Raw genomic sequence first — 72,089 nt, 5'->3', positions numbered from 1 at the left:
TCTGAAAGCTGTTTGAAAGGTAAAATGTGAAAAGTATTGTCTTTCCTGCTAAAATCTTTTGTGCTATCTCAAATGAATCTTTTTGTACAAAACGCATCTCATGCACGAGCAGCTCTACTGCACACACAAACATATCGACTCACAGTGAGCTGTGTGTTTCAATGCCAAACTCATTTAAATATTGCCCACAGTTAATGACCCCTGCTTCTGAATGCACACGGAGATGGAACTGCAAAGAATTATTCTTCACAAAAATATGGATCTTTAAAAAAACATCTATAAAGCCAGTACAGTTATATATGAACAATATAATTCCCAATTTCATGCGAACAATAATGTCTTCCAAATTAATTGTTATATTAATTGTTCCAAAACATGTGAATGAATCAATGACTCCTTTCTGAAAGAATCAGTGGTTTTGAAAGAATTGGTCGAATGAATGGCTCGATGAATGACTCACTCTTAAAGACAGTCACTTGTCGCCACCTACTGGTGTAATGATGTAACCTGCAAAAACAGTAGCTAAAAAACCCACCGTAATCTGGTAAACTGCAAACTGGTATTTTGTTATCATATTATTTTAATTCATTATTTATTACAAACACGCTGGTTTATAATGCAAATAGTTTACTGCACTTTGTTGTTATTCAAGTACCTATAGCAGCTAATGAATCAGACCTGCACATTCAAAGAAAATAGATGATTTATTGCAAAATAAGGTGGATAATCCAATGTAGCTAATATAGTTAACTAAAACTAAAACTATAGAAAAAAAGGTTTTATTAATGAAAATAAAGCTGAAATAAACTGAAGCATTAATATTAGATAAAAAATTACTTAAAAACTTAAAAATTTGAAATGTCTTGGCAACTTACTAAAAGGTTTTTAGCTGAATTTTGAAGTACTAAAATTATAAAAACTAAAAAGGTTATTATAATAATTAATAATAATAATAATAAAAACATGACAAAGTTAATAACAAAATCACTAAAACTCAAACTTTAACCAACAATGAAAACTGAAAACTTAACTATAATAGTGTTATAATAATAGTTTTTTGTGTGTTCTTTTTTCTGGAATATTATATTTTTAATGCCAGAGAAAGAGAGCAGATGAGTGATACCATCAACTGGGTCAAATGTTCCCTAAGTAAAACCACCCAAGATCTTCTACGTAAAATCACTCAGAAAATGCCACAACTGCTTTACAACTGTTTTCATTTTCACTTCATTATTTTTTATTATACATTACATTTGGTTGTCAAGATGATTCTGCATTACTCATTATATGAGCTAATAAAAGAGCTAGAGGGATTTTCAAACACTTCTCACTAATATTAGCTCACATTTGAATGGATGGATGTCATCATTGGTTAGTTTTTTATGTAAAATCCGGTTGGCAGGCAACAAAGAGAAAAACCAACATTCCCCAAAGAGCATTCCACATAACACATAATTGAACTGAAACACCTGAATTAAAATGCGTTATTCTATTACTGCTGCAGAGTAAGTGAATCAATTAGCAGTTATTGTTTCTTTGCTGCCATTGACGCCAGACATCACAGCCTGGGAGAAGCAGAACAGAAACTATAACCAGAAGCAGCACATCCGTCCAACTCACAGCTTCTTATGAATTTTTAGATTTCCAAGATGGATATCCCCGGCCCCGAATGGAAATGCTGTAAACATTGATTCCTGCAATGTAAATTCATTGATTTCTTTCAGACTGATTCAGAGAGGAAGAAGAATCTTTTTATAGACATTTTCTGAACATAAAACAGCCACAGCTGAGCATTTTTTAGGGTGTTTATATTTTCAAAACCTAGTGAGCCAGTGAACATACATTCTTGTTTTCAAAAACAGCAGGATTGAATGCAAGGGTCTACAGAGGAATTTCTAATAGCTAAATTACTTTACTTCAATGCTAATAAAAATAAGTGAGATGCATGTATGCATGCATTTATAATACTGCATGTATTGCTTGTATCCCAGAATGCAGTGCAGCACAGTGAAACTGACGAGTTTAAAGAAATGCTGATTATTAACAAACTTAATTCATTTTATACAAAAGAGTACCATAAAAATAGTGTTAATCAGAGGTGTCCAATAATATCAATTTAATATCAAGGCCAAAAGTAAATTTTGTATGTATGTATACTGTATATATATTACATTGTCATGGCAAACTGGGTATTTTTCCCAATATTTCTGTGTGATATGTATTTTTAGATTTTTCCAATGTGAAAAAAAATATGCTTAATTGTGTTGAATGTGTACTTGTAGTGTACTTCACATCGGTACAATATAATATATACTGCATAATATACTGTACAGCAATATTCATGAAATAAAAGGCCACTTAAAATATTCTACTAAAACAGAGAACACTTTCACAACTATGTTTCTTTACTTTACTTAAGCACACTTTTAAATATTGTATATGTATATTCTTTTAAAGGGGTCCTATTATGCTCTTTCACTTTTTGAATTTTAGTCAGTGTGTATGTTTGGGCCGGATGTGTCTCACTCGTCCTTAAAAGTGAAGCTGCGGGCAGTACAGGTCATAAACCCCACCCTCTCCATGTAAACGAATGGGACTACAGTCAAAAAAAAAAAAAAAAATTACACTTCCAATAAAATTTTCCGAAATATGGTTTTGGTCATTTAAGGTAGTTGTTATCACGCTGATATATGTTCAATTGTTAGTTTTTGTGGTAAGTTTGATTTTAGCTAGTAATTTGATGCTATAAAAACGGGGCGTGTCGTTATGGTTGATTGGGTCTGCGGGACACTACTGCGCAGACTCGGGCACCAAACGAATCTCTACTGCGCAGACTCGGGCTCCAAATGAATCTCTACTGCGCAGACTCGGGCACCAAACGAATCTCTACTGCGCAAACTTGGGCTCCAAATGAATCTCTACTGCGCAGACTCGGGCTCCAAATGAATCTCTACTGCGCAGACTCTCCAAACGAATCTCTACTGCGCAGACTAGGGCTCCAAACGAATCTCTACTGCGCAGACTCGGGCTCCAAACGAATCTCTACTGCGCAGACTCGGACTCCAAGCGAATCTCTACTGCGCAGACTCTCCAAACGAATCTCTACTGCGCAGACTTGGGCTCCAAACGAATCTCTACTGCGCAGACTTGGGCTCCAAACGAATCTCTACTGCGCAGACTTGGGCTCCAAACGAATCTCTACTGCGCAGACTTGGGCTCCAAACGAATTTCTACTGCGCAGACTCGGGCTCCAAATGAATCTCTACTGCGCAGACTTGGACTCCAAACGAATCTCTACTGTGCAGACTTGGGCTCCAAACGAATCTCTGCTGCGCAGACTCGGACTCCAAACGAATCTCTACTGCGCAGACTCTCCAAACGAATCTCTACTGCGCAGACTCGGACTCCAAACGAATCTCTACTGCGCAGACTCTCCAAACGAATCTCTACTGCGCAGACTCGGACTCCAAACGAATCTCTACTGCGCAGACTCGGACTCCAAACGAATCTCTACTGCGCAGACTCGGGCTCCAAATTACGTTATTTACTCAAGATGGCAGCGGCCATACTGAGATGTATTCGTTTCACTTTTCTATAGTGGAAGGAAGCGGAGACGCGTCGTCCATCTTTTTTACAGTCTATGGTTTGGGCATAAAAAGATCTACAAAGTTACAAAGTTACAAGTCCACTCCAAAGGGAGGTATTTGGTTAAAAGGAAATCCCTTTTCAAGAACTTTTCAAGCGGCCCATTAGAATATCATTAAAATTAATCCTGCCTACAGAAATTCGAATGATTGGCGGGTGGGGAGAACAGCACTTTTCGTTTTTTAAAAGGCGGGCCTTCATCAAACCCAGAACTAATCGAGTCGCTTGTGTCAGGCTAGACAGAAAGGGATTATAATAATGTAAATTATTTGAAAAATAATGCGTTTTTCGAACCACCAAGCATGAGAGCATGTTCTAGTACACCCCCAAAACAAAATCAAGACTTTGTAAAAGAACATAATAGGACCCCTTTAAAATATATTATTTCTACAGACGTGTTGCTGTATGTAGAAAGTCAGAATGAAAGAATGCAGCCTGCTTCTCTATCAGAATACATTATTTGAGGACGTCTTGGTGAGCACTTTAAAAATGGATTCACTTTGTGGTGTGCTGCTCTGTGCTGTCAGTTCGGGGCATCAAGTCAATGGAGACGACACAGACCGGTTCTGAATGAACGCAAAGATCTTGTGGTCTACAGGGTGGCACTGATATGGACAGGCGGTCTTGTCAATTGTAATAAAATGACGGGTTATTCATAGAAATGAAAAGAAACATACAGATTTGATATGGCCGGAGCACCTTGTGTTACTGAAAATGTCCATACCAGGTGTGCGGATCACTGTTTTTACAGCCACATGTGTTTTCATGATCTTATTTTCATCATGTTGTTTCGGGAACATCATCATATGGTGGTTGAGATTTGTGGTTATTCTGCAAGATCAATCAGCCTGCCTTTCCATCTCTCTCTCTCTCTCACGCACTGCGGTTCTGTGGGTCAGCAGAAAGACATCTCAAGGGCAGCGACAAGAAAAAAAAAAAAAAAAAAAGAGAGAAGTGCATGAAATGATGAACTGCATCAGAAGGCGGTAGTCACGCAACCCAAAGCAGTCAGTGCAAAGTAACCTTGGCCGTCAGCAAAGAGACAGGCCCACTGTGCTGATGGCCAAGGCTGTACTTAACCGACTGAATGAGCAAATTCATAATAGCATGGTGAAGTCACATGGTACCCTTACCAAAATGTAGTATACATCAAGTTTATTTTATTAAGTATACTTAAGTAAAGTTCAAGTGTATTTTTAATTATACTTTATGTATTAAGTATACGAATATCAGTGTACTAGTAGTAACTGTACTATTTCAATACTCCTTGGGACTAAATTGGCCCACTTTCTAGAATATAAAAACATAACAGTAGTAAACTTTGAGTTCACAACTAGTTTACATCAATGTTTTTAGCTTGTACTACAATTATACTAAAAGTGAACTTAACGGTACTGATAGTGTACTAATTAAATACTTGTATTTTTAGTACAATTTGAAGTATAGTCTCAGTAAACTACTAGTTTAGTATACTCGTACAATTTTTTAAGTGAACTTATACTTTAAGTATACTACTATGTCCCTAAGCTATATTTTGTTATATGTACAAACCCGATTCCAAAAAATTTGGGACACTGTACAAATTGTGAATAAAAACAGAATGCAATGATGTGGAAGTTTCAAATTTCAATATTTTATTCAGAATACAACAGATGACATATCACATTTTTAAAATGAGAAAATGTATCATTTTAAGGGAAAAATAAAGTTTATTTTAAATTTCATGGCATCAACACATCTCAAAAAAGTTGGGACAAGGCCATGTTTACCACTGTGTGGCATTCCCTCTTCTTTTTATAACAGTCTGCAAACGTCTGGGGACTGAGGAGACAAGTTGCTCAAGTTTAGGAATAGGAATGTTGTCCCATTCTTGTCTAATACAGGCTTCTAGTTGCTCAACTGTCTTGGGTCTTCTTTGTCGCATCTTCCTCTTTATGATGCGCCAAATGTTTTCTATGGGTGAAAGATCTGGACTGCAGGCTGGCCATTTCAGTACCCGGATCCTCCTTCTACGCAGCCATGATGTTGTAATTGATGCAGTATGTGGTCTGGCATTGTCATGTTGGAAAATGCAAGGTCTTCCCTGAAAGAGACAACGTCTGGATGGGAGCATATGTTGTTCTAGAACTTGGATATACCTTTCAGCACTGATGGTGCCTTTCCAGATGTGTAAGCTGCCCATGCCACACGCACTCATGCAACCCCATACCATCAGAGATGCAGGCTTCTGAACTGAGCGCTGATAACAACTTGGGTTGTCCTTGTCCTCTTTAGTCCGGATGACATGGCGTCCCAATTTTCCAAAAAGAACTTCAAATTTTGATTCGTCTGACCACAGAACAGTTTTCCACTTTGCCACAGTCCATTTTAAATAAGCCTTGGCCCAGAGAAAACGCCTGCGCTTCTGGATCATGTTTAGATATGGCTTCTTTTTTGACCTATAGAGTTTTAGCCGGCAACGGCGAATGGCACGGTGGATTGTGTTCACCGACAATGTTTTCTGGAAGTATTCCTGAGCCCATGTTGTGATTTCCATTACAGTAGCATTCCTGTATGTGATGCAGTGCCGTCTAAGGGCCCGAAGATCACGGGCATCCAGTATGGTTTTCCGGCCTTGAACCTTACGCACAGAGATTGTTCCAGATTCTCTGAATCTTTGGATGATATTATGCACTGTAGATGATGATAACTTCAAACTCTTTGCAATTTTTCTCTGAGAAACTCCTTTCTGATATTGCTCCACTATTTTTCGCCGCAGCATTGGGGGAATTGGTGATCCTCTTGCCATCTTGACCTCTGAGAGACACTGCCACTCTGAGAGGCTCTTTTTATACCCAATCATGTTGCCAATTGACCTAATAAGTTGCAAATTGGTCCTCCAGCTGTTCCTTATATGTACATTTAACTTTTCCGGCCTCTTATTGCTACCTGTCCCAACTTTTTTGGAATGTGTAGCTCTCATGAAATCCATAATGAGCCAATATTTGGCATGACATTTCAAAATGTCTCACTTTCAACATTTGATATGTTATCTATATTCTATTGTGAATAAAATATAAGTTTATGAGATTTGTAAATTATTGCATTCCTTTTTTATTCGTAATTTGTACAGTGTCCCAACTTTTTTGGAATCGGGTTTGTATATCTGAACATACAAAACATCAAAAGAAAGAACAGAGTATCTGCTTGTAAATAGAAACATTTTATTCTAGCTTCATGCATTCCTTTTTTAAACACTTGAATTTGGGTAAGTTTCATTAATAAAAAATAAAGAAATAAACAACATTTTGAACAAAAAGCTGAAAAAAGACTATGAATTAGATTCAGAATGATAATCAAAACGTAGATGGAGTCGATCAACACCCCAAAGCTTGACAGTCATTATTACCTCTTCATCAGTTGACATTTATTCCATAACGTTACACAGTTTTGATGCTGTTTAATGTCTGATGATCGTGTTAGATTACATGTGGAAGCATCTGTTGTTTTGGTTTCTTCTTCTCTTGTGTTTTTTTGGAAAGTCTGTACAGAAGATGTATACTAGCGCACCTACCATATAACAATGAAAACATGGATTCTAGGAGCACAAGCTGAAATATATTTAGATTTTTTCTAAGTATGTGAAGCATACTTAAATGTCATTTTAAGCTATATTTCTGAGAAGTACATAAAAGCCCATTTCTGATTATATAAAAAGTAGACTATAAGTATACATTACTTTCCTATTTTTTTTAAAAGAAGTATACAAATAGCACACTTGAATAAACTTATTTTTCGTACATGTATCATTTTAAGCATTCAATGGCAAGACGTCTATCAGTTTATCTACACCAAACGTCAGTGTTTCAGCAATGAACGATCTCTTTAGTGGCGTTTGCTAAATGCAAGTGTCAATTTATATTAAAACTAAAATTATTACTGTCAGTTTTTAAAGTATTTGGCATGATTGCTATGCATACAATATTGTATAAACATCAGTAAACACAAGAAGTGAAAAGAGGTGACAAAAATAGTAAAATAATAAATAAAAACAATAATATAAAAGATAATATTGTAACTGGAATTAGTAATATAAAACAATATTAAGATCTTTTTAATATTGGGATTTCACCCTATTATTATTATTATTATACTAATAATATTTATTTATTGGGGATTAAAATATCACAGACGTGGAGGTAGGCTTCTTCATTTGGTCCAGTAAGTAACAGGTTTGTTATAGTTAACTAAAACTAATCTAAAACAAACTAAACTAAACTAAAAATAATAATAAAAATAAAAACATTGTTACTTGATAAATAAATAAAAACAACAACAACAACAAAAAAAAACATTTTAAATAAAATAAAACAAAAACTTTAAACGTAATTTTTCAGTTGGTTTACTTTGATTTACTATAATAATTTAAACTGAATTTAATAAAAACAATTATAGACAAAATAAAAACTAAACAAACAATTATAGACAAAATAAAAACAAAACAAAACAATAAAAACTAAAAACAAACAAATCCCCTCAAATTTGCACTAAAATTAAACTGACAACCGAAAATATAACAAATAAAAACTAACTGCAGCAACCTGGCAACTACCCATAACACATTCTTTTAGCAGTTTAGGGAGAACAGATCACATCATCTTGGTCAATATGCTTTAGTTTTGGCACTGAGATCAGCAAATTTGCTTAGTCAAACATAAAGTAATTTATCAGGAAAACGAGAATGCATCATTTCTTCCAAAACCCCCATAATTGATCAAGTAAATCTGATACAGTAAACCTGCTTCCTGCTTTGCAGATATACAATTCGACATTTATGACCCTTACGGCTGAATAAACTCTTCCAGAGGAGTCATAATACATTTAGAGAACAAACTTGGCAACATTTTCCAACCTACTTCAAGGCTAAAAGAAGGATGGGGGATATGAGGGGAGGAAAGTGGTGGAGGAAATGAAATTCATTCAGTTGTCCATCCCGAAGTCTTAAGTGTCTGAATCAATGCCCAGGAAAAAACAGCGTGTGGAAAATGATCACAAAAACACTGCCAAGACTCACCTTCTGCCAAGATAACACTTTGTGCTCTGACCAACAAAACAAAAACAGACAATGACAATGTTAATTCTATCGCCTCACATGCAGACAACTCCATATTAGCGGCCAGTCTTTATTATTTTGTTATGGCCACCTAGTGATGAAATATAAAGCAAAAAAAGATAAAGATAAAGACGTATGTCTTTATTTCTATAATTACAACAGCAGATTTAAAATCAAAATACCACACACTTTCAGCATTTGCCAAAAGTCAGGGCACATTACTCCAGTGTATCCGACATGTAATGACTTGCTTGATGTATTTTTAATAGGTGTAATCAGGTTGTCAGCACATTGTGTTGGGTTCGATTTTTGCTGGGGAGAATACATATTTAAAAGCAGATGAATGAAAAGTGGAAAAGCAGTAGGAATGATATTAAATTACTTACCCTCAGACCATCCAAGATGAAGATGAGTTTCTTTCTTCATAAGAACATATTTGGAGAAATGTAGCATTACATCACTTGCTCAACAATATCCTCTGCAGTGAATGGGTGCCGTCAGAATGAGAGTCCAAACAGCTGATAAAAACGTCACAATAATCCACAGGAAATCCACACAACTCCAGTCCACCAGTTAATATATTATCAAATGAAAAGCTTTGTGTTTGTAAGAAACAAATCCATCATCAAGGTGTTTCAACTTTAAACTGTTGCTTCTGGACCAAAATATGCATGGCTCTATAATAATAACGCTTCGTCCAGTGAAAAAGTCCATCCCCCAGTTTAGAACTATTTTGAACCATTTTTGCTTGTAAACTGAGCTTGATCTGTGGATATTTCTCTCCTGATTTGTTGCAAGCAATATTATGGATAGAGGACTCGTATTTTAGCTGGAAGCAAGTTTGAAGTTAAAAACATCTTAATTATGGTTTTGTTTCTTAGAAACATGCAGCTTTTCACTTCACAAGATGTTGCTGGAGTGGTGTGGATTATTTTTGGACTATTGTGATGTTTTTATCAGCTGTTTGAACTCTCATTCTGACGGCACCCATTCACTGCAGAGGATAAATTGATGAACAAGTGATGGAATGCTAAATTTATCCAAATCTGTGACCATAAAGAAACTCATCTACATCTTGGATGGCCTGAATAAAAGTTCAGCAAATTAAAATTTAGGATGAACTCTTCCTTTAAGGACAGCCCAATATAAAAATATTTTGTATAAAATAATGTAAAAAAGTCACAGTCTTCACAATGTTTCAGATCAAACAACAAATTGGCTTTTTCGGGGGCTGTTTTAATAAACATAAACAGATTGTTTGCATCATGACTTTTATGAAACAGCACAAGTCGTTGAACACTTTAATATAAGATCAAAATATTCTAAAAGCGTTAAAGTCAAATTTATGGGTTTTCAACCTCTGACCTGTGCGGATCTGTGAGACTTTCACTCATCACTGAATTGGCAAACACCTTATGCAATCTGTTATTTCATTCCACCTCATGCTCATCATGTATTTGGTGAAGCCAATATCATCTGTGAAATCATAAATACATTTAGGAAATCAAAACAAAAGGAAATAGCTGATTTTGTCCTGACATAATTCATTAAAGAGAATATAGCTAATAGGTACTACAATATCAAACTGTTGTTTTAAAAGCAGAGAAAAATCCATTAAGAACCTCTTTTCTGTTTAAATACAGTATGAACTAAAAGTATTTGCACTGTAAATATCACATTACCCCAGCCTGCTGAGATGCCTTCAAGAACACCTGACTTAAAAATTATTTTAATGAACTGAAAAAGCACTACAAAACATCAAATAAACCAACTGCTTGTTGAATTTCTGGGCCATCTTTTGATTTCTAGCGATAGTGAGTTAGGCACTGACCCCCTGTGAAGCCCCTCAGGGTGTCTCATCAATTATTCAACAGACTTTACATATGGGAGGAATATATATATTTAAACCCAACACCCAATCATAACCAGTCTTTTTTCAGTGCTTTCATATAGCACTGGGCTGGTATTGCACTCTATTGGAGAAATGCCACAACAGGCACAAAAAGGAAGTGTTCACTCAGGCATAACTAATCCACCCACATAAACTTATACAAGACTCATTCAGGTGAACAGAAGCCCAGAAAAGGCTTTCTTGATGTTATATCCACATCCTACACAACCTGTTGAGAACAGCATGAAATATGAAATCTAATTCCCAGGAATTCTAAAGGTCAGCCAAAGCAACAGCAATATTCTTCTTTGGCCGCTTTTTCAAATAATCCACAGATCAGGTGGAAAAACAGAAAACACAGAAAACCCATTATGATGTATTATGCTGCTACCAACATGGCACTGAATTAATTTAGGAAACACTAGAGGGATACAACGCAATGCCGTGGGATACATTCCATGAAGTGCTTCAACCTAAATTTGATTTGACTGATCTTGAATCATCAAAAGAATCCCTTCATGCATTATGCAACAATGTCAGTTTACTCTGAACTTGGCAGGTGCTTGATTTGATCACAAGCAAGTATTTTGAAAGAGCTCCCTCTAGTGTTATCATTTATTAGGTCCTGCTAAGATTTAGTTGTGCTTTGCATTTAAGGCAGGTTTTGTTATTTAGTAGTGCTTGCATCAAAGTGCATCAAGGTGGGAGCTTTTGCTTGGGCAAGTAAACATAAAACGCTTGCTTTAATAATAGTAGAGCTGGTGCAATTCTCCTTTGAATTATGTAAACAAGCGCATATAGGCATGTGCAGGCCAGCATTGCCCTGAGTCTACCTGTTGCACTGGTAACCCATGTGCAACAAAACAGCACAATACTGCACTTATAACATGCGCTGGTTAAAGACGTTGCACTTCTTTCATCCAGTATTCATTTTCCTCATGACTTTTTGCTTCAAGACTTTGATCACATGCACAACAGAAATGTTATATGAGGGTGTTTTTTCTACTATGCACACTTTTGGTCCTGTGCACATAGAACATCAACTTTTAAACACACTCTAAATGTGTATTTACACAGATGAGTTAAGGCCTGATCAAAATTTAGTGTAAACTCAAAATGCTGTCTGCTCTGATCCACCTCAGCCACTAGTAACAAAGTAGTATATAATAGTAATTGTTGTGTAAATGCATTTATACCATCTTTGAACAGCATTAAACAGTAAGCATAAAGACACCTCAATGCCTCTTCAGAAGCCTTCTGTGCCACCTTTGCAGTCTAAATTTAGCATAAGTTAATCATCAAGATAAAATCAATGGTTTATTTCTGATTTGTCTAATACAATAATCGATACGTATGCATTCCAGAGGATGTTTCATTCATGTCTGGAAGGTAAAAAACTATATATAAAGGGCAATTTGGAATTATTACAAAGAAATTATGATGTTGAGTGCATGACAAAAAGTTTCCAAGACAGTTTCAATGTTATCTTCATAGATTTTTTTTGTTTTGTTTAAATGTGTTGGTTTTAATACACAAAAACACGTTACAAAAAAAGTACGTAAAATTTAAAAAAACACCATAATAGTAATATTGACTAATCTAATAATGTGCTGTGATCCGTGTATAAACGTGCACTCTTTTTTTTATATATATATATTATTATTATTTTTTTCAATTATACAGACGTACTTAACTTCAATCATAACTCACACCCCAAAAAAAAAAAAACAACAACAACAAAAATAAATAAGAACATGGGGGATACATATAACAAATATATATGGTGTAAAGCATTACATTTTACAAATAACATTTTTTAATATGAGAGATGTTTTTATACATTTCTTGTTTCTGGTAATTGAAGTCAGTGAGTCATAAAATATATTAAGTTCTTTACAAAAAAACTTAAATGAGGGACTAATAGATGTAATTTTTGCTTTATGTATATGGAACTTCCCAAGAAGAATTATCACCTTCATAAACGTGCACTCGTTGAACCCGCATGAGGACGTGACAGCAAAAGTGATGACGTCGACAGATCCTGAACCGTGATTGGACCCGCTGTCTCCAGGTCCACGTGAGGTAACGCCTTTTTAAGCACGTCATCATCGGTCGTATAAAAGCGCTTCGCGGCAGCGCGGTGACGCAGCCCTAGTTTGAGAGGGAAAATGTATCGCTCGCGCTCCAAGTCTAACACCGGAATCGCTTTTAATACTTTCCTTTTCAGTGTGCCACTGGAATATCAATATACTCAACTGAAAAGACATTATAGTAAAAACTGGTCGTGTATTGGTTGATTTTAGGCGCGGAGCTACTAATTTAAGCAAAATGCCACGGGCCAAGAAAAGGAGCGGCAAAGGTAAGTAGCGTGGAAATGACCGGTTGTTTTTTTGCGGCCTGATGCGCGGTTTGGATTCTGGGATTTGTAGTTCTCTACACGCCGACCGCGTAATGAAATTGGAGGAAGGGAACTACAACTCCCGTTACTACGTGACCCGCATTGGTTGACAGCCAGGAGTGTCTTTCTTTTGACACAAACAAAAGAATAATACACAGTGCGAGTCCTGGAAAGCAGAAAATGTACGTTGGAGTTTCTAAATGTGGTGTTTGTTTTTAAGGGGATATTATTTGGTTTTAAATATTATGGTCTGTATCAACCGTTGGTAAGATTAAATTTATCAAATGACGAAACATTAACATATAGAACAAACTAATAAGATTATCATGTAGTATAGTATGATTAATAACAAAACCACAATCAACTTGGATCATTTAGGTCGAAATATGATGACTCAAGATTAATAAATGAATTACTGTATATTATATAAGATCGACTTTGTGAAATGTCAAATAGGATGAAGCTGCTATAATATTTTGTGTAATCATTCAGCTGTCATTGTGTGTTTGAGGTTATTTCAGGCCATGCTAGCCTGCTTATATAACAGGCCTGTTTGGGACCAAATCGAGCAGAGGAAGAACGAACCAGGAAAACAGTCCAAATTTTTCTGCTGTATTCGTGTATAGATCAGTCTGTAGCCTGTTATTAAATGTTCTCAGCCCATCTGCTCGCTGGATTTTCACAGGCCTTTGAGAAGAGACTGCATGTGCTGGCAGCCTGCTGTAGTCCTTCACACGTCCCACATGGTTTATCTGCATCTCTGTTGTACAATATATTTACTTTTTGTCTGAGAAGTCCCACACAGTGGCTGTTTTGTTTGCATGAGTTGTAAAGTAGAAGTTACTGCGTCCTCTGACCTTGCCAAACAGTATGAGACACTTTGTACCTTTTGCAGATGTCCGGCCTGATAACACGTGGCTGAATCTAATACATACACCCATAATGGTCCTATAAGGTCAAAGTTATGCACACCCATGTCTTATGATGATCGTCTGAAATTAGCTGGAAAATGCAGTTCTCTGGAAGTGTCGTTACAGGGTTGGTCAAAGTTTAAAGGGTTAATAAAATGAGATCAGTTCTTCGAAATTATACTACTATTCCAATTTTGGAGTCAGTAAGGTTTTTTTTTTTTTTTTTTTTTATGAAAGAAATTAATACTTCATCAAGGATGCACTGAATTGATGAGAAGTGACAGTAAAGACCTTTTATAATGAGACCTTTTATAATTTGAAAAGGATTTCCATTAAATATATTCCATTTAATCACGGTTTCCGCAAAAATTAAGCACAACTCTTTTCAACAGAAAAGCAGTGTTTCTAGAGCAGCAAATCGGCTTATTAGAATGATTTCTGAAGGATCATGTGACACTTATGACTGGATTAATAGCTGCTGAAAATTCAGCTTTGCATCACAGGAATAAATGATATATTAAAATAGAAAAGTGTCATTTAAAATTGTAGTTATTTTACAATGTTACTGTATTTGTGGTCAAACAAATGTGTCCAGGGTGAGCATAAGAGACCTTTCAGAAACACTAAAAAGATTGTACGACTCCAAAAATACTGTAACTCTCAGAACTTCTAACTTCCCCATTTAAACGCACATGAATGCATTAATACACGGTTTGCACATTCATCTGTTTGGTGAGGTTATGCTGCTCTGTAGAACAAATTTTTACTTTAAGAGTACTGAATTTTAGTCCGACTGCAACAGATTCAGATCCGTGCTGAAAATGTGCTGATTAAACAGTGAGGCAGCATTGCAAAGAGGTTTTTATTAAAGAATGACTTGGTGTATCTGTTTTTGCAGGGGGACAACAAGGGAATGTCCAGCCGTTCAGTGATGAAGATGCATCTATTGAGACCCTCAGTCACTGCAGCAGCCTCAGTGAAGGAACCAGTGCAGCAGAGGAAGGTGGGTATCTATGTCATTTGTTTATTACAATACAGTGCAATGCAAAAGTATGGATAAGCTCATGTGTAGAGCTTAAACTAAGAAGAAAGCAACATTTGACTTGCACTCATCCTGTTTGACAGCTGGTGAAACTGAAGAAATGGCTCAAGAGGACTTCCAGTACAAACTGAAGGTGTACATAGACAGCACAGTGGATAAGAGGTTTGTTCATTTGGATTTCTGACGTTAGCTTCTTGATTGTGTAGAATAATCAATTTCTGCCAAAACCTCAAGCCTGCAGCAGTCTGAACGGAGTAATTATATTCCCCTTCTAGTGCCAAGACCAGACAAGGTGCCCTTGATGGACTAAAGACTGCCATGGCAACCAAAATCCTCTACGAATTCATTTCCGAGAGAAGGATGACCATCACGGACAGCATTGAGCGCTGTTTGAAAAAAGGTTGGCTTCATTTGATTTCGAATAGTTGGAAATAAACTCTTTTCTCTAGATGTTGCCATGACTTCAGTGCAGAAAGTTAAGTTGGCTGTTTGCATTTGCAAACCAGGTAAAGGAGTGGAGCAGTGCGCCGCAGCCTCGCTGGCGTGTCTCCTGTGCATCCAGCTGGGGTCTGGGATTGAGAGCGAAGAGGTTTTTAAGACCCTTAAACCTGTATTTAAGACCATCCTCAACGATGGAGCAGCTAACATTCAAGCTAGACAAGCTGTAAGCAGTCGTGCTCCTCTACTGCGCCTTAAAGAATTGAAATGATTTCACAATCCAGCAAATCTGAGATTGTAACAATCTGTTCATCTCGACTTTTTCTAGTATGCAACAAGTCTAGGCCTTTGCACTCTTGTAGCAGAAGATGATATCATGGTAAGTTTGGCAATGAAAGCTTTAGTACGGTCTTTTACTTTCAAGTGGACATCAGTCTTAAAGGGATATTTTACTCAGAAACCAAAAAGAGAAACTAAATGGCACTTTTCATGTAATTTCAAACCCATATGCCGTAAATTGTTTACTGTGGACCATAAAGATTTTTTAGCAGACTTTTATATGCAGTTTTTTTTTTTTTTTATTATTATTTCCATACAATGACCATTCATCCAAGTTGTGCTGTTTTAAATTATCTTTAGTCAACCTTGAATCCATTTTATTTATTTTTTTTATCCAAAACAAGCTTCTTAACACCTTGTATAGCTTTTAATATTGCTGTTTTATTGCATTTGAGCTTGTTAGTTGCCATGAAAATGGTCAAGGAACCTGTCATGGCATTAAAACACCAACCAACCATCATGGAAATCATCAGAATGAAAACAGATAATTGAATCGGAAAACTAGGTCGTCTGAGAACCACATCACTCATGAACTGTTCAGTCTTTTGAGCCAGTACTTTCCAATGTACTGGTTCTCAAATCTGATTGACTGATTCATTCTGAAATCTGGCCTATCTGGTTCAAGAATTTTTAATGATCCAGTCAAAGTGTTTCCCAAGTTAACGTGTTGAGCAGTTTTTCCATGCACTTAGACATGTTGACGCCTCGAAGGCTTTCAGGATTTAAACCTGGTGTTTGTCACCTCCAGGATGTGTATGCCACTATGGAGTGTTTTGAGAGCCTCTTCACTCACTCATACGTCAGAGAAGATGGAAGCAGACCTTCTGTGAATCCTCAAACCACACAGCTCCACACAAACGCTCTCCTGTCCTGGGGCCTGCTGCTTACCATCTGTACCGGCAGCCACATCAGAGCCATTGCGCAAAAGTAAGTGTAGGGAAACACTGTTTTTAGGCCATAGATCCTTGATGGAAGTCACAAATGGATCCAGAAGGAAATGTTGGAACCTACAAACTAAGGTACGGCATTTTCCCAGGTTTATTCTAAGCTAATTTTACTGCTTTCAGACATCTCTCTAAACTTCCACGTCTGTTGGAGAATGACGACGTCAACATGAGGATTGCTGCTGGCGAGACCATTGCCCTCCTGTTTGAGCTCATCAGAGATGTTGACCCTGTAAGTTGTCTGTATTTATAATAGTTAAATTATATACAAAATTAAATACAAAATAAATTATATATAATTTTTATTTAATATGAAAATCTAATTGAACTAATGTTTTTTATTTAATATTGTATTTAATAGTATTAACTTAATATTTTAATAAAATTAACTTATTTGAAATTATCAAATTAAAATTGTTGTGTTTTATTTAAAGTATTAAATTGTTTAAATTTAATAATTATTTATGAAATTAAAAGATTTAATTTAAACTTATTTCATTAATGTTTTGAAAATGGTATTAAACGATTTAATTGCAAAATATATTTATTTTTAGAAAATACTAAAAACAGTCAAACAATTAAAATATTTATTTAAATATGAATTTATTAATTAATATTAATTTAGTTTTAAGGTATTCATAGTATTAAAAATTATTTAATGTATTTAACTTTAAAATAGTTGTAATAGTTTAGTGCAGTGGTTCCCAATCCCACCCGCCTCACTTTGGGACATTCGTTCATGGATTGGCGCTGCGCTGCTGCCTGCAGCGTCTTCACACACAGATGAGTGTGACATCATATACCTCTGTAAATAAGTACAATTTAAATTCACATCTCGCACACTTTAATGCCCTTTGAATGGAACACATGCACTCATTTCGAACTGGAATCATGGCGGAATATCCTGTGACATCCACATCGCAGAGCACTTGCAGTCAAATAGAACAAACGTCATGCGTGATAAGAGAGATCTATGAAATATGCAGGGCAGGGGGCGCAAGGACTGGGATTGGGAAACGCTGTTTTAGTGAATTAACTTGCAAATAACAAGGTATTTGTGTCATTTGTTTTTATTTGGAGTTTGTGTTTGTTTGTTTCTAATATAATGTGACCTGTACCTTCTCAGGAGTTTGATTATGATGGCTGGGAGCCGTTGTGTCTGAAGCTGAACGCTTTAGCCACTGACTGCAAGAAACACCGAGCCAAGACCGATAAGAGGAAGCAAAGGTCTGTCTTCAGAGATGTCCTCAAGGCCGTAGAGGTGAGATAGGAAGTGAACAGTTGTCATAGTTGACAGACTCCTGGGTGCTGCAGCTCAGAATCTGACCTCTCTTCTGTGTGTGGAACAGGAAGGGAATTTTCAGAGCGAGACGATCCGCTTTGGCACAGAGCGAATGGTCATTGACAGCTGGGTGAAGAAGAGGACTTATGATGCCTTCAGAGAGTTCGTTGGCTCTGGGATGAACTACCATCTACAGGTAAAGCTCTCAGATGTTGTGAATGGATCCAAAAATGGGGTCTTTTGAAGTGATTTATTAAAGTTTAATTTTGACCACAGGCGAACGAGTTCATTAGGGACGTGTTTGAACTGGGACCACCGATGTTGATCGACTCTGCTGCTCTGAAAGCCATGAAGAGCTCCAGACTGGAGAGGGTAGGAAAGCTGTTTGTTTTCCACGTGCATCTTATTTAGTTTTTTTTATTTGCGCTGTGTATTTCAGAAATTATAGGCTTCCGTTGTGTAATTATATCCTTTTGTTCTTTCAGCACCTCTGCAATGCAGCTGCGTTTAAAGCTCGAACCAAGGCCAGGAACAAGTTTCGGGACAAAAGGGTGGATGTTGGAGAGTTTTAAAGTTTTGTAAAGCACATTTTTTCGTCTTGCGTTTAAGTCTCGTAACGTGGTCTTTTTTAAATATACATCTATGTAAAATGTTAACTTCCTTTCTATAAATTCACATTTCTCATAGTCTAATTTATGTAAGTGGTGTTGGGGTTCGCTAACATCAGATCATGTTTTTTGTTTGTGTAGTTGTAGGTCCAGTAATGTTATGAATAGCACAGTATATAAAAGTATTTTGTGTAGATGGGAATGTCAAGATGGGCTGTACTGTAGTGACAAGGCTGTACGTTTAAAAAAAAATTTAAAAATAAAATTAGATTAAGTTGATACCCCCTACTCAAGTCCTGCTTTTTCTTCAGTTTCTGTCATGATTATGGATGACTCATTCAGGGTTCCCACGGGTCATGGAATTTCTGGAATATCATGGAATTTTAAAAGGTCTATTCCAGACATTGAAAGTCAGGGAATTTTATATATATATATACATACATACAGTATATATAATTTTTTTTTTTTTTTTTGTCCAAGTCATGGAATATCAGGGATTTTTGTTCGTCAACTCCATTCAGTGCTTGCGCGCTGTGACCTGTGTAAACGGCGTGTACAGACAGCAGCGTCTCGGACACGCGCGAGCCCTGAATTGAGTTTCTCACAGCATCTTTCTTGCGCCTGAATGGACAAATATATACAAAAGTATAAAAATGCCTGTCTTGGCAAGTAACTTTGTAGCTTTAACAATGATTAATCTATATTTAATTAGTCTGTAAACGGCCATTAACAGAGGCCAGAGATGCTGAAGACGGACGCAAAGAGGAGAAAATACCATATCAGGCAGAACAAGATTCAAAATGTGCGATATATAGGAATCCTAAACATTGAATTTTATTTGAATGTGTTTCTGAGGGGAACTGGTTGTTTTCAGAAAAGTTTGCACAGCGTTTTCTTTTCATTTGGCCTCTGTATAATGCATTTAAATGAGTGTTAATATGCGCAGCACTGCTGTGTTTATAGTGGTAACCAAGGAAATGCTTTATCACTGTTCCATAAGCGCCACCTGCTGTCAAAGAGTGACATTGTCTCATTCAGCCCATCTGTTTCTGTTTCACATAGCATAATTTCACAAAGCTAAAGTCACACCATTCTGTTTCTTCAGATTTTGAAATTATGCAGTCTAAAATAAATTAAAAACATTGCATTTTTTTTGTGTGGATTGATTCATGATTAAAATGCAGTGGTTGTCTTGCCACTAATTTCAAATGGCAATGCAAAATCAAGTTGCAACACAGAGTGAAGAATATGCAAATGTTATTTTATAAGTAATTATTCAATTTCTGTACCTGAACACCTACAAACATAAAAACTTAAGCAAAATTTCATTTCTATCTTTGTGCTATATTTAATTTAGCTATTACTTGCAATTTGTTCTTATTTATCTTCAATGATGTTTGAACTTTATATTAGATACTGAACTTGCATATATATATATATATATATATATATATATATATATATAATTTTTTTATTTTTTTTTTTGCTGTGGTGTTAACATTGAAATCGAGATTTGTAAAAAATTTGGGTATCTAAAATATTGGTGTCATAAGTTTATTTATTAGAATACAAAAATCAAAGTTGATAACAGCAACTATTTTATTTATTTTTTGTGGCAAGGCTAGTGAAAATATTAACCGAGCAAGTAATAATTTTAACCACTGAAAAAATCCTTAGCATTGAGCCCTGGGCTATTTTTTCAGCGCCATCTTATTCCCTTCCCACTCGTCAACTGGCTATCACTATGTCAAATGCAGTCACCAGGCTGTACCGGTTAACAAAGGCAAATATGCCAGAAAATGAAACTTTTTGGGAGCTTTGTACGGTGACAGAGAGATCTCAACGCATTGCAAATAGAAAAAACACCTGCAAATTAAGAAAACAACTTCCTCAATTTTACAACGCACACGCTGCAAATGCTCACAACACAACCAAAGAAACGCACTGCATATAAAATTTATTTGTTTGTGTTGTGAGCATTTGCACCACCTGCTGTCAAACTGATGATGTTTTCTTGATTTGCTGGTGCTTTTTCTATTTGCATGTGTTTTCTGAAGTTGCAGCGCGTTGAGCTCTCTTGGCCACTGTAGCTTTGGCTACAAAATGACCTCTTCAAAGACTGAGTTTAAAAAAAAAAAAAAAAGTGTAAAAAACATCAAAGAGCATTTAATGGTAAAAAAGCAACAACAACAACAAAAAAAGGCTCAGCACAACACCGGCCTGTTTTTCCATTCATTATAGGTCAAGGAAATTCAGCTTTTTAGTCAGGGAATTTGACATTTGACTTAGAGTGGGAACCCTGCTCATTTTAATAAGACAAAAGGCCTTGAGCTCTCTCAAAGAAATGGCTAAATTAGACATCCTGAACCTCCTCTGCACTGAATCTGTTCACTTATTTGCTTCATACACCGTTGCCATGGACACCGATTCACTGAAGCTGAAATAACAATTTGATGTATTGTAACTGCACCAAATGACATGCTGACATGGTCATGAGGACACTTTCTCACAAACACTCTTTCCCATGGTTATGATAAGTGACTTTTATAGATCATATGCTATTCCAAACATGACTTACTGTTTCACTGCATTATGGAGGTAATACTGTGAGTGTGATTGCACAAAGTACAACATGCTCCTGGATCAACATCCTTGTTCATCCTGGAACAACATTCCAATCAACCAATCAGAATTGAGGGATAACTTTTCAGGAAATATCTCTTGTAGGCTTCCGATCAGGGTTGGCTGCTTCTACACCCTTGGTAATCAGCTATCATTTCACACTGATTTTAGTAATAAATTATGGATAGGAATATAGAGATTTTCCTAGCTATTTTACTATGCAGAAGTAAATGGACTTGTGATACCTACTTGCAGCAGTACAGTGGCCTGCTGAAAGTCATTTGTGAGTCTCTGACATCTTGCTGGAGGGACTTTCTGCTCTTCTTCATGAACATCTGTCAGCTCTGAGGGGTTTGAAGGATTTCTGACATCAGCAGTGCTCTTCAGGTCCTGCCACAGCATGTCATCAAGATTCAGGTATAGCACACAGCATATATTAACATATGGAAGACACCGTTTAATACTAAATTAACACTGTGCACTACTGTCCATATACTATACTATTTTTAATGTGAAATAAAATTCATTTTACAGTTTAAACCATCGAAATAGTTTGTCAGTGAGTGGCATCCTATTAGCAGTTTCAAAATGATTACTCTGCCTTTTTAATCCAATTTTGTGTACTTGTCTGAAAATTGAAGTCAGTGCGAGCACAATGCATTATGGGATACTGTATTTTATTTGCACATGCATTACATAAAGCTACTGCACGTTTTGTAATGGGTCATGTGGTTGGAAATTCACACAGGCTCCTGTGCAGAATATGCATATTGCATACAACAAATAGGCGTAAAATTAGCATGCTATTCTGAACAATGAGTTTTATTATCACACTAACAAAAGTCACATTATGAGTGAATACACATTTGAGGAGAGGCTACTTTATTTCATATGTAATTTCAAATATAATTACGTGTTTTGTGGTTTAACAAATGTCAGTGTCAAAACTATTCAAAAGAAGATTTATTCCTTTTAATCATGGTTGTATTGTTAATATTTTTGTATTGTTATCTGCCTCAATTCAACAGTGTCATGTCATGCATGGCAGCATAACCCAGGTCAGCAAAGAAAGCTGAGCATCTCATTCAGTAAACATACAGCTGCATCTCTGAAGCAGCTGGTGGTGCAGAGCTCTGTAATAAACCAGACCTGATGTTTCCTGACAGAACTCCTCCTCTCTGGTCTGCTTCCTGTTGCCATCGTCCTGACGGTTCAGACTGAGCGGCATGAAAAATTAATCTGTAGATTAGAGTTATTTTGTCACAGAGCTGCACTGCACATGAAACAGCATCTTCACAGACTCTCTGATCTCCATAATGCCATAAAACACTCAATTCAAGTTTTCCCTGCTCTTTTTTCCCCCAGGTTTTGAATAAATAAGGTTCAGGGAGCTACTGTGACCCAGATATTTCATGTCCTGATGGCTCAACGGTGGCCTCGCATGTTTATGTGCGACTTCCATTGTGGTATAATTAGCTTCCTTTGGCCTAAAACTCAGAAAGTAGCAGCCGACAGGAGGTTTGAATTCTGGGTCAGTGTGAGAATCTGTTGAACTCGCAATGATCTTTTCAACGATGTGCCAAAATTAGATGTCTGGCTTCAAACCAGCAAAATACCCATGAAGACCTCAAAATACATTAAGAGTTTTCAGATCTTTGACTCCCAATACAAGATTCACAGGCCACATATTATATTTACTGTAAAATATTTGAAAGCAAATGTATATTATGAATGAATATTATAATAACACAATAATATAATATTATAAATTAATATGATATAATATATTAAATAAATAATAGATGTTATATTATATGAACAAATAACATATTGCCGCATATATCAACATTCATATTAAATAATATTAATATTAAACATAATACTTATTTATAAAATTAATAATGAATTAAAATATTTATTAATTCATTACTATACATATAGCCTACAGATACTATATATATATATATATTTGTAAAATAAATATATAGTAAAATATTTTTGAATGTATCATTAATTTGTCAAACAAAGCTCTGCTGTTGTAGAAGCTCGTGAACCTAAAATATATTCCTGGTTCGATTCGAATCAGTCATAATCGAAAAATGACTCGGGGTTCCGTGAGGGAATCATTTGTAAAACTCACGACTCAAACGAATAATTTTTGATTGACTCGTTTAAAAGAATCGGTTCTTAAAGACTATACTGTATACATCCAGTAGAATCTTTAAACGGTTTTAACATCATTAACACTCAGTAAGAGTCTTCTCGCTGCTTGTAAAGATGGCTCTAATCAAATGTATTAAATTGTGAGCGAGCAGCAGGTGTTTTCAGGTATGTTTGAAACCTCTATTTCAATTTATGCTGGAACATCTGCGAAAATGTTACGTTCATTAATTAGCAGGAGAACCTAGCATAACACTGGTGTAGCTATTTTGATACACAAGGGTTCTTTCTGTACTATAGATAGATAGATAGATAGATAGATAGATAGATAGATAGATAGATAGATAGATAGATAGATAGTAGTTTAACATATAAGGTGAATTCATATAACGTAAATCGACCTTTTTGACATTTAGACTGAGATACTATCAGATTTACCTGAATCATTTTTCTTTGTTTTTGGTTTATTTAAGCAGTTGGAGTTAAGTAGTAAAAAAAAGTATAATAATTTAACTAACCGTTTACACCAAAATTAATGTTTGTGGTGCGTTATAAACATGAAAACAGCTCATTGTGTACTACATTTGATTTTAATCAACAGTTACCTGCAGTAGCTGAATCTTCCAGCAGATGGCAGCTGAATACTGTTGAGAATGTAAGTCCCTAAACTCATCATCTTAATGAGGTTACATCATTAATTATCCTACAAACACATTCACACGGCAACTTATTTCCATTAATATGTATCAATTACTTCTACATGTTTAGACAGATCACCAAATACTTAAAGGAACTTTTGTTTTAAAATTTCTCACATGAAATGTTCCCATTACCTCGCTGATATATCACTGTATGAAACATTGCCCCTAAACATTTCCCTTTTTTATTAAAAACGGCAGTGGTCTAATTAAGTGGCTGGCAACACTTGTATCAACATGTAATTTTCCCTCTGTGATGGTTTAAATCAGGAGCGACTGAATTTCCCATCAAACAATATGAAAATACACCACATGCAGAAGGCTCATATCACGATCATGATAAATTGTGTATTAAATGTATTTTTGGACCTGGAAAGCGGTCGTGCCAGCATGTGCTGTTTTTTTTTTTTAGCCAGGCACAGATGTTAGGTGACTAATCCAACATGTGATGCATAAACACAGAACAGTCCTATTTAAACACTCCTATGGTCGGCAGCCAGCCTCCAACAAAAACACATACTCGCTATGTTCATTGTGGCCAAAAACCTACTGTCACGGTGGAAGCCGGTGCCACACGATCTCGTGATGGAGGCCGGTGACACATTCGGACGCCCACAGGGTCTGACAACTGTTTACTGGGCCGTGCCAAGCGGGGTAGTGCTGGGGTTCATGGGAAGGCACCTGTTCACGAGCAGCACGAGCCAGAACCTTGGCAGCGGAACGGCGTGCGCAGCAGGTTTGCCACTTTAGCTCCTCTATTCAAGCGCAGATCACTATATTAGATCGCTGCTAGAGCTCCATTCACACAGACCCGCCCACATGAGGTTATACAAGAGCGCTGATAACATAAAAGATGGATATTACAAGTGTTACAATGGATATTACAAGATGTTATAGATCTACCTTCTTTGCCAGTAATAGATTTGAGCGTGCATATATCCCATACTTAATGTAGGTTTCGTACCGTGAAAGGGATTATTTCATGCTTGTAAAAGATAAATATAGGCCTTTATGAATCGTATCCAACTATTATTAGACAATTGTATGTAATGTAAAGGAAAATTATGCATAAGACATGTCTTTTTGCAATGTATAAATCAGAAATGTCAAATAATCTACTATATATTTTGTAGCCTATTCTAATTTATTAGCTTTTTAAAAACACTGTGGTGAGTGATGGTAGTGAAATAATACCATAGTATTTTGAAAAATGCAATAGAATCAAATTAATACTGTACTTAAATATCATAGTATTTATATCCCTTACAATCAGCTACCCAAAAGTTCCTTGGTATCACTGTGTTTTTAGACATGTACCACGGTAGTACCACGGTATTCTTGAAAGTGCAAAAAACATGGTGTTATTACTTTTACAAAAAGTACAAAAACATAGTACTATTTGGAAATACCTTGTAGTATGTTATTTTATTTTTATATTTTATTTTATATATTTAAATTTTTTATGATGATGATAACTTGAGGAATTTTTTATTTTTTTTTTAAGGAAATTAATACTTTTATTCAACAAGGATGCATTAAGCTGATCAAAAGTGACAGTGAAGACATTAATAATGATAAATAAAATTCCAAATAAATGGTGTTCTTTTAAACTTTTTTATCAAAGAATCCTGAAAAAATGTTAAATTAAGTGTGACAACTGTTTAAAAAAATAAAATAAATCATCATCAGCATAATAGATGATTGAAGTGACTGAAGACTGGAGTAATGATGCTGAAAATTCAGCTTTGTATCACAAGAATAAATTACATTTTAAAATATAGTAACATAGAAAATAATTCTTTTAAATTGGAATAATATTTCACAATTTTACTATTTTTACTGTATTATTGGTCAAATACATGCAGCCTTAGTGAGCAGAAGAGTCTTCAAAAACATTTAACAATCTTACCGACCCCAAATCTTTGAACAGCACTGCATATGTCAACCTAGTATTACCATAGTACTCATCCAGAAAGTGCCTTACATACCTTTCATAAACATTTCAGATAAAATATAAGAATCTTTTTCATTTTTAATATATCTTTTCCCTGTCAGCAGATCTGTACATTAGTTTGCGGTGTTGTAAACCATGGAAATCTGTGTGGGAAGACGAGCAACAATATGTAGAGAACTGAAAATAATTCAGTTTATCCTATTACAACAGATAAAAAGCTGTTTAGCTGAATTAAATGTAGGTTATGGGGCTGTAGGAGCGGATTTCAGTTCATCTGCGGTCAGTTAAATATGAGCAATCATGAGTAAATAGCACAGGGAATTATGGGAGAAAGGCAAGAGGACAGGAACTTCAACACAGACGCCCAGCTGGCTTCTGAGAGATCTCTCTCTGTGTGTGTGTGTGAATGCTTGAATGTATGACTGCTTGTGATCCTGTGTGTGTGTGTGTGTGTGCCCACTATTGGCTGCTCAGTAGGATGATTAAAGCACACTTGCCCGTGCTCTGGGGGTTGTTGCCAGGGCTCTGAAGGAGAACGCGAGCTGATTGGTTCCCTCAAATGACTGAGGATTCCAAACTAGTCACATTAACTCAGCAAGCAGCCCGACCTGAGAGCGCATCTTAGTCAACAACTCTTACAAAAATCCATAAAAATCAATTCCACGCTTCACGTTAATTGATTTCTTTGAAGGTTGCCTTTCATTTCCAAAGAGACCGTCAAGGCCAAAGTGGCATCGTTTCGGAGACAACGCTTCGTCTCGGCGACTAGACGGAAGCTGCATTAAAATGCGCACTGTGTTTTGCAGAGGTATAAAATTCAGAGACGGCGGGTGATTTTAAGATCGGGATGAGCCAAGATTGAGAGAGAACTTCGGGGGCTTTAGGGATGATGGAAGGTCAAAGATACCGGCGTTCTGGATTAATATTTTCACTACACACTTTTCTTCTCTGTCACCCTTTATTCTAATATCACTGATAACCTCTTTACAACACCTCTCGGAATAAAAACACGATTGCCCAAACAAAGCAGCAATTACTGCCAGTCATGATTTCATGCATCTCTCATCCGTTTTATTATGCACTAAGGCTTCAAAAGTATCCCATCGTCAGCCTTTTACAGCTGTAGTAAATACGTTATTTATTAACCGGCTGAGTTTTCCATCAGGCTTGGATGTTGCTTTTGTGCTTGTGAAGCACGGTTGAAAGTGAAAAGAGACAAAACTGCCCCTGAAATTCAAAATATGAGGGATTTTTTTTCTTATATATTTTTTTTTCTTTTATAACTTATGTCCATTTTGTCCATTTAAATTAGACTGAAATATTGACTTTTTCTTTTAAAAATAATTTTTTTATATTACATTTATTGAGCAATGATCCATTAAATTGATCAAAAGTGATAGTACAAATTACTGTCAAAATTCATTCATCATTATAAAATCTATAAAAAATATTTTCTATTTTAATATATTTTAAATGTTAAAATGTAATTACAAATATATAAAAATAAAAAAAATTTAAACTATTTTTTTAGATTTTTAATGATATAATTTAATCAAATCAATTATATATATATATATATATATACAGTCATGGACAAAAATATCGGCACCCTTGGTAAATATGATAAAAGAAAGCTGTGAAAATTAATCTGCATTGTTAATCCTTTTGATCTTTTATTTAAAAAATTCACAAAAATCTAACCTTTCATTGGATAAGTATTTAAAATGGGGGGGGGGGGGGGTATCATTATGAAATAAATGTTTTTCTCAAATACACGTTGGACACAATTATTGTCACCCCTTGAAATTCTTATGAGTAAAATATCTATGAAGTATATTCCCATTCATATTCACAATTTTGAGCACTCCAGGGTGATTATGAACATGAAATTATCCAGCCTTGGCTTCCTGTTTCACAGAAATATAAATAGGAGGGAAAACAAAGCCCAAAGTCCCTTAATCATCCACCACAATGAGAAAAAACAAAGCATATATTTCTGATGTGCAGCAAAAGATAATTGAGCTTCACAAATTAGTGAAGTTGCTTTAAGAAAAGAGCTAGAGCTGTGAAAATTCCCATTTCCACCATCAGGGCAATAATTAAGAATTTCCAATCAACATAAAATGTTACGAAAGGAAGAGGTCCTGGAAGAGGACGTGTGTCTATATCATCCTAATGCACGGTGAGAAAGAGAGTTTGAGTGGCTAAAGACCACAGCTGGAGAATTGCAGAAAATAGTTGAGTCTCGGGGTCAGAAAACCTTAAAAAAAATAGTCAAACAGCCCCTACATCACCACATGTTGTTTCGGAGGGTTTCAAGAAAAATTCTCCTAGCTCATCCAAAAACAATCTCCAGCATATTCAGTTATCAGACACGACTGGAACTTCAAATGGGACTGGCTTCTATAGTCAGATGAAACTACAAAATGAGCTTTTTAGCAGCAAACACTCAAGGTGGGTTTGGTGAACACAGGGATAAAAAGTACCCCATGTGTACAATGAAATATACTGCTGTATTTTTGATGTTGTGGGCCTATATTTCTGCTGGAGGTCCTGGACATCTTGTTTAGACACATGGCATCATGAATTCTATCAAATACCAACAGATAGAAAATCGATAAGTGACTGACTCTATTAGAAATCTTATAATGGGCCATGCTTGGATCTTCCAACCGTACAATAATCCAAACACAAACCTCAAAAACAACACATAAATGGGTCACTGAGCACAAAACCAAGCTTCTGCTGGCCATTCCAGTCCTCTGACCTGAACCCTGTAGAAAATGAGTAGAAGAGAAGAAGCACCAACATGGGGCTGTGAATCTAAAGGCTCTGGAGTGATTCTGGATGAAGGAATGGTCTCTGATCTCTTGTCAGGTGTTCTCTAACCTCATCAGGCATTATAGGAGAAGATTTAGAGCTGTTAAACTGGCAAATGGAGGTTTCAAAATGTATTGAATAAAAGGGTGCCATTAATTATGGCCAATGTGTATTAGAGAAAAACATATATTTCATAATGATATTTCCCCCCATTTTAAATTCTTATTATCCAATGAAAGTTTAGATTTTTGTGATTTTGTTTTAAATAAAAGATTAAAAGGATTAACAATGCAGATTAATTTTCACAGCCTTCTTTGATCATATTTACCAAGGGTGCCGATATTTTTGGCCATGTCTACACATATATTGTCAGACTTTTGGTCCTGTTTTGCCCCATTGTTCTTCCTGGTGTTCCTTATTTGGTTATTTTCCTGTCCTTGTTTAGTTTGATTAAGATTCCTTGCACCTGTGTTAGTAATTTATCCTTGTTTGGTCCTCACTATTAATATATTAATCTGTGTGTGTGTTAAAATGTAACAAGGTCATATTCAGAAACCAATGAAACCGTAGCTAAATCGCGTTGAAACAGGGAGTGAACTAAACAGAAGAGAATGACAATGTCCACATAACAAAACATAAACCTGACAATAAGATCTCTAGTCTATTAGCCTATATATGTATATAATAGTTAGTTCTGATCCTCCAATCTGACTGACAAGAGATTTTTCTGTTGATATTTCACCTGCGTGTTCTAGACGGGCTGTCAGTCAGTGCAGTTTCACTGTTGCGCCACAAGGTGGAGTCAAGGGACTGTCTTTGAGTGAGTCTTTAAACCGTTCATTCAACTCACAGCGCTGTTCAAAAACGCTGATTCATTCAAAGAGACGCTGTTGAAATCATTTTAACTTTAAGGCTCAGCTGACCAGCAGTGCATCGATGCTAAGACACATTTCGCTTTCCTTGGACATGACAACCTGTTTTCACAAATATACATGACTCGGCCTTATGGACAGACGCAGGTAATCGCACGCGATCAGTCGATCTCTCTCTCATTCGTTATCTGTTTATTTTAATTTAATTTACTGAGTCTCTGTACAAATCAACATGGTACACATTGTTAGCATTACTAATATTCAGAACACATGCACGAAGTGTAAAATGAATGCGTAACCTCATGAAAAAGAAAACACGGAAATATCGCGGTTATGCTTGTCAATAGCGCGATATTGCGTTACCAACACAGCCCTATGTCAGCATCCGCTGTTACATGTCTATATGTCTTCCCGTGTTCATGCATTGGATTTCTTGTTGTGAGTGTCATTAAAAGACTGTTTACTCTGCACTACTCCTCATGTCCTCGTTTCCTTGCTCCAGCCAAACGATATATACACACACACACATATAATTCATAAACATATTTCAAATTAGCAATGTATTTGTTATTCATTTTGATTCTGTAAATCAAATCACACACAAACTAGACATTCTAGAGTTAATACACTCAAAAGGACTTCCTTACCTGTAATTGCCACAGTGAAATTACAATTTCTCATATTAATATTTTATACTCATCACGTTTTTTGAAAAAAATGCCATCACAATGGTGTAAATACATAAAAAAAACACCCCTCAGAATCGAATCCAAGTGTTGGCTGTTTTATTTCCTCTCAGCGGAAATGTGTTGAAACGTGAGGGTTGGTTTGAAGGGCTGCAGGCATTTAGCGTGCCCTTAGCAGCACTCTGTACGCTTCACTGCAGCTATTGCATGTTTTCCTCTCTCGGCATGTCTGTATCTTGCTCTTTCCTTCTCCCTCTCTTTCCCCATCTCACTTCCTTTCCATGTCCCATTCCACAAACAACCTTTTCAACTTGATTATTCCATCCGTGGAAATGTCATGCCAATTGTGAGCTGTGATATTAGTAATAAAAACCAGTGCAATGACCAGCAGTTACACCTGCGCAAGACAACGGCCATGTCAGGCAAACCTGCATTTCTTCACACTTGATGGACAAGCAACAAATGGAAATCTAATAGATAATGCAAAAGGCTGGCACCGAAAACACAAAAATGGTAATCATATTTCAGTCGAATCCTGCCAGGCCATGCATATCAAATCAGCCCCACCTATGTAGAACAACTTATCTAATGCTAATCTACCTTTTTCTCCCTTTTTCCCTCTCATTTCATGGTTTGCATGCATACTTTTGTGACTACACCATATACATGCATTCATGTGTTTGCATGCATTTGTGAGTGTGATAGCAGCATATTTTGATGATATTACTTCAGTAAAAGACCTTTCTTGTGAGTGACGAGAAGCTCATTATCATCTAATAGCTTCTGGGAATAGCATCAGGGAGTCTAATTTGAGCTCTTTCATGATCAGGCAGAAAAATCCTCCACTGGTCCAACTCAGATCTCATTCTGGACAAATGACTAATGTGAAATAAATAATTACGTAAATGCACAAAAATATAACAGCCTACAATATGGTATTCTTCACTAAGGTGGTGCACCCCCCCCAATTCATAAATAAAAAAAATCACAAAGTTATAAAGGCCTACAATATGGTATTCAGCATTAAGGTAGCATGAAAAACACAATATTCCAGTATAATATAATATAAATATATGAAAAAATAAAATAAAATATGGTATTCATTAAGGCAACACAAAATATAATATAATTAATATAGTTTATAAATGAAAGAATAAATAAATAACTTGCACAAAAATACAAGACCTAATATGGTATTCTGCATTAAGGTGGCAATATTACACTATACCCTGACTTTTCACCTAACACAGACAAACAGGATACAGACGGCTGAGAATAATTCAGCGACATTGTGCATCTAATTTATCTGCCGTCCTGAGCACAACATCATACCCCATAGACAATATCTTGTGACTCAGGCATAAATCACAATGCATAATCTCATTATGGAAATCAGGCTGAAGAGAAACATCTTCCGCATTACCAAATACTGTCATAGCATCCAGATGTTATATCGACACAACTGATATATGAGCAGCAGAATATTCCTAAATTAAATGGATGTGTTACAAATTCATCGTTAACACCACTGCTAACCAAATCTGGCCTGAAAATGTTTGTATATTTCCATTTTTAACCTGTTGAATAGCATCTATTACAACGGCTGTGTTCCAAAACGTAGCGAGCGCCCTTGTTTTCTACAAAGACAGCTCACTAGGTTTTTCTAACACACCTTATATTTACATTATTATGTATTTCTTTGGTCAAGGTTGAGGCTGGGAAATAAATGCACCAATACATAAAACTTAATATTGAAATCAGCGCTTTTCACATAGTCCTAAGCATTCTTTTAAAATTCCTGTAAGGTAAACAGTTTCCGTGCAACTCTTATTGTATTTTATCCTTATGCATTAAACAAGCAGAGATTTTATTACAGCAGTCTGTCAATGTAAAGTGCTATTCACAGCAATACCTGATATTCTAGTTACTTCATTCCATTGCACTGGGCTCTTTTATCTATTAACCTTTGACCTCTAGGTCTCAAACCAGTCTTCAGATGTCCCATTATTGATGTCTTCTGATTGGCCTTTTGGTTTGGGGACGACCCCATGCACCTTAATTCACTGGCCGAGCTCTCTTGCCCTTTAAAAACTGCAAAATCATTTTCTTTTCACTCGGTGATTTAATGTTATTTCATGGCATGACTTTTGGGAGGCAATTTAGAGATGAAATGAGTGCGGACGGCAGGACGGTTCAAGGGTGTAACTCATCCACCACCCCGCAGGACGACAAAGATGTTGGAGGGGATGATTTAAACCACAGGGGGACATTACTGTTTGCTAACACCCTGGGAACGGTTATCTACAGCCCGAATAAATACTATGACCTGAAACACAATACGTTGGGGGGAAATGGACAAGTAGGCAAATCGATAGTCCTGAGAAGCCATTTAAAGCTGGATAATGTGTCATAGCTGTGGATATAACTCACAGAGCAGGGATGATATGAGCGGATGCACCATTATGAGGGCTTTAAGGGGTTCATGTATTACTAAATCCAGGTCATTTCCTGTGCGCACCGGCTCCGCAGGAGGGTTTAATACTGTAATGCTCTAGATCCTCTATGAAACGGCACTCAAAAGTTGCATTTCTTAAAGCTCACTGCTCTTTAAACGGTCCACGTGGACACTGAAGCCTTTCGTGCATGCACAGGTTATGGCTTTGAAATCAGAGAGATTCAGACTCGGAATGAATGCATGAGACAGTGGTTGTCGCAGGGGAAGGGAAAATAAGAGAAGCAAATGGTTTTAAGAGGTGGAGTGGGTGGATTGAATCAGTAAACTGAATACAGAGCTGATCATTCATCTTCCTGAGGCGCATGCAAAAACACGAACCCGGCAAAGTGACGACGTTCCTAATGGAGTTTCACATTGTTTACGGGCTAAAAACATGTTCATGACCCACGTCTGAGGCTCTCTCGTGAATTTTTCTGGACTGTTTATATGCGAAACTCTGAAGGCTTCAGGCAAATATAAGTATTTTTAATCGTTGATTAAAATGTTTTGGACAAACAAGTAGCCCTGCCTCCAGATCATGATTTTGGTTGAACTATTATTATTTTTTCTATCAATGTAAATTTTTACTCTTACAAATCCCATACTATATAATACTATTAATATAATATTTATAATAATATAAAATTTAATGATTTATATATTTATTTATTTCATCAGCAGGTTAGAAAAATGTTATAATAATATAAAATTTTATATACATTTTATATATTTATTTATTCATTTAATCAGCAGGTTAGAAAAATAACAATAAAAACATTTAACATAAAAGCCTGACTAGATACTGTAAATACATAAGTATTTTTTAAACAAAAAGAAAAAATAGAATAATAACATATAATATATAATATAAAAATATGAAATAAAAAAATAATAAATAAATTAATTATTTAGTATTATTAATAATTTATTAAATATACATTCTTTAATTCTTTTAATACATTTTATGCATATAAAATGACAAATGTCTGACATTTGGCTTTTTTTCAAACCATTACCAATATTCCATCTGTATATTGATGCAGAAAGCTGTTCATTTCATCATCAATACCATCTCATCTAATAAAAAACAGCAGTCAGCGTATTAAAATTGAGTTTCGTTCTCATCCATTGAAGTGAGCGAAACCCATCGATTGCCTTTGCTTGCAGTTCTCCACGTTTGCGACGCGATTGCGTGTTCCCGGGTGACCCCATGTGCACACCGGGCCCGTCGACACACACACACTTAACCTTGGAGTTCGCGCTCAATCGTCTAATGAATAATTTCAGTGCGACGGATGATCCCCGGGCGTGGAGAACACGAGATAACAATCTTGGTTAAAGGTCGCTCAGCAAATTGATGAAGTCATCTTAACTAGTTTTGCGGTATCTCACAGGGCTCTGGCCCTCAGCCAGAACATCACTGGGCCAGCATCTGCTCCATCGGACCGTCGCGCACCGCAACACTGTTATATACAGAGCGGTTATAATGGGCTGGCTGAGTGGTTCCAATGAGAGCGGGAACAGACGATTGGCCGTCCCAGGAAATGTTTCAGGCCACAGAGACTCACTTAGTGGTATCACAAAGCACTCCAACTGTGGCTCTGCTCGGTGTAATTGACTCAATGAGTCCATTGAGCTGTGGTATCGGGACGAGAGTGAGCTGAAGCGGGGGGGGGGGGGGGGGGGGGTGGTTATTAGAAATGACACCCAGTGGAACCATTTGGGTGCTGCTGTAAAACAGCAGTGAAGGTCAAGTGCGCTGGCGCTCCAGAGACGCCCATGTCCTACACTTCATGGTCATAACTCAATACACCAAAAACTCAGTCTAACAGGAAATGGACTGCATTAGTCATTTCATTATTGTAGCTTACATTTAGTTGCGTAAAACATCGACATCTAAAACTTGCTTCCTTATCTGTCTAATAAACTTGACATTGTATTTTACAAATACTGTTGGCCTCTTTTGCAAGTATAGTCAAAAATAAAAATGTTATTGTGTAAAGAAAAAAAAGGCCCTAACGTCATATTGTACATTTTACATTTAAAAATAAACAATTGTGAGATATAAAGTCACAATTATGACAAATAAAATACCAATTCTTCTTAACGATGCATGTTACTTGCAAAAATAATATTTAAGTAATTATAAAGTATTTTAAATATATTTATTTAAATAACATTTATTTAAAATATGGCTAAATCTATAAAACAGACATATGCATCCATCCATAAAAGTAAAAAAAAAAAAAAAATAAGTAAAAATAAACAGATTAAACCACTACATTTAAAAAAAATGTGAAGGTGTGGCATATTTATTGTCTTATTTATTTATTGGCTGCATTTCTGTCATTCAGCACCATGTTTATATTAAACTGCAATCAACATTAATGCATTATTTAAATAACATTTATTTCAAATATAAACTTAGCAATAAGTATAAAATTACTTCAAATAATGGCAAAAGTAAATTTGCGTTGCAATTAAACTCTGTTTAAAAATAAATAAAACTAATGTTATAAAATTTCTAATAACAATTTTTAATTAATTATTTAATTCCGAATTTGTAATATGCACATTACTCAATTAATTTAAGTTAAATTTGTTAGACTATTTAAATGGCTAAATCTATAAAACAGACATATACATCTGTCCTTCCATTCATTAAATAAATAATAAAGAGGTATGGCATGTGGATTGTATTTTTTTATTGGCTGTATTTCTGTCATTCAACATATTAAACTGCAGTTAACTACATTAATCCATTAGTGTCTTTGCTCAAGACAACTTTTTCATTAATAAATAGCCAAATAACATTTTTTACTCCCCAAACTCCCAATTTATTTAAATGCCACTCACAGACTGCCTGCTACAACTTATAAATTTAGTCCTGCATGGAAAGAAATCTAATCAGGCCCCTACGGGATTGCTATCTGATTTCTGCATGTATAGGGCACAACACTGTCCAATGTCACGTCACAGAAATATTAAACAGCCTCCTATTTTTTTCAACACAATTTGCTCTGCGAAAATTATATGTGGAACTAAAGAGGAGCTGTGGAAGGAGCTTCAAGTATGAGAGTGTCTCAGACAAATTGCCTTGCAGCAGTGGAAAAAGCTCATTAGATTTAGCGGCACACAACGCGAACGTGCTAGTAGCCTTTTTTAATTCAAGTAATTTTGGTTTTCCTGCAAAGTCCTTATGTGTGCTTCCACAGCTCTGTCGTTCTGCATTATAAATGCAGAGTCAGGACTCAAGACACATTAGTCCTTGATGGCTGAATCAAATCCTGGCACTTGAAAAATCACAAAAAAGCCATCTCTATAACTTTACGTGATTAGAGCAGATCTGTGCCATTTAGCAGGTGAATGAGTTTTAGACGACTTTGCGGAGAACTCACGAGGGTCAATCAGTCTCTGATATGCTAAGGACTCCTCCAATCACATGAATGGGGCTGCAGCAAATCGCTACAGCTGATTGGATCACACACCTGCAATCATACGGCTGTGAAGCTAGCAAACTTCAATTCCCAAATGTGACAATTATCCTTATTTGGAAAAAATAAAGATGACTACGTTTACTGTAGTCCAATTCATAAACGATTCTTATTAACTGTTCTTTTTAGTAAATCAAAACCATACAGCACAACCAGAGTAGTATGATTCACAAACAAACAGTTAAATGAATCATCACAAACGTATTTGAAAAATTTGATTCTCACGCTAATTTCAGTGGTAAGCTAGTAGTAATTCTAACCACAATGACGAGATGAATGGAGACCAGCAGGGGAGGAGGGTTGAATTTAACTTGGGTTTGGACTAAGCAATTGAATCAAATGTGAAACAGTCGAAATAACAGATATTACGTCCTCTCACTCATATTCAAATGTCATATTGCTCTCACTGCAAAGAGCAGTCAGGATCTCTTCTATGCAATGAAGTACTGTATCTGTTAACAGCCGCAAATAAACCATCACAAAGCATGAAAGTGTTCATTATTCCTCTAATAAATGAAGAGAGGGCTTCACGGCGCTATGACATATCTGGCAGTGTTACAGCGCTGTTGATTAGAGTGAAAAGCCTTGGATGCAGATTTCGTGCGCGTGTTTAATTTATCACGACAGAGCTACTATAAATTTTGCGCTTTTAACGGGGAGAAATGCACCAATGCAGTCTATTCAGAGAGCCGTCCATCATGCTGTCGTGAACCTCTATTAGGAGGAGTGCAACGTTTCTGAACATATAAATCAATTCTATAATATCACCCCAGCATGCTTGACGACCACGGTTCTGGGTCTTTTCTCAGCCCTGCGTAAACCCGGAATCCCAGTCGGACGGCTCATTTTCGAGTTCCACCAAAGGAGAAATGAAAAGCAATTTCAAGCAGGGCATAAATATCATTACCAGGTCAGACAGAAAGTAACTATGTGGGATTGCCTCGGACCATAATGTAACTTACACAAGATGACGTCTCGTACACTTGCTAGCGGTGCTGGAATTGGTGCGATGCTTGGCTTACAGGTCTAGGTGACTGTGTCTTACTAAATCTTTTGAGGGCCAATGGCAAGGACGGGAACTTACAGTGGCAAGTGTTCCTACTGTATTGATAAAAAGAGATGTTGGTGCTAATGAAAAACTTGGTGAACTGCTGAACTTACATTTTATTACAGCCGAAATGGGATTTGATTTAAAAATAGGAAAAAAAAAATAGGACTGCATTAGCCCATGTTACTAAGCTAATCATAAACGATGCAGTATACACAAATATTGTGTGAAATAGTCAATTTTAACTAAATAAATATATTTGCTTTCCTTTGTATACATTTATGAACTGCATTTCTGTTGTCAATCATCTTGGATGATTTTTATTTATTTATTTTTCAGTCAGTTGCTGTGGTGCATTCTGTGATTGTCTTGCCTGCAAGGGATACATGTAATACAGGTATTTCATTTCCTCATTTATTAAAAGAAATTAATATTCATAAATAAAAATGTTATTCAGCAAAACAGACAGTAAAGACTTTTAAATACTTTCAAATAAATAAATGAACCAATAAACCAAACACATTCAACATTGATAATAATGAAAAATTATTTATAAATAATGATTTATTGAGCAGCAAATCACTGAAGTAATGATGCTGAAAATTCAGCATTTGCATCACAGAAATAAATTACATTTTAAAATATATTACAATAGATAAGAGTTGTTGTAACGGTCACGCAGTCGTGGTTGTAGTAAGGCACAAAGAATGAATGAATAAATGTAGAGAATCTTTTAATAAGCTTCAACATACATGGACCATTGAAATCAACATAAATCAAAGACGAAGAAACTCAGGAGAACACAGTGCTTAAATGGAGGGAGATAAATGAAACATAACAGGTGGACAGAATGAACGATGATTAACTAATGAGAACAGGAACTAAACCAAATAAGGAAAAACAGGAACTAAGCGGGAACATACATGTGACAGACCAGGGGGTGGGCGCCCTGGTGCAGGACACAGAGGAGGCCTTCAGGGTGGATCAGGCCGACCCGGGAGCCATGGCGGATCAGGAGGCTCGGGCGGTCATGGCGGATCAGGAGGCTCGGGCGGTCATGGCGGATCAGGGGGCTTGGGCGGCCATGGCAGAGCTTCCGTGGCCTTTGCCGGCTCGGCTACGGGCATATGGCCCCCCCCAGAATTTTCTTGGGGAAAATTAGGAATTCTAGGGGGCGCTCTGGAGGAGCGGGCACTGGAGGGCACTTTCGAGGAGTGAAGCTGGCTGGGACCAGCGGAGACGAAGGAGACTCTGGAAACGATGGAGGGCTGGACAGGACCATGTGTGCTTCCATGTGTGACGGGCTTGACATCAGAGCGGCCGTCGGGCTTGAATAAGCCGTGGACGGCAGCGGGCTTGAGTGAGCTGCGAACGGCGGCGGGCTTGAGTCAGCGGCGGCTGACAAGCTTGACTGGGGAATGGCGGACGGACTGGAAGGCGGGATGGTTCTGGATCGGGGCCGGACGCTTTCCAGACACCAGAGGATCCCTGCCCTCCAGCTTAGTCCAGTGGTGTCTGGGAGGTCCACGGGGCGATGGTAATTGGCCCTGATCCAGAACAAAGAGATCATAGTGGCGTCATCCCGCAGAACTCCTGCGCATACTCCATCAGCGGGAGATCTCGGCAGGCCAGGGCCGAAAACCGGAAAAACAGGAACTAAACGGGAACATACGTGACATTAACGTAGTAGCAATATTTTACAATATTACTGTTTTTACTGTATTTTTCATCAAATAAATTCAGCCTTATTTAGCATAAGAGACTTCTTATAAAAACATTAAAAAATATTACAGGCTTCAAACTAGTGTAGTTTAAATAAAGATAGACCACACATTTCAAATGTTTTTTTTTTTTTATATAATTTTAATTAATTTAATAAAAAATAATAAGAGGATTACGACAACAGATATACTGTTTAAAATCGAATAAATTAAAGAATAAAATAGAATACAAATAAAATGAATATTTGGGGGGGAAAAGAATAGAATACAAAACAGAATAAGCATTTGAAAACTTTCTGGTTGTCAAACAGTTGGTTAAAAAATGTCCAAATACTCTTTGGGGCAAGTAAAACCTCAGACGTATGTGTACTGCAAGCCTGATTCCTGACATTCATTATGAACGGCATGTTTTTGTGTAGCTTATCTGTTTTTTAAAGCTAATGCCAAAACAAATCTATTTTATGCACCCTCAACATTGAGGGCTCAGCGTTATTGATTAGATGGAATTAAGCAGGATAACGGTAGATTAATATCTAAACACCAACATTCATAAGGGTAATGCTAATTTTAGTAAAATGCAAATTGAAATGACAGGATTGTTTATCCGAAGGCATCTGGGAAATGTTATTGCAGAAAACTTCTTGTCCAGAAAGCAGTGAGCAGTCACTCTAAATGTAATTACAGCATTTACTGCTTTCTCATCCATCTGAGAAGAGCTCTTATTAGAGCACTGAGCTCAAGTTACTCAGCCATCGAATAGTCTGCAATGCTTTGGAACACATGCCTGTGATGCTAATACAAGCAAATATTACACTTGTTGGGAGTGGTCTACATACATGTTTACTAAATGTGGCCATAGCAGCATGATTTACTTTATTTATAAGCTGCTTTTGCTTTTTAAACATGTCAAAAGATGGTTTAAGCTCACTTTGGGGTTATTTTTCAGCAATTTTGTCTGCCAAGTCATAAACACACAATCTGTATGCTCTGAACATCTAGTCATTTTGTTGATAAGGGAAGTCAGGATTGATTATTTGCTTCTGTTACAGTTGAACACACACCTTGAAGGGGCATTTGATGAGAACTTTGCATAGTTCACTCCGTATATTAAATCACATCCATTGCTTGAGGCTGTCCTGGACTAGACCCAGTATATTAATGAATGTGAAATAAAAATAGCTGATATTTTTGCATCAGATCATATTCTTTACTGACTCAATTTCTGATTTGCTAAAGTATTAAACTTCAGCACATAACTCATTTTAACTTCAATACAGAGCCCCACACAGGAAACGAGGGAAAAAATTATGTATCGTTGCCATAATTTAAGAACTCGTTTCCATGACTTAATAATTTGTGGCCATGATTTACTTATTTGTTGTCTTGATTTAGTAAATTGTGGCCATGTTGTACTACTTTAACTTATTTTGATTTAACTATTACGAGAGAATAAATGAGTAAATTATGGCCACAATTTAAATAAAACTAAGGACCAAATAAGCAAATGATTTACAAAATGATTAGTAAATCATGGCCACGATTTACCGCTAAAATTGAACAAATGAGTAAATCGTGGTCACGAATTACAGCAACAAATGAATGAATTGGTAAATTGTGGTAATGATTTACAGCAGCATGTGAATGAATTAATAAATGATGGCCACAATTGAAATAAAACTAGTGAACAAATTAGTAAATTGTGGCCTCGATTTTCAACAAGGGAGCGAATTAGTAAATCAAGGCCACAAATAAATATGTTGTGGAAATGAATTCTTAATTTGTATTTTGTTCTGCATGTATGGGGCTCTGTAGAATAATATTAAAATTGTGCTATTACTTTTTTGACAATATAAATAACAATTTTACCTGCCGAACGTAAAACAAAGGAGACATCTAGAGACCAGAAGTGCAGTATTTTGACATTGTCCAGGATGTAAGCACCTAGCAACCACCCAGAACACCCTAGCAACCGCATAGAAACACACTTAAAACATTCTGAGCAAACACTTAGCAGCTACCTGACAACCATGCACCTTAACATCATGCTGTCGAGTTTTCCACAGACAAGCACCACTTACATTTTATCCTATATTCTACTATTCAATCTGAAAATATCTGTGAAAAAGAGGAGAAAATGTTGACAAATTTCAAAGTGCGATATCCAATACTCAATTTAACTGAATGAATAGGCATGTACAAAGCCTGCAATGAAATTATTGATTTGTATCAATACACCTACCCAATTTCCAAGGCCACGAAAACACTTGAAGAAATTGAAATTGTATTTCACAGCTTTACAGAGATGTAACTGATCTTCACTAGTCATACAGACGTGAAAAGGCTGTTATTTTCACCTGAATCTTGGACTGAGCTTCATTCAATAATAAAGAATTTCTTTCAACTTATTTTATGATAAAAAATAAGATTTGTCTTTTAAATTCATAGCTGCTTAATCTAAATGGAGTTTCTAAGATGGGCTATTTAACTAAAGCTCATCAAAGACTACTGATATTTTTAACACTGTCAAAGAGATAACTTAATGAAAGAGAGAGGCTTTTTAAAGCACCAAGCCTTTTATGTTCCCTCTTATGACCACGAGACTCACAGGGCACGTGCAATTCATCTCAATCGATTCCACTTCTAAAGCAGAGACAAGGGTGCGATCTCACCATCTGTCTTCTGAGGACAATTCAGATACCTGGAGACCTGAGGTTCATATACATGTTTTGAATCAACCATAGATTTACACAAACGTCCGGGTAAATCATTTATACCTTGCTTAACCTTGTTGAAATTTATTCTGCATGTGATTCATGAACAAGTCCCAATATACGTTTTGAACTAAATCGTATTTATAAGTTATTGTTTCAAGGTTAAAATATGTTTTCAGTATCTGAGAAGATGATAAACCTTTGTATTTAAATGCACCGTGTGTCCTTATATCAGGGGAACTACAATATTGCAATTTAAGTAGTCATTTTTTATTTCTAAAGCAACAGTGTATTCAAAATATATATGCAAGCATGGTCGCATGAAAGATTTCATTCTTCTAAAGACGATATGAAAGATGGAACTAGGTCAAATATAGCAATAGATTCATCAGCGGATCTGTAGAAATTAAAATGTTTAAAGAAATGTTAGTTATTCCATAGAAATGTATAGTATAGTAATAATTTATATACATATAGATTAGCCTAAAGACTAATAATATATATTGTGGCGGGAGGAGCCAACGACAGACACAGTGGGCGTGGCGTCAAGCCTCGGAGAGGTTTTTATTAAACAAAATATTAAAATAAAGTGTCCAAAGGGGGAAAAGTGTCCAAAATAAACAGGGATCTGGTGTCCTCGTTGTGCTGCGGGGCTCGTGAAGGAAGGCAGTGTTCAGGGGGGAAGGGTCCAGGTAAGGGGCGGAGTCCGGCGGCCGCACGCGCTCCCGTCTGGAGGTCCCGGGGCGCGGGTGACGGCGGCTTCTGTGACGGCTTCGTCCAACTCCTTAATCCCCGGGTGCTCGACGGGATTCCACGGCCCGGCGTCCTCGCCCGACGGCCGTATCGCGGCTGCGGTGTCGGCCGGACTGCGGGTCCGGCCGCTCGTGTCTCTGGCGGCGGCGGGTAGTTCCCTCTACGCTCCCTTTCCTGGACCCACGAGGACACCAGCGTGCATGCACGGGGAAGAGACCGGTCTCCCGAGGAGAGGCGCGTTCGGCCTTTAACGGCGGCGGTGATGAGGCTCTATTCACGTCAGGTGCGCCTCATCACACGACGCCAGCCCTGGCTGTTTCAGCGCCCCTCCTCTCTCACACACCCACTCCTGTCGGGAGCCTGGTGAAGGGCGGCGAATATGGGACGGGGTGGTGATGATGGACAGGGGGGAGGCAGCCGACTCGTCACAATATATATAATTAATCTTTAAACTAATCTATAAGTAATTCGTTAATTTAAACTCAAATAATCATTTAGTAGCCATGTAATATCTGGAATAATGTAGTCAACTAATCATTTTTGCAGTGATACAAGATCAGTTTGTATAAAAGCATCTAATATAAAATAGTATTTGTTGACATTATTTAATGTTTTGGACAATTGCAGGGTTTTTTTCTTAATATGCTGCCACTTTTCCCTCTAAATGGGAACAAAATGTTTATAGACCTTAAACAGGTTAGACGCCATAATGAATTTATTGCAGATGAAAATGAAGCTGTGAGAGATAGACTTAAAGCATTTACAATGGCACACGCTGTATGAAGGTCATATTGTATCATTTTTACAACTTTCAAAACTATTTAAAAAATTTATAGTTTTTGTCTACTGAAAGTTACTTTAGGAAGACGTTCGTCAGCTTAATAATCAGCCCATTGTTAAACTACAGTTCAGTCTGTTGAACACACAGTACTTCTATCCCTCACAGCCTTGTTTTCATTCATGTCAAAAACTAAATATGGTGCTACCCTGATTAAGGTCTATACTGACATCAACTAGTTCTAGAACTGCCATTTTATGGTAGTTATTAACCTTTCCCAAGAGGGGGAGCATTTCTGCTTATGTAGATTATATACTCTGCTAATAATGTCATATTGTGTACAGCTTTCACCTCCAGTGTCCAGGTCAGTCATCATTAAACTCACTAGCAGTAGATTCAGGACTGGCACCTTACTGCATCGCACAGTGGATGAGCTATTCTGAAGGGAACAGCGTGTATCAGTGTGCATGTGTATGTAGTTTCAAAATTACACACCAACACACGCTAAATTCAGGCACAGTCACTGTCAGCTGCCTCTAAATTAGGCTATTCCGTTCCACTGCCCAATTGCCCAACAGCTAAGAAAAACTGAGAAAGAAAAAGAGGAGGTTCTTGGTAAAAAAAAAAAAAAAAAAAAAAAAAACCATGCGTTAAAATGAAACTCCTCAAAGTCTTTCTTATAGTAGGGATGATAGTTTTGACTATTTGCATTATGTCTGGTCCACTCCACGACTTGTTTTGAACAAGAATTGTCAGTCTAGACTTGTTGAAACCATCTGATTGTCTGTACAGCAACCGACCATACTTCATTTTCTCTCTTCAGTACAGTGCAAGTAAATCTGAAACAAATGATACCACAGTACTGCACAATTACAGAAATGGACAAGCAGAAAATGTATGTTTTTGGCTACAAATTAAACAATGAAAAAATTATTGACTAATTAAGTACTGACTGTATCACAGATATTATTAAGAACCAGTATATACTTTAAACATAAAAACACTTTAAATAACACAAACCTTGTATACTTTGGCAATCCCAGCAATTTCCTTCGAGCATTCATTTTCACAGTCTGGTATCTTGAAAACACAAATTTATCCTTGTCTAAAATCCACACAAAAAAAAGATTATGAGATGCACATTATTTCCATTTAACTTCAATTAAAAACATGCTACCAGGTGCTTCAATAAAGAGTCTCTGTCATTTGCAGTCTCACACTCCTGTTGGCATTGAATTAAATGACTATATTCAATCCAAAGCATCTGTGGGGAGAGTCTATTTTAGACACAGTCCACTGAGTGAGTTTCTATCTGCCATCGCTCTGTCTCTCTGCCTCGCTTTGCTCATGACAGGTGAGCTAATTACCCTTCCAAGGTTATTTGGCTACATCAACGCTTTTAATTCAAGCTATTCAACCGCAGCTGTTCAGATAAATAATTTGAAATCACAATTGAAATCAGTCCATATCTATGAGCTTTGAGCCCATATACACTAGAGGGGATCACACTATGGGTAAACATGTTTGTTTTCCAGCAAATGAACAATAAAAACAATAACATCTGATCAGAAACAACCCGAATTTTAAGCAGCAAATGGGATTACAGCAGTGCACTTATAATAAACAGAATGTTATTGTGTGCTAATATAATTAACGTTAGTTATTTTCTTGATGTCAATAGGGGCTTTCACACAAGGGGAACGTTTTCATAGTTCCTAGAACTATTAGCAGAAGTACCCACTTTATGGCTTGTTCGCACCGCAGGAACGGTTTTAGTTCTAGGAATTCCATTTGGGGGAACTTCGTCGCTGTCAGCCGCTTCAGTTTCTCTGCTGCCTGTGCGAATGCAACCAGGAAAACAACCCGAGGGAGAAATTGGTTCTTTAGGAACCACCAAGATGGCTAGCTCCTAGAACTAAGTTCTTAGAACTACATGGTGCAGAAGCCCCTTTGATTCTACTCACTTCGAGCAAGATTTGAATCGGCGTTTCTGTCATGGGAGGCAGGTGCGCTAACAAGGATGCTAAACACTGCAGTCCCTAGCATCAGTCGCTAGTGTGCCTCTTGAGATCAGAGGAGTGAGGTTTACTTGTACAGCACTTACTAGCTGGCCTCCATTACACCCTAAACCTCACTCCCACCCGGGTCACGGCACCAATTCTACTCGCAGTGTTTGCTCTGAAAAGGATTTGATTTGGAATCTTCGGCACAAGCAACATATACTATAATTATATGCAACATTTTAGATTTATATGTTTTACAACTGATTTGTCTCTGTTAAACGCCATGACTTTTACACGCTCAAGAGGAATCAGTCTTAAAACATGCATTGAATATCTTCAAATTAATTGTCTGTTGAGTGCAAAGCACCTTGTGCATTTCCACGTTATGATTCTGACACAATTGTGCAGTTTCATAATATGACTCTGACATCTGTTTACTCACAGCTGATGTATCTGGATTTGGAAAGACACAAGGTCCAGATGAGTGTGCGTGTGTTTGTTCATCGTGATCTGACTCAGCAATCCTATATAGGTGAAGCAGAGCACTGCTAAATCAGTTTAGAGGATGAAGCTAGCTTTAATCTAATCACTGCAAAAACAGTTCTGCCGTATGTACATGAATCACTGACCTTAGCAAAGATGCTACACTCCGCCTCTGCTAACAACAGAGAGATGTCAACAAGTAGTAGGAACGGGGTTCTGGAGGGTAGGTAATAAAACTGACATAAATGTTCTCCATACCTTTAAGAGACAAGCAAGGAAAGGTTTTCCCCCTCACTTTGAAAGAACAGCCTCAAGGTAGCCATAGTTCACCCACCTGCTGTGCTGAACTAATAAAATGCATGAAAGTGACTCTAAAATGTTGCCTTGGAGATGTGTTCAGCTGCAGTGAAACGCAGGTCATACTCTCTAAAGGACAATAATGAACAAACTGACAGAATCACTGTTTCCATGACATCACATGCCCTGTTTTCACATAACTGAAATGCTATATATTGGCATTATAGCTATATATAAAACCGAGTCAAGTGCTGCATCTCATTACTCTCCCTTGTTCCCTATGTCCTGAATCAGGATATCGTGACCATGAATTTGCATGGGAAAGGGATAAAGCCTGTATGCATTGGGATACTGATGACTTAATTGCGTGCATTAAAACATCACGGGTATTTCAACATCTGTAACGTAATAGAACTAGTCATTCTAATGTTTCATTTACTTTCAAAAAGTGCAGTGCTATATGCAGTCAACCTCCATTTTTTTGGCTTGAAAGAGCCAGAAAAGATTTTCAGTACAAGGTTAGTGTTTTTACTGTGCATTGTGGGAGTTTTTAGGAAGTTAATGTTTCATTGCACTGTAATGATTTTGACAGTGAGACAGTCAGTAGTGCTAGAACAAGCTATTCTAACTAATCATCACTAAAAAAGAGGTATGCTAGAACACCTACTTACCAAATTATTTATTTTAAACAGTCTTTATTAAAGGACACTGGTCTGTTGAAAAATAATGAAGTTAACTCTTCTAACACAAAACCCTACAGAAAATTCAAAATACAATATGGCACGATATGGTTTAAACATGGGCTTTTGTAGAGGTCTTGGAAAAACAACTAAACCAGACCAACTCTACTTATTGTCAAAAAAAAAAAAAAAACCTAATAAATTAACACAAGGCACTTGGCGCTGACAGTCTCAATATTGTATATGAGATAAGACAGTGGCTATAATGTGTATATCTGGCACATAGATATACAGAAGAAACTGTGATATGACAATGGGGCTCAATCCTGTTCCCTAAGATCAACCTACCTGCAAGGTTAATTCTTAATATTCCAGAATCTTCTAATCAAAGTCTTTTGAGGTTGATTTAAAAATTAGGTGCGACTCTAAACTCTGGAGGAATGCAGTTCTTTAGAAGCAAGACTGAGCGATCCACGCATCCCATCCATAACTGATTAAAGTAATTTGTTAAAGGCAACTGAACAGTCAATAAAGGATATCCCACAAATTGCATAGAAAATATATATGGTGATATATGTACATTGTGTAAAAGCAAACCAACCGGTCACCTATGATCGGACTAGTTTAATCCCTTGCCCCGTGTCTAGTATGCTGGGAGGGAACCAAGAAAGTTTCAGTCTTCTGATGCAGCGCAAACACACACTACACAGCCACAGAAGGTTGAGTCCGCAGCACCAGTTCGCCACAGCCACCAGTGGGTACGTGGCCTTGGGGAAGTGTGTTTTCCAGTGCTTGGCCACATCACTTCCGGTGGGCAGGTGGAGAGTGTAGTCACTCCAGGGTTTGGACACGCCATATATAGCGGAGATGACCCGACCCCTCTCTGACCACTGCACGCCACTGTCAGGATCGCAATTGTATTTCACCCACTCAGCAGTGAAGTCTCCCAAACGAGGGGCTTCCTGGGCTTCGGCATCCTGGACAGGGCTCATCTTGGCTCCTTGTACTGCCACATACATCTTTTCAACCTTTCGCACCGCCTTCACCCACGGCGCAGAATTCTCAGTGTCCAGGACCAGGATGAGGCGGGAGGAGAAGCCGGCGTTCCGTTCCTTCCACATATCAAGGATCTGCTGCAGACGCAAGCAATCGTTACCTGTGGACAAGAAAGGTCATCAATCAATGAAAAGGGAGGCTGCTTCTTTGCTTGTCCAAGAGGCCAGAATAAGCTGTACCAGACCTTAGGGGCCAGTTTTACTAAACGGTAAATTAGCACGAGAGCGCAATTCCAAAACAGTGCCGATGGGCATGGAAATTTCTGCAGGTGATTTACTGACAACGTGCAAATTAAAGAACACAGACGCAACATCTCATTTCCATAATGACCAATGCAATCTACCAAGCGTAGCGCAAATTAGCGTAAGGATATATTCGGATAATGTGTTCTTCTGGCATTCCAAATAATTGTGTGAAAAAAATCCTCTCCCTTCTACCACGCGCTCTTTATTCTCTGTGGCACCTCCTCCTAGCAACAACAAATGTAGCCATTTCAAGCGCAAAATAGTGTAAGACATGCTTTTTTGGCCGTTAAATAATGGTGCAAATACCAGTAATTTGACGAGCGCAAACATTAGTAAATAATATTGCTTGATTCATTTGAATACTCTCCTCCCATAAAATTTGCATCTGAAAGGGAAACTCCAACAAATGTATATTCAATAAGATCAGGCGCAAATTTAACTCTGTGTAAACCTTTTGCTAATTCTTTACGGCGCGTTTTTAGTAAATCCTGACAGTACTATTTTAACGCCAAAAGACTCGTTTGCGCTGACGCACACTGTTAGTAAATCTGGCCCTTGGTCGTTTACTACCAAGGGGTTGCCAACTCTAGACCAGTTCAAACAACGCGACTATTCAATCATCATTGCACCAGCTTGAATTCAAGAAATTCCCATTCACAAATACAGAAAGGCCTGACAAGACGTGATGGGCTGTTGCTGCAGGGGAAACGGAGAGAGACGGTGCGAGCAACGCGGAAAAGGTGCAAGAAATCTGACAGTTTGCCACGCTGCGGGAAAGACTGCGAATAACACTCGGCAAGTACCTCGTTCAAAAACTGAATGAGGATTCCTGGCTGTTTCTCACCCACCCTGGTCTGATCAAACAGTATGACAGAGGCTGTGACATCCCATATCGCTCATAAGGATTAATACCTCACTGAGTTACAGGACGCACACACAGGCAGGAAGATAAAGCATGGTGGAGCGATGGAACTAAGATATATCTTTACAGTTCGGAAAGCTTTCAGAACGATAAATGGCTGAAGCCCAGCCAAAATAAAAGCATTTGTGCCTTGATCTCTTTTACAAAGACCTGAAAAAGCAATATTGATTTTAGCATTTAAGATTCTATGATATGAATAACTCTCGATTGGTGCATGACATACAGAAATAAATTGAGTTATTTCTCCATACATTTTCACCTATGCATGCGGTCCAATTCATAACCTTAACTCTCAGTTAATGTAGATAATTTCTGCCCTACAAATTGTACCTGCTATCCAGCTCTTACCTGCCAGAGTCCAGTCTCCACTGGGAAGTGTGTGGCCACTGTAGTAGAGGATGTAGGTGTCATGCCGTGGGCCTTCTGCGGTGCAGAGCTCCAGAAAGGAGCGCAGTTTGGCCTGCAGGGTGTCCAGGCTTAGACTGGTGGAATAGTCACATCCAAAGGTCTGGATGAGGTGGTGGGAGAAGAGTCGCTGCACAGCGTTCAAAGTAGCTGTAGAGTGCAATTCCTGGGCTTGCCCCGGAGGCAACAGCAACGGCTGTCCATCAGCGCTGCATCCCATCGAGAAAAAGAGGATAAAATGATGGGTGAAATGCGAAAGAGAGGCTGATGCTTCTGAATTGCTAACTGGCTCACCTTGACCTTATGAGTGTACACTGACCCATGTACAAAAAAAGAAGAGGGATAAGCACAATGGAGAGTGAATTCAAAAAGGCTTAGAAAATGTAAGATGCAGAAAAAAGTACAAAGAAAAGGAAATATAAATATCACCAAGAACAGTCGACAATTAACAACCAAGACCATTATGATCCTCCCCATACCCCTTGCTTCCTAAAGATTGTGATTATAAAACCAAGACCAACTCTTTGTGGTGGAAATGTTGTAAGATTATTTCCCATGCTTGCTGAAGACTGAAATGGCAAGTCTAAGACACAGTGACCCATGAAAACTATCCAGGCAGGTGCTGAGCTATTCAAGCGGAAATGACCGCTTCTCTGAGCTCGTTTGTCAGGACTCTATCCTTCTCTCTCAGTCTCGTGGCTTTCCTGTTTGATCCTATATTTTTCTGCTCAACCCATCCATGGTTCAACGCCTCTCTTTCCCAAACACAACATTTTAAAAATAATATCATGACCAAAGGTAAAATTTTAACTGAAATGACATCTCACAAGAAGTTTACTAGATTTTAACTAAAAGGGCTTATAAATTGTATACAGTTTATATAAACTATTAAAATGCTTTCTGGGTGAACCATCTGAAAATTTGGATGATGGCCAGAGCTCTTTCCTTTTAAATGTGAGAGGAAACAGTACCACAGCATCTGCTGAAAAAGAAAATAAGCTCTTGCAGCTGAAGGCGAGCCTGTTGACCTGAGCATTTCTCTCTCATCCCTCCCTCTCATCTTCCCAAGAGGCCCTCATCATGGTAAAAACATGATCTGTACCCATCAAATGGAAGATTACACCTTGCTACATTCTCCTCATGCGCCCGCTCCACACTGAGCCTTTTCACCAAGAGTGCTGGAATACTGAATGTGAAGAGGCTGTGGAGTTGCATCCTAATCGGCATCATAATCAGCGACCTGACTGAAGGCCTGCCCTGTACCCCACCCTCGCTCTTTCAGTATGCATGGCACATGCATCCCCCAGTGGGACCAGCAATAGACTAAGTTTATTAAAGGCTATGAGCTTATTTAACGCTAACATGTGTTCATAAGATCCAATCTGGGGTGGTTTTCCACCCTTCTTTTTCTAAAGGACTGATCAAGATGCACATTCAAGATGAGCAAGAGTGGGGCAGCAGATTATTTCCCTTGATAGTGTAATCATGATTATTAATCATCTTCCTGATTAAGATACACAAACAAAACAAGCTGTTTTAAAAATATCTTCATCATTGTGAAATCACAACCACGGCCAGATTCAAATATCAAAAGCTATTCAGTATTCAGCAACTTGACCTGACCTGAAGAACAGCAATGTGAACTATACTGGTAATTAAAAGTAATTTGCATATACTGTCAAAGTCTTACAATAGGAAAAACTGTTTAATTATAATGGTCAGAGAAAGGATGGAAAGAAGTCATTTGAAACTGTTTTTAGTGCAACAAAATATGATAAGCATTGTAAGTGGACATTAAGAAAAATGCTATGCAAGTGCAGACCATGACCCACTTAACACCTAATATTTAATATATAAATATACTTTTGCAGTGGGTACAGCTATTTAGCTTATATGGATTGACGCAAACAGAAGAAACTATTAATCCAAAAGCATAAATAATAGCATTTCAGATAATATTAATAAAAAGTTTCCAATGAATTTATTTTCTCTGAAACTGAATTGCGATGGACGTTCAGTCTTGCATTGCTGCTAATATTATTAGGCTACGCTATGATAAATTACAAGTATTTCTCAGTTGCAAGTCACTTTAAGCTTCAGCTAGATAAATACATGTAAATTAGTGCTGTCAAACGGTTAATCGCGATTAATCACAACCAAAATAAGTGTTTGTTTACATTATATATGTGTGTGTGTACTGTGTATATTTATTATGTATATATGAATACACATAGTATATATTTTGAAAATATTTACATGTATATATTTATATTCATACAATTTATATTATATATAAATATATAAAAAAAAAAAATCTGAAATATATACATGCATGTGTGTGTATACAGCACTAATGTAAATGCATGTGAACTGAGGTATCAATGTTATTGGTTGATGGTTTTGATTATTATCAATGTTCTTGAACATTGTCATAACATAAGTCAGAAAATGCCTTTGTATGCTGTATCCCTGTTGTGTATGCGTGTATGTGCATTTACCTGCTGTAGCAAGTGGGAATTACCACCGCATATCCAACGCAGGTGCCTCCCAAGCAGTTTCCCACTTCATGGAAGAGTCCATGAGCCAGAGACTCCAGTGGCAGTACCACTAAAAACACACTCATGAAGAGTCCATTAGTGACCTGTGGAGAGGAACCCTTGGTGATCAACAACTATGAAGTGGATTCAAAGGTACATCCATCCAAACAAACACACTCTAACTTTAAGGCAGAGTTTAAAAAGACTGACATTATACACATCTTGATGTATGCACATGATCACAAAACCACAATTAAAGAGGCTATGCTGGCAATAGTGTACTAGCTTACTATAGCTATTTAGATTCATTTTAACATTGATATTTGCTCGATTTGATCTTCAATTTTAAGTGTTCTAGATCATGTGATGAATCTAAAATTAAATTCTACATTTTTCTGTTACATGCTACATAATATTTCACATACAGTTTGCTTTAAAAATAGAGCACACTGTGCAGTCTTCAGGGAGTAGCATGCTAGTAGTCCTTTTGTTCTCAGGCCTGTTCATTTTAATCAAGAATATACCTCTGACTCACCAGCATACTGTTTTCATAGGCAAAATCACATTTATTATAAAAAATATTGCATTTGCTTTACACGCTGGATAACATTAGCACAGTTGAAAGTGCTTCTAAAGACTCATTGCAGCATTCATATCTTAACATTAAATCTCAAGTGGATTACTCTAAAGGTTAGATTAGGCTCTTGTGCCCAAGGCCTGATGGCTGGTTTATTGAGTTGTCCCCATAGAACATTATGCATTATTGGTGTAGATAAGACATTATGGCATGCATATATTATTTTTAATATATTAAAAATAGTAATTTGTTATCATTTACTCACCTTAATGCCATTCTAAGTAACTTTCTTCTGAAGTGTATTTTGAAGTGTTAACCAAACAGTTTTGGATACATTTACTTTTATTGTATGGGTAAAACCAGTTGAAACATTCTTCAAAATATCTTAATTTGTTGTTCCTGAAACAGTTACTGGAACACAAAAGAAATAAGATATTTTGAAGAATGTTTTAATTGCTTTTTTCCATACAATAAAAAAATCTGGGGTCCAATGTTTTGTCCTCAAATCATATGGACAAAAAAAGTTTTTTTTTATTTTATATCTTTTGTATTCCACCAAAGAAAGTCACAGAGGTTTAGAATGATATGAGAGTAAATTCAAGATGCCATAATTTTCAATTTGGTGTAAATTATCCCCTTTACTAGCATTCATAAAACAAATGTGCCTATTGCCACCTTTAAAAGTGGTTTGATAGGATGGCAATGCATCTCCATTATTCAATGAAGTCTGATGTTAATGACAAGTATTTTCAAACAGGATTCATGATATCTAGATAAATCAGAATGATTCTGAAAGCATTCTTCAACATGCTTTACCTGCCATGAGACGGCCCCAAGTATGAGGGTGGACATCAGGCAGAAGAGTACCAGCCGTTCGGAGATGAGACAGAAATGACGCATGCCCCTGGAGGCCATGATCCTGTCCAAATTGAGCGTTTGCGAGCGCTGGGCTGCCCACGTCTTCTGACAATTGCTTAGCTTGGTGTGGAAGCACCATAGCGTGACGAGGAACACCATGTGGCACAGGATCCACAAAAGGCCAAAGACGCAGAAGCCAGGGATGACCAGGTACCAAACTTTCAGGTTACCCAGCTTCAAGGCACAGAGCACAAAGAATGCCAGCTCGATGCATGCCAGCGGGAACAGAGAAAATCTCCTCCACAGACGACCAGCTGAGAGAAACTGCTTCCAGCGTTCTGTCGCCGACAAGCTGCTGAAGTACAAGTCCAGAAGAGGCTCGCAGATAAGCCGGCCCAGGTAGCAGCTGAGTGCGAAGGGGTTTGCTTGGATCTCCAAGGACTGGAAGAAGGTAACGGCGGTGATCACAGCAAAGCAGGCTAGATTAGGGAGAGCCAAGGGCGACTTCATGCGAAGGTCCACGATGAGGGCCGTTAATGATAACGTCAGAGCAATCATGGCCAGCGATTTGTGGAAAACCAAGCTGATGCTTGCGACGCCAAATCCCAGGAGCTCTAGAAGCTCAGATGAGGTGAGAACGACTGGTTTATACTTAGGGCTACCGCACAGACGTTCTGTTAGGGCCCATAGCATCCGAACAGCCATGCTAGCGAGCAACAGGTAGTTTGTAACCTGCTCCTTTATGTCGTTCTCCAGAGATGGGCTGTTCAGGAAGCACAGGAGACCCTGCAGGAAGCCGAACCATAGGTGGAAGAGACTTAAACTGGCCGACTCCATTGAAAAGTAGTAGTAGAGGATACAGGCTATGGCCGAAACGAACAAACCCAGGATGAAAATGACCAGAATCATGGGCTCTGCAGTCTGTTCCCATCGTACGTACATTCCCAAGCACACGGCGACCAGCAAATTGAAGCTGGAGAGATACCCCAGACAGCGGAGGGAGGACCACATGTCCACACCCTTGTCTGATTCCTCTTGGCCTGACATTTTTCAGTATAATCACAGAGGATTAGGCCTCACTCCTCCAAGACTAGGAAAGATAATGTTGATGCATTCCACTAAATTCAATGATAGAACAAAGAGGTGTTAGTACTAAAGTCAGTGATGCAATTACAAAAATAACAACACTATCATATAATTGATATACTTATCATGCATGCATGCAATATGTGTGTGTGTGTATATATATACACATGTATATATACACGTGTGTCAGAATATCGTGAAAAACTTCATTTTTTTTGTAACTTATTTCAAGAAATGAAACTTACATATATATTTTACATTCATAACATGTAAAATAAGACATTTCAAAGTTTTTTTGTTTTAATTTTGATGATTAGAGCTTACAGCTCATGGAAGTCAAAATCCAGTATCTCAATATATTAGAATATTTATATTTGAGTTTCATTAAACGACCATCTCTACAGTATAAATTCAGGGTCTCTCTTGTTCTTTGAAACCACAATAATGGGGAAGACTGCTGACTCATTGAGACCCTCCACAAAGAGGGTAAGTCACAGAGGGTCATTACTGAAAGGAGCGGCTGTTCACAGAGTGCTGTATCAAAGCATATTAAATGCAAAGTTGACTGTAAGGAAGAAATTGAGTTGGAAAATGTGCACAAGCAACAGGGATGACCACAAGCTTGAGAATACGGTCAAGCAAAGCTGATTTAAACACTTGGAAAAGCTTCACAAGGAGTGGACTGAAGCTGGAGTAAGTGCATCAAGAGTCACCACGCTCAGACGTCTTCAGAAAAAGGGCTACCAAGCCACTTCTGAACCATAGACAACGTCAGAAGCATCTTACCTGGGCTAAGGAGAAAAAGAACTGGACTGTTGCTCAGTGGTCCAAAGTCCTCTTTTCAGATACATTTACATTTTGCATTTAATTTGGAAATCAATGTCTGGAGTCTGGAGGAAGACTGGAGAGGCACAGAACCCGAGCTGCTTGAAGTCCAGTTTGAAGTTTCCACAGTCAGTGATGATTTGAGGTGCCGTGACGTCTGCTGGTGTTGGTCCATTGTGTTTTATCAAGTCCAGAGTCAATGCAGCCGTCTACCAGGAGATTTTGGAGCACTTTATGCTTCCATCTGCTGACAAGCTTTATGGAGATGCTGATTTGCTTTTCCAGCCGTACTTTAGCACTTCCAAGTGGTTTGCTGACCATGATATTACGGTGCTTGATTGCCAGCCAACATGCCTGACCTGAACCCCATATGGAATCTCTGGGATGTTTTCAAGAGAAAGATGAGAAACAGTGGATCCAACAATCCAGACGAGCTGAAGGCTCAATAGTGCCTCAGCAGAGCCACAGGCTGATCGCTTCCATGCCACACCTCACTGATGCTGGAGTTTGTGCTAAAGGAGCCCCGATCAAGTATTGAGTGCATAAATGAACATACTTTAAAGAACTTGAACTTTTCTGTTTTGCAAATCCTTTTTTTGATTGATCTTAGGAAATATTATAATATTTTGAGATACTGGATTTTGACTTTCATGAGATGTAAGCTCTAATCATCAAAATAAAAAAAAAATAAAAAAAAACTTTTGAAACTTACTTTACATGTAATGAATCAAAAATATATATGAAAGGTTCACTTTTTGAAACAAGTTACAAAAAAAAAAGAAAAAAGTTTTTCACGATATTCGAATTTTTTTCGATGTACCTGTATATGTGTGTGTGTGTGTGTGTGTGTGTGTGTGTGTGTCGCGCATGTATGATTTCACTCTGGTAATCAAAGGTTTTGAGTCTAAAGTCCAATTACACAAATGTGTATATTTAATTTACAGAATATACTGTATTAACTGTCTGTATACAGAATATACTGTTTCTATTCAGATGCTGACTTTAAAAAAAAAAAAAAACATCCCAATCGTGATATTCACTGTAACTGGAGTGAAACTAGCCCCGGTCTCGGCTACATATACATAGGAGATGTGATGGTTTTGCGAAATTAAAACGGTCGTACGATTTTTTTGACAACGATGTATGCATAAAAGATATGCGTTATGTTGATCGATCCTGTTCAATACGAGTGCCAAAGTTCAGGATTAATAGAAGTCCGATGTGAAACTGCCACATAAACAGCACAGACCAGCCACTCAACTTTATCACTGCAAACACTGAATGCAATATCGCGATAACACTTCGAAATGCCAGTATTAACGACTGACTTTTGTAATTCAATTCATCTTCGTTTAAGAATAACACATGCAAACTGAATTATTCTTACATTGGTTTATGACAACGAGTTTTTAGCTTCCCGATATCCATGATACTTCCGGACTCCGAACTACGGCAGCACAGACGGGTCAAAGGCGAAGTATAAAATCCGCGCTCACCACCTCTATTGACATGTAGGCTATTGTGTGTTGGATGTGTTTTTATATACATAGTTAATTAATCTGTTTGTTTATTGGATATATATATATATATACAATGTTTTGATTCCAGTGCACAAATGTGTTGAATAGTGATGAACAATTTTGAAAGGCATTTTGTTTATAACAAAGACACTGCATTGCTGTATTAGCCTACTTATTTTTATTTATTTTTTTCCCATGTGCCAAAAATAAACTCATATACAAAAAAGCCTATTTTTTTGCACATGTGCAACCTGCACACAAAAAAAGGTTGCCTAGGATGTGAATGTTCTGTGAATATTATTGATGTGTTTCTGTCTGTGGGCTGAGTGTTCCTGTGAAGAAAAGCATAAAGCCATTCATTATTATTTATTTATTTTAGCAGTTGGCATATTTTCATGATGGGCAAGCTTTAGTGCTGTGAATGAGATGCTTCAGTTATAATCATTTCTAATTTTTATGCCTGAAAATAAAATACTTATTATCCAGCATTATAAATAAAACCTCTATAATAGAAAGCATAAATCTCTCAGTATGCTTTAAAAACATGGTGGCGAACAGTAATCAGAGAAGTCAAAGTAGGTGAAGTGGCTCGCTCCCTTTATGATCAGCCCCGAAAATGGAACCTTAGCAAAGTGTGACATTTTCTCTCCATGGTTCCTGCGTAGGAGCTCCCTGACTGGGTAAATATATGGCAGGCTGCCTCCCACACAAACTTCTGAAAGCATGAAAAGAGAAAGAGAGAAGTTATGAGCTCCCTGAGCTGTCTACTACCTACATCAAGGAGGTCTATAATAGCCTAGCCTACCTGGTGAAAGCTATTCTCATTCATTTCAATGGCAGTTGCTCAGCTGGTGCATGACCCCAATGAAGTATAGGAGCTGAAATACAAGAATCTGCCATTTTTGATAATGGTTCTCCATACCAAATATTAAACACATCAGTTAGGCTGATATTGCATATAATGCAACCTCAAGAGCGGAAACAAATCAGCAAAATTATTACTTCATAGATCCCCCTACATGTTTCTTGTAAGAAAAGTAAATCTCCATTAATATTTATTTATGATTTTATGTCAATTTACCAAGCAAAACTGGTAATGCAAACCCCATTTAATGACCAGGTCTGCATCTGGTGAAGGTGACTCCCATAATACTGGCAATATTTTATCTCATCATGTTTTCAGCATTTTTACTTATTTTCTATAATTTATAGTAAATAGTAAATACTATAGTGTTTTTGAACCATACTATAGTAAAGTGTATTATACTGTATATATTACTTTAATGAATTCTACAGCATACTGTAGTATTAGCCTAACTACCTAGTAGTCATATATTTAAATTTAAATAAATGTATACATTTATTTCATACTAAGTATAGTTCAAATCTATTAACGTATTTACTGGCAGATAACTCAAAACTTACTGATATTAAAATTATAGTTAAATTTTATTTGGCATAGGCCTACTACTTGAGAACATGCACATTTCCTAATATTAAGTCTAACGTGTGTTTTAATGTCACTTTTGATGAGATTTGTATAAAATCAGTTTTTAAATGCACTTTTACTTGCAATAGTTCCACTTTAGCACAATCAAATATACTATTAAGCATATCTTTAATCGTACTTCAGCACTACTTCTGCACAATTTAAGTGCATTAAGCACAAAATTAGTTGTTCCAATTTAGCAGACTTTAAGTATACCAGTTTAGTATTCTGAATTGCAGGGTCTTTTATTAAGTACATAAATATGAAAATGTATTTGTAGTATACTTAGCATGACATAAATGTATCTCAAATACATTTAAGTATATTTATTTTTTACTAGGGTAGTGAACTAATAAACTGTATAAATACTGTAGTAGCCTATACTTTAGTTTTTACTTCTGTAAAATGTAGTGTATTGTAGTATAATATACCCTATAGCCTAGTTGTAGAACACTTAGTACAGTATTGGGTAATTTTTTATATTACTATAGTTGTTATATTACCACAGCAACTATAGAATTACCGCAACAATCAAGTACTGTGGGATAGCAGTTTGAGCCTTTTTCGAGTGTGTGTGCATATGATAATCAGAATCAGAATCAGAATGAGCTTTATTGGCCAGGTATGTTTACACATGCGAGGAAGAATTTTTTATAGTGACAGAAGCTCTACAGTGCAACAGAAAGACAGCAACAGGACACAGATAATAAAAGAATAATATACAAATAGGCAATGTACAAAACAGCAAAAGCACAATATATAATATAAACAATTATGTGTGTACAGGTCTGATATGTGCAAATTTGAAATGAAAAAATAAGTATGTGTGATGAATAAATAATGTATAATAGTGTTGTGTGTTCCGTTTTTATTGTCAAGTGTTCATGAGATGAATTGCCTGAGGGAAGAAACTGTTTCTGTGTCTGGCCGTTCTGGTTCTCAGAGCTCTGAAGCGTCGACCAGACGGTATATTTATATTTATATATATTTATACGGTAATAGTTCAAAGAGGGAGTGTGCTGGATGTGAGCGGTCCAGAGTGATTTTACCAGCCCTTTTGCTCACTCTGGATAAGTACAGTTCTTGGAGAATGAGGAGGGTTGTACCAATGATTCGCTCAGCAGTCCGGACTACTCTCCGTAGTCTTCTGAGGTCAGATTTGGTCGCTGAGCTGAACCAGACAGTTATTGAAGAGCAGAGGATGGATTCAATGATGGCGGAGTAGAACTGTTTCAGCAGCTCCTGTGGCAGGTTGAACTTCCTCAGCTGGCGAAGAAAGTACAACCTCTGCTGGGCCTTTTTCACAATAGAGTCAATGTGATTGTCCCACTTCAGGTCCTGGGAGATGGTGGTGCCCAGGAATCTGAATGACTCCACTGCAGTCACAGTGCTGTTCATGATGGTGAGTGGGGGGAGAGCAGGGGGGTTTCTCCTGAAGTCCACGATCATCTCCACAGTTTTGAGCGTGTTAAGCTCCAGGTTGTGAAGACTGCACCAGACAGCCAGCTCCTTAACCTCCTGTCTGTAAGCAGACTCGTCACCGTCCTGGATGAGGCCTATCAGTGTGGTGTCATCTGCAATCTTCAGGAGCTTGACAGAGGGGTCTTTAGATGTGCAGTCATTCGTGTAGAGGGAGAAGAGCAGTGGAAGGAGAACACAGCCCTGAGGAGCTCCAGTGCTGATGGTGAGCCACTGACAGACAGAGAGCTGTGTCAGTTTATTCTGAAGGGTGCCCGGGATGATGGAGTAAAAAGCAGAGCTGAAGTCTATGAACAGGATCCTCACATAAGTCCCTGGTCTGTGCAGATGCTGCAGGATGAAGTGCAGTCCCATGTTGACTGCATCATCCACAGACCTGTTTGCTCTGTAGGCAAACTGCAGGGGGTCCAGTAAGGGTCCAGTGATGTCCTTCAGATAAGCCAAAACCAGTCTTTTAAAATGATTTCATGGCCACAGATGTTAGAGCCACAGGTCTGTAGTCATTAAGTCCAGTAATTTTGGGTTTCTTTGGGACGGGGATGATGGTGGAGCGTTTGAAGCATGAGGGGACTTCACACAGCTTCAGTGATCTGTTGAAGATCTGTGTGAAGATGGGGGCCAGCTGGTCAGCACAGGTTTTTAGGCAGGCTGGTGACACACTGTCTGGGCCTGGTGCTTTCCTTCTTTTGTTCTTTCTGAAGACCTGGCACACGTCATCTTCACTGATTTGAATTGTAGGTGTGGGGGAGAGGGGGGTTGCTGAAGGTGTGAATGGTTGTGTGGAGAGGTGTTCAGAGCAGGTGTGGGGTGATTTTTCATACCTGCAGTAGAACTCATTCAGATTGTCTGCCAGTTGTTGATTCTCCAAAGTGCTGGGGGATGGTGACTTGTAACTGGTGATATCTTCCATATCTTTCCACACTGAAGCAGGATCACTGGAAGAGAATTTGTTCCTTAGCTTGTCAGAATAATTCCTCTTTGTCACTCTGATCTCCTTTTGTGTGTATTTGGCCTGTTTATACAAGACTTTATCCCCCTTTCTGTAAGCATCTTCTTTGGCCTGACGGAGCTGTCTTGAGTTTTGCAGTGAACCATGGTTTGTCATTGTTGTAGGTTAAATGAGTCCTGGTAGGAATGCACATATCCTCACAGAAACTGATATAAGATGTTACAGTCTCTGTGAGCTCGTCCAGATTGTTTGCAGCAGCTTCAAAAACAGTCCAATCAGTGAGAGAGAAACAGGCTTGTAAATCCCGCTCTGTTTCATTAGTCCATCTTTAATATAGACATATGAAGAAAGGATGAAATAAAGAGAACTGTGCACGGTCTCAGAGTGCATTAAAGGGTCATAGCCTTTTATAAATACACCCAATTAATCCACATTCACCTTTTTGAATGAAATATTGAGGTCATTCTTCACAAAATAGGCCATGTAATTCTGAAGGAACAAGATAAGTGCAACAAAGGGGATGTGGGCTTTTTTTAATTAGCGCTGACGGTTGAATGTATAATCGAGAGGTCTGAGCCATCCAATGTGTTTGAATGCTTCCTGAGTCACTCAAACACAAATAAGCTTGCACATATTAATCTATGTTGCTCTTTTAAATATGTTGGACTATTGCAGGATTCAATGCATGTGTGCTTTCTGGACTTTCTATGGGCTACACGACTCCATCCACCTCTTCCTCCTCCGCAGAGAAAAATAAGAGTGAAAAACCCTATGAATTATGCACACCTGTACACCTCCACACCACCTGGTAACCTGCATGTAGCATCATAATAAAAAGAGCCATATAAAATATAAATACCACTCTTCCGTTCAACACCATGACATGAAAAAAGAGCAGCAAGCATCTTAAGTCAGGCTGATTGAATTTGATTTGAATGTTGACTAAATGTTTTCCACAGAGGATAATTGCTCTAATTAATTGTATGTCCTGCTCGACCATGCACACAATGTATAAGCCAAATACTGCCACACTGAGGGGAAAAAAACTGTGTGAAAAGTGTTTATTGTTTACCTAGGCTTGTGTTGTAGTGGTTTAACAGCCTGCTTTTGGATGCTGGTGAAAGACTAGTTTAACCAGCAAGGTCATGTTGGTTAACCAGCTTCAACAGATAACTTTGCTAATGTAAAGTCAAAAACTGTTTGTTTTGGATTTAAGTGTCATTTAAGGACAGGTTTATATGTAATAGTTGGCGATATGAAAAAAAAAAAAAAAAGAAGTTTCAGTTAATTGCAGAGATGCGTTGATCAAAATGTCTGTCATTGTAAAGGAAGTGTATAGTAATCTAAAATTAGTAACTGTAAATACTATTACTGATAATTAACATTTAAAAAATTTACATTTATCCTCATAAATACAGTTTTTATATTTAAATATAAATATAGTATTATTATTTTTAAAGATTTAATGAAGGTTAAATGACAAAATAATCTTACATTCACTTAATTCAATTCAATAATTTTTTTAGTTCACGTGGTATCAAACTATAATTCATAAATTATATTTATTAATTGATATATATATATATATATATATATATATATATATATATATAAAACACAAAAAGTATTTTTTTATTTTATCAATATTTATTATATATATATATATATATATTATATAATTCATGTACATTTTTGGGTATATTTCATACCTAATTATATTTTGAAAAAATGCATGCAATGTCTATTCCTAATACGGAGAATCAGTAGGTTTGGAGTGAGCCAAAACATATTGGAGATTGCCTACAAATCATTGGTAGAGGGTGTGCTGACCTATAATTTAACTTCATGGTATGGGCACCTTAATTGTAAGCAGAAAAATAGTCTGGCAAGAGTAACTAACATAGCTAGTAAAATCATCGGTAGACCACAGAGTCAGTTGGGTGAGGTTTACACCTCAAGATGTGTTGGGAAAGCGGAGTGTATTTTAAAAGACCCAGCTCCTCTGTGTGATCAATTTGTTTTATTGCCCTCTGGGAGACGATTTTTAATGCCTAGAGCAAAGACAAATATCTATAAAAGATCTTTTGTACCTGCTGCGGTCGGATTTCTTAACCAAAAGGTGTGATTCAGTATGATGTTTTTCTTATGTGTTTTGTAGTAGGATTATGTGTTTGTATGTGTATTTGGTTTTCGCTGGTGTGGTCAAAGACAAATTTCAACCATGGTTGATAATAAAGATGTATTGTATTGTATTATAGGTTTGCCCTTTAAAATAGTTTCCACTATTTTTAGATTTATTATGGTCATTCTTATGTAACTGACTGAAAAATGTCTTCAGGTGCACTGATGTACTCTGACTCTTCGAAGTTGCATAGTGATAGATAATCAGATTGTAACCGGTTATTTCAGTCAGTGCTTACAATTTTTGTGCTCAAAATGCCTCAGACAGTCAGTGCACGGGCTGTGGGTGCTTTGTGGGTTTACCGTCTGGAACTAGCATTAGACCGTAGCCGCCATACAGCCAATATGCAGCCCATCTTACTTTACGTTTTCCTGGTATTGGGGTCAGATTCACCAAACGCCTTCCTTCCATTCGTTTTCCTGGTGCACGACCATCTTCATCTGACAAGCACAGCATCAGCAGCACGAGCGATCTGCTCGCTACAAATCTCATTCACACAGAAATCAATATGATGTACTGAGTCTCATAAAGAGGCTGTTTGGAGAGGCAGCCACATCACAGACTAAATCAAGAAACATGTCAGGCTTCAAATGAAAAAGACAGGGATGGAGAATAAAGAGTCAAATCTTAGTGATGTATTTAAATTTATCAGCATTCAGTAGCAAGGCAAAGAATGCTGATTAATGCCTGTTGAATGCTAAAGCTACACCTCACAATACCTAAAACTCATTCATCTCAATAGGACAATATTTCGTCTGAACAATGTCTCGTCAGTTTTTTTGGATGAATGTTGTCAGGAATTGGCGGCTTTGTCAATGTATAAAACTGCAGTGCGCCTTTCCATAAATGATTCAAGTGCATGTTATGCCATGTTATTTGAGCCATTGTGTCTCATTCTGGCAGAGCCGATCCTCCCTATGCGCAGAATATGCAAGCTGCGTAGGGCCCCCAAAACACAAGGGGGCCCCCTTGCTCTCAAAGTTGTTTTAATTTTAAGTTTTAGTTTTGTTTTTGAGTTTTGGCCAGTGGTTATGAAAACATGAATGATAATTTCTTTTAATACGTGCGCTGTCACCATCTCTACGTAAAAATCAGTCAAATCATGAAATGTGAATGTCGTACAGTCTCTTGCTCGAGATTAAAAAACAAGTTGAACGCGTACCGAGCCGTGGAAGAGATACTGTTTCTCGAGCGCTTTCCGCGAGCGCGATTCGAGATGGAGTGAAACACGGACAAATGGGTCAGTTACATCCATTCAACCTACCCCCAGGCGACAAAGGTTTGCATTGGGCCCCCAAAAGTCTAGGATCGGCACTGCATTATGGTGTATTACATTTGAGCATTTCATTTAGCACGAATTAATCATTTCGCCCCGGCAAATTTTCCCTGACAGAACCATAAAAGGAAATTGGACTTGAAGTAACAAAATGCAATTTCTGTTCCAGCCTACATGAGCTAAATATACACTTGGTTTGTCTTTGGCTCCTGTACATTTTTGCACAGTGTGTTCTCTCAATAAAAGAGAGAAAGACAATCGTATCACGGTTGATCTTAAACATTAAGACGTTTCCTTTCATGCCGGTGACCTCATATATCACCTTCATGTATAGCTAAAAAGGCTTTTTAATAATCTGACCTGTTCAGTACCACCGAGCTGCAGAAATGACAGTGGGATTCATTAATCGAGGTGACTGCGAGGAAATTGCTATTCAACATTAATCTGTTTGTTGAAGCTAAAGCCACACGATGGGATTGTGGGCTGTTGTACAACCGTAATACGGCCATCACGACCAATAGAGAGAATTATTAACATGCTAACATAAGGAGGCATTAGTCACCATATTCATGATCAAATAAATTAAATATTGATGAGATCTTCTGGTGAGAATGTATTACGGTCATACAATAAGTCTCAGAATGGGATGAAATGTCCTATACGGTGATGTTTATTCGAACTGACCGGTGATCTTCTGCTTGATTAAGATTCAGAGGTTACATGCATGCATCTCTCTGTCTGAGACATTAGTTACACCGATCAAAGATTGGAAGTAAATGAAATCGATCCCTTAGGATGAATCCTGGGCAAAGATGCAGTTGTTCCTCTTGGCACTAAACGCGAATCGTCAGATCAATTAAGCTGAGTGAACATTTTGGCATGTGAGATCCCAGCCCGGGCGCTCGAGTGCACATCGGACAGATGGAGTGTAAGAGGGTGGCCGGATCGCAGATGCCCCATGATACCCTGTCAATGACAGCGACGATGTAGGATGCAGGGTCAACCGATCCTTTCAATCAGATTATTGAATCTTCTCTTGTTCGACACTCTCAGTAAAAAGGTACAAAAGTTGAGAATGGGGTTGTACACTTTCAAAAGGTACCCTTTAGGGGTAAATAAGATACAGAAATGTAGCTTTTCAAAATGTACCACCCCAGTGAGAGTAGCCTACATTCTGGAGATACAGTAAGGATGACATCTCGTTAGTTGTAAGTTTTATTTACGTAGTCTTCTTGAGTTGAACTTGTTGTCTATTTTCAACTAGTTTTGTATTGTTACATACAGAGTCATTGTCAGTATTACATATGAATGAAAAATGTGTACTCTTTTTTCCATGTTACCTGCACCAAGATGTTCCCATTTATTTGTCGACAAAAGTCAATCAGATAACATAAAATGCTCACAGATCGAACCCAGTCCATTATAAACTTTAAACTTGAGGGGGTGTTTAAATGACACTGTTTTCAACTAAAAAACAATGTATGCGTTTTGGCCGTTCGTTTATAGCTACAGCGACTGCATTTTGAAAACTTTTGAAACGGTTTCAAAGTGCAAGTTTTTGAAAATGATACTGTTACCGTCTTTGTAAACTACAACAATTAGAATTTCTGAAAACGGTGATGTTATGCACGTGTGTATTACATGTTCTGTACAGTATATGTGCAGGCGCATAGTGACTTTTAACCAAGTAACATCGCCAACTACTGGCCTGGCATGCATAATACAGCATTTATAGTCATTTTCATAATTGCGTTTGAATGGGATTGTTTTGACAACACAAATTTTTCTGTTATTAGTATATTGTTGTTGTTGTAAACATATCATTAAACTCTAAACTTTGTCCAGCCTTAGCTGGAAACTGATCTTTGGTCTCGATGTACACACAGTTATGGGTGTTGATGTTTTTGGCAACGTGACAGTCCTTTTTCTCAGTTTTCTCTAGTAATGTAGCATCTATTTAAAAAACATTTTGCCTTTATAATGCATAGATAGGCTTTTGATAAATAAAAATTGTCTTATCTTTTCAGTGTTGAAATTTTCTCTTTAAAAGCCCTGCCGACCTTTCTGACGTCGCCTCCAACATGATGTTATGAGCTTCTTCTCACACTGAAAAACTGACAAGCCATTAACCAAACAAGGTAATTTCATTTTCTCTAGGTAAAATTTAAACCTTATTTGCATTCTGATTCAATCTATTACTCTTGCTTTCAAGGTGCTTCTGGTATTATTTTGGCATCCTTGACCTGTCTTCTAGTCTTAATTGGTGAGTATGATCATCCTGGTGAGAAAGCTCTCCTTTTTTGTCTCAGTCAGCTGGTTTGATGTTTTTAGAGAAGTTTTAAACATTTCTGATCAGCTAAACCAGCAAAACACCAGCTTGGGCAGGCTGACAGACCAGCAAATCAGTTTAGGCTGATTTAACCCTTTTTTTCTTTTCATAAGTGCTGCACAGTTTGTTGGTTGGTGTGACAACCGGACCCAAATCAAGTTATTTCGAGTCTGCTATAGTAGGACGTCACCTTAAGCTGAGTGAGCAGTTTGCTGCTTGATCACACATTGGACAGATGGAGCATAAGAAGGTGGTCGTGTCCCTCATGCTTCTCAATGCCAGATAAATGACAGTGACTGTAAAGGATTCAGGGTCAAATAACTGTTACTTTCAACCAGATATCATATCAAAGGTTAATGTAACGTAGGATGACAATTTGTTGACACTCTTATTCAACCGATTGCGAAGTCTTAATTAAAAATTATTGAGCATATCGCATATGTATACACAATTCATAGCATGACGGTATCTTAGAAACAGTTTAAACTTAGCATTGGACTACTTTACAAGGTCAGCGTACATTGAAGATATTTAAAAAAAAAATTAAGCATGATTAATCTGTGTTGGTGGCCTTTTACTGGATTATAGAAAATATGTTCATAAGAATGTTTAGATGCCACGCACAAATCAAAGAAACTAGACTCTGGAATATTTTATATTACATAAATGTTCAGCATTGAACATTTAATTAAGTGCAATTTAATACATAAAAGCAGTGCAATTTAAAAGAAGAATATGCATAATATGATACAGTTAGGCTGTTCGTTTTGTTGCATTTAGCATGCATTAAATTGCAGCAATATATATATATATTAATCGCATCCAAAATAAAAGTTTTTGTACATATTATATATGTACGTGTACTGTGTATATTTATTGTGTATAAATAAATACACACACATACAGTATATATTTTGAAAATATTTACGTTTATACATTTATAAATTCATATTCTTACAGTTGTGGTCAGAATTATTGGAACCCTTGGTAAATATGATCAAAGAAGACTGTGAAAATTAACCTGCTTTGTTAATCCTTTTGATCTTTTATTTAAAAAATTCACAAAAAGCTAACCTTTCATTGGATAATAAGAATTTAAAATGGGGGGAAATATCATTATGAAATAAATGTTTTTCTCAAACACACGTTGGACACAATTATTGGCACCCCTAGAAATTCTTAAGAGTAAAATATCTCTGAAGTATACTCCCATTCATATTCACAATTTTGAGCACTCTAGAGTGATTATGAACATGAAATTATCCAGCCATGGCTTCCTGTTTCACAGAAATATAAATAGGAGGGAAAACAAAGCCCAAATTCCCTTAATCATCCATCACAATGAGAAAAAACAAAGAATATATTTCTGATGTGCAGCAAAAGATAATTGAGCTTCACAAATTAGTGAAGTGGCTTTAAGAAAAGAGCTAGAGCAGTGAAAATCCCCATTTCCACCATCAGGGCAATAATTAAGAATTTCCAATCAACAGAAAATGTAATGAAACTGCCTGGAAGAGGACGTGTGTCTATATCGTCCTAATGCACGGTGAGAAGGAGAGTTTGAGTGGCTAAAGACTCTTCAAGGATCACAGCTGGAGAATTGCAGAAAATGGTTGAGTCTCGGGGTCAGAAAACCTTAAAAAAAAATTGTCAAACAGCCCCTACATCACCACATGTTGTTTGGGAGGATTTCAAGAAAAATTCTCCTCACTCATCCAAAAACAAACTCCAGCATATTCAGTTATCAGACAGGACTGGCACTTCAAATGGGACTGGCTTCTATGGTCAGATGAAACTAAAAAATGAGCTTTTTAGCAGCAAACACTCAAGGTGGGTTTGGTGAACACAGGGATAAAAAGTACCCCATGTGTACAATGAAATATACTGCTGTATTTGTGATGTTGTGGGCCTATATTTCTGCTGGAGGTCCTGGACATCTTGTTCAGACACATGGCATCATGGATTCTATCAAATACCATCAGATAAAAAATCAATAAGTGACTGATTCTATTAGAAATCTTATAATGGGCCATGTTTGGATCTTCCAACCGTACAATAATACAAACACAAACCTCAAAAACAACACAAAAATGGGTCACTGAGCACAAAACCAAGCTTCTGCTGGCCATTCCAGTCCTCTGACCTGAACCCTGTAGAAAATGAGTGAGGTGAACTGAAGAGAAGAAGCACCGTCATGGAGCTGTGAATCTAAAGGGTCTGGAGTGATTCTGGATGAAGGAATGGTCTCTGATCTCTTGTCAGGTGTTCTCTAACCTCATCAGGCATTATAGGAGAAGATTTAAAGCTGTTAAACTGACAAATGGAGGTTTAAAAAAGTATTGAATAAAAAGGTGCCAATAATTGTGTCCAACGTGTGTTTGAGAAAAACATTTATTTCATAATGATATTTCCCCCCATTTTAAATTCTTATTATCCAATGAAAGGTTAGCTTTTTGTGATTTTTTTAAATAAAAGATCAAAAGGATTAACAAAGCAGGTTAATTTTCACAGTCTTCTTTGATCATATTTACCAAGGGTTCCAATAATTCTGACCACAACTGTATATTATATATATATATATATATATATATATATATATATATATATATAAAAATATATTTAATATATAAACATAACATATTTTTGTTAAATATACACATGCATGTGTTTTTATTTATATATACATAATAAATATACACAGTATACATACATATATTATGTAAACAAAAACGTTTATTTTGGATGTGATTAATCATTTTACAGCACTAATATATATATATATACACTATAAACACACACTTTTTTTAATCAATCTGCCATTTCTGTTTGGTTTTAGGAGTGGTGCAGGTTCATTTGACAAGAATGCTGTTTGAGCCCCACAAAGGATTGAATGCACTGAAGATAAATGCAGAGGCTTTCGATTTATTGAATTTGTACTCAATATTGGTTCAAACATTGCCCTTTGGTTTGGATTGATCCATAGCTTATTTGTAGAGTTAAACTTTTACATTGCATTGAGCAGACACACAAAGGCTCATGGAAGGCGAAACGTATCTCAACCGCTGAGTCCTGTTTTTTGTCACACTCTATTATCCATTGTGTTGAGCAGTCTGCTAAAAAAAACTGGCTGAAAATCACCAGCCAGCAGCACCTGGGATTACGCTTTCCTGGCCGGCCAGCCATGAGTGATGGCACATCTTGCTGAAAGGTTTCAGGAGGGAACGCCACTGCTCCCAAAACCGTTCCATTCATCACCCTTCATGTCTCCCAGAGCTCTACGCCCACGGCCAGAGGGAGTCGGGGAACACGAGAGAAAAAAACTAAAAGCAGCACCACGAGCCAAGCGTCACTCACCCTCCTCCTGCCTCGTACCCGGCCTAGTCAGAGAGTTTCCTCTCCCCTAAGCAAGACAACGCTGAGCCCCCTGGGAGCGCTCTTTCAGAAAAGCAAGAGAGCAGGCGTTTAGATAGATAGAGACAGGGAGAATGTGTGTTGGGGAGGCTTGATTCACAGCCAAAACTCTTGCAGAGAGAGAACAGCCATGTAATTATTCCTCTCTGTCCTTAGTTCTTGCTAAAATATGCACAGGCTCCATAGGACCTGATCAGAACAGAGTGGTAAAACACAGTGGCCCAAACCGTTTTTGGACGGTTAAGCTACATTTAAAAATCATTGTGTTAGATAATAAAATCTCAACCCAAGTGGCATTGAATGCAAATAAATGCCACTTGAGCTTTTCATAGAACTAATTTCACTTTTCTGAGCCAAAGTGAGCAGTGGTTTTAAACCAACAAGGTGAATTTGAATAGATTTATGAAACTAAACCGATTTATTTTTTTGCTACACTGCGCTGGTACTTCAGCCACTTTTAATTTTTTCTTTCCATCTAAAATTAACTAATAAATATAGTTAATATCAATAAAATATATAACTATTAACTTTAATTAAAAATCATATATATATATATATATATATATATATATATATATATATATATATATATATGTGTGTGTGTGTGTGTGTGTTAATAATGAAAATACAGCTCATGATTACCTGACATTAAATCAAAGAAAATATAAATAATATATACTCCACAGATACTTAAGGCACTTTATTTTTTCCCTGAATGTATGAACTTCTGAATATTCAAAAGCAAGCTTGTGATGATATAATGATGCTGAATCAAATTACTTTGTGGACATAAAAATGTTCTTCAATTCAATAGTAAGACTTTAGGGTAAAATGCACTACATTTGTTTGAGGGTAACATTGTCAGTTACTGTATGTTCTTCTTCAGTTCAGATCAGAGACATTGCTTTGTTAAAAATAAATTCCACTTGTTTTGATATTTTGTATTCGATGCAGTGACGTTCATCAATTTTGAAGTGCAACTTGTACTCTTTTTAGGCCATTGCATAAGGACCCATTGAAGAGTTTGACACACGCACAGAGGAAAAGAGATGATGTGACCGCGCGAGGAGCTCTGATAGTCCGCCCACTGCCACAGCAATGAACTAGTCCACCTCCTCTCCTGATTGGTGAGTCAGTTTGACACACAGCAGTGGACACTTGACACACTCTTCACCCCTCCCATACACACACGGACGCGCGCTCACACACTCAAGGTGAGCAAGCGAGCCACTTTCACGCTTCATTAAAGCGGTAATGACAGAATAGACACAGCGGTTGAGATGCCTGATTGCTCCGAGAATGAATCGTATAAAAGACACACATGCATGCACGGTCATACGCTCGCCCGTAGATCACGACTGTCATGGCAAAACGGGTAGGAGTTTTTATGCAGCGCTCTATCAGGGTCACCACACACTCGGAATATTAACCAGAGATGGTTAATGTATCCAAGCTGTTTTTGAAGTGCGTTAATGCTAGGAAGTGGGCGTCCGTTCCTATCTTGCATCTAAGACTGCATGTTTTGCTCTCTGGAGAGACTATTCTTCAGCTTTTAAAACTGGAGCACGGCACAGCTGGCAGTCCTGGAACCGGCACGACGAAATAAAGCGTCGCAAACACACAAACATATTATCTTCTGTGTTACAGTGCTGCCATGTTTCCATTGAACATCCATTGGCTCTATCTCATCTTAGTCAACTGCAAATGTTCATTCCCACCACAGGAATTTTATTTTTCCTATTGGATGCACTTTGAAGAACTCCATTAAGTCTCTGGAGCAACATGTTTCATTTAAGTATTAACTTGATATTATATTTTGATATAGAGCTATAGTATTAAAGTGGATAGTATAATTTTTTTAATGTTTTTGAAATTCATTCATTCATTTATTCATTCATGTATTTATTTATTTATTTATTTATATATTTGTTTATAATATTTAAGTTTTTAAACTGTATTTTTGATCAAATAAATCTTTGTTGAGCATAATTTTTTTTATTTTATATGTATATATATATATATATATTGAAATATTATATATATATATATATATATATATATAATATTATATATAGCCTA

At 37.2% G+C, this 72,089-nt stretch overlaps 2 protein-coding genes across 4 annotated transcripts; one reads left to right on the top strand and one right to left on the bottom strand.

Moving 5' to 3' along the window:
- The first annotated feature begins 12,732 nt into the window (after positions 1 to 12,732).
- Positions 12,733 to 19,741, top strand: LOC306861809 (interferon-related developmental regulator 1-like). Of its 2 annotated transcripts, none has more exons than XM_079404295.1 (12): positions 12,733 to 12,987; positions 14,836 to 14,940; positions 15,063 to 15,141; positions 15,255 to 15,379; positions 15,486 to 15,643; positions 15,746 to 15,796; positions 16,505 to 16,683; positions 16,824 to 16,932; positions 17,827 to 17,961; positions 18,050 to 18,178; positions 18,259 to 18,354; positions 18,468 to 19,741. In XM_079404295.1, the coding sequence occupies exons 1-12, from the start codon at positions 12,957 to 12,959 to the stop codon at positions 18,552 to 18,554; spliced, it is 1,284 nt and encodes a 427-aa protein (XP_079260421.1). In that variant the 5' UTR covers positions 12,733 to 12,956; the 3' UTR covers positions 18,555 to 19,741. The 2 variants fall into 2 exon arrangements, with proteins under 2 accessions (XP_079260421.1, XP_079260422.1); XM_079404296.1 differs by having other exon boundaries at positions 12,733 to 13,208.
- Positions 19,742 to 38,989: 19,248 nt separating this feature from the next.
- On the bottom strand, positions 38,990 to 56,834 carry tmem168a (transmembrane protein 168a). 2 transcript variants are annotated; one of them, XM_079404393.1, is made up of 6 exons: positions 56,763 to 56,829; positions 53,423 to 54,582; positions 51,991 to 52,133; positions 49,436 to 49,701; positions 47,473 to 48,020; positions 38,990 to 39,094 (listed from the first exon to the last, which is right to left on the bottom strand). In XM_079404393.1, the coding sequence occupies exons 2-5, from the start codon at positions 54,509 to 54,511 to the stop codon at positions 47,473 to 47,475; spliced, it is 2,046 nt and encodes a 681-aa protein (XP_079260519.1). In that variant the 5' UTR covers positions 54,512 to 54,582; positions 56,763 to 56,829; the 3' UTR covers positions 38,990 to 39,094. The 2 variants fall into 2 exon arrangements, with proteins under 2 accessions (XP_079260519.1, XP_079260518.1); XM_079404392.1 differs by lacking the exon at positions 38,990 to 39,094 and having other exon boundaries at positions 46,617 to 48,020; positions 56,763 to 56,834.
- Between the last annotated feature and the right edge of the window lie 15,255 nt (positions 56,835 to 72,089).

Source organism: Barbus barbus, assembly GCF_936440315.1.
Source record: "Barbus barbus genome assembly, chromosome: 42".
Taxonomy (NCBI): domain Eukaryota; kingdom Metazoa; phylum Chordata; class Actinopteri; order Cypriniformes; family Cyprinidae; genus Barbus; species Barbus barbus.
The sequence above is the reverse complement of the archived record's forward strand: the minus strand, read 5'-3'. Positions and strand labels throughout refer to the sequence as shown.

What these genes read in the sequence shown, in the direction of transcription:
- LOC306861809 (XM_079404295.1), top strand. Translation starts at nt 12,957, where the DNA reads ATGCCACGGGCCAAGAAAAGGAGCGGCAAAG. An exon ending in AACCAGTGCAGCAGAGGAAG is followed by an intron (nt 14,941 to 15,062) that starts GTGGGTATCTAT and finishes CCTGTTTGACAG; the next exon opens with CTGGTGAAACTGAAGAAATG. An exon ending in ATCAGAGCCATTGCGCAAAA is followed by an intron (nt 16,684 to 16,823) that starts GTAAGTGTAGGG and finishes TACTGCTTTCAG; the next exon opens with ACATCTCTCTAAACTTCCAC.
- tmem168a (XM_079404392.1), bottom strand. Translation starts at nt 54,511, where the DNA reads ATGTCAGGCCAAGAGGAATCAGACAAGGGTGTGGACATGTGGTCCTCC. An exon ending in ATTCCCACTTGCTACAGCAG is followed by an intron (nt 49,702 to 51,990) that starts GTAAATGCACAT and finishes GATGGGATGCAG; the next exon opens with CGCTGATGGACAGCCGTTGC. An exon ending in TGGAGACTGGACTCTGGCAG is followed by an intron (nt 48,021 to 49,435) that starts GTAAGAGCTGGA and finishes TCTTGTCCACAG; the next exon opens with GTAACGATTGCTTGCGTCTG.